The sequence below is a fragment of the Lactuca sativa genome, chromosome 8, assembly GCF_002870075.4.
Source record: "Lactuca sativa cultivar Salinas chromosome 8, Lsat_Salinas_v11, whole genome shotgun sequence".
Lineage (NCBI taxonomy): Eukaryota > Viridiplantae > Streptophyta > Magnoliopsida > Asterales > Asteraceae > Lactuca > Lactuca sativa.
The window spans coordinates 2,811,312-2,883,400 of NC_056630.2; the positions used below are offsets into that span (position 1 = coordinate 2,811,312).

A 72,089-nucleotide genomic window follows, 5' to 3' on the forward strand; every position below is an offset into this window, starting at 1 on the left:
GTCGGAAAGTCAATCTGGAAAGGAAAAGGCCAAGAGCGTTAAGAATTGAAGTCGTCTCGACGATTGTGGAAAGTATCAGGAAAGCTCAAGAAGAAGCTTTAGAGAAAAATGACCGAAAGGAAGAACGTTTGGGAAGAACGTTAGTGTTTGGTACAAACAGTCGAGGACTGAAGGTATTCCAAGATCGAATTTGGGTACCTAAGACGGGAGGAATAAGAGATCTTCTGATGGAAGAAGCACACAAGACCATGTACTCGATTCATCCCGGTAGCACTAAAATGTATAGGGACCTAAAACCCTACTACTGGTGGCAGACGATGAAGCTCGATGTTGCGAAGTATGTGGCCGAGTGTGTAACATGTGCGAGGGTTAAGGCACAACATCAGAAACCGTATGGGAATTTAGAACCTTTACCTGTACCCATGGGTAAATGGGAAGACATCACCATGGATTTTTTGACTAAACTGCCCAGGACGAAGAATGGTCACGACATGATTTGGGTAGTCGTGGATCGTTTCACCAAGAGTGCACACTTCATAGCAGCCAACGAGAAGTGGTCTATGGATAAGCTCGCAAATGCTTACGTGAAGGAAATTGTAAGACTTCACGGTGTCCCTCTTACGATTGTATCAGATCGTGATAGTCGTTTCACGTCAAGGTTTTGGAGGAGTCTACAAGAGGAGTTAGGTACAAAGTTATGTTTGAGTACTGCTTATCATCCGCAAACTGATGGTCAGAGCGAAAGAACGATTCAGACGCTGGAAGATATGCTGAGATCATGTACCCTCGAATTCCAAGGGAATTGGGACGAGCACTTACCTCTGGTAGAATTTTCCTACAACAATAGTTTTCACTCGAGCATCAAGATGGCTCCTTATCAAGCCTTGTATGGGCAGAAGTGTCGTACGCCGTCTTGTTGGCTTGAAGCCGGAGAGAAGCAGTTTATGGGCCCCGAGATAGTCCATGAGACTGCTGAGAAGTTGAAGGTGATTAGGGAAAGGATGTTAGCAGCCCAGGATCGTCAGAAGAGCTATGCTGACAAGAAAAGACGACCGATAACTTTCGAAGTTGGGGATTCCGTTTTGCTTAAAGTCTCACCGTGGAAGGGACTTATACGATTTGGGAAACGAGGAAAGTTGAGTCCAAGGTTTATTGGACCGTTCAAAGTTCTTCAGAAGATAGGGAACCAAGCTTACAAGCTGGAATTACCCGAAGAACTCAATGGTATTCATAACACCTTCCATGTGTGTTATTTGAGGAAATTCACGGGAGATGTTCCCGACATAATTCCAATCTCAGAGTTAAGGATGGGTGAAAATAAAAGGTTGATCGAAGAGCCTGAGGCAATTGTTGACTGTAAGACTAAGAAGTTACGACGCAAGATGGTCGACTTGGTGCTAGTCCGATGGAAACATTCGAATGGGCCAAATCTCACTTGGGAAACAGAGGATGACATGATGAGTCGCTATCCACATCTGTTTGCTGATGCATGATTCCGGGACGGAATCATCCTAAGGGGGAGAGAATTGTAGCGCCCGGGTTTCAGGGCTAAGCATTTTTGTCAATGTAATAGTCTAGGTCAACTCTTGTAACTCTTTTTGAAGTAATAAAGATGAAATATTTGAGTATTATGTGAATTATATGTGTTTATTATTTAATTTTAAATGTATAATTAATAAAGAATAAAAATGAGCGTCAAAATTAAAGTGTGAGATAATCCCGATATCTCTACATAAAGTTGTAGAATATGTCTCAAGGTTTCCGTGCATATAAGAAACGCCGTAATCCGAGTTATAACGAAGAAGTTATGACCCGTCGAAGTTTCACGACAGAACCGGCACGATACCGGGAAGCGTGAATAGTGAATTTACGATAGAGTGAGATTTAGCCTTAGCGATCTAAACGAAAGTCGTAGAATATGTTAAAATAAGAACATCGATAAAAAGAACGCCCAAATCTGACTTCGTATGAAGAAGTTATGATTTTTCGAAGTTTCGGAATAGTAGTGTACAGCCCGAAATTCGAATATTAGATCGAGCGGTTTTTAGCCGACACGACCTGAATGAGAATCGAAGATCTCGTTAAGGGTAGCGTAACGAGAAAAAGATGGGTGAAAACGGATGTCGGATGAAGAAGTTATGAGGATTTAACGGACCAATCGTGTCTCGGCCCGTTAATAATATAAAATTTAAAATCGAGCCAAAATTAGCCGACGGAGTCTAAACGAAAGTTGTAGAGTACGTTCCCACCTTCGCGTGGATATAAAGAACGTCGAAAACGGAGGTTGTACGCGAAAGTTACGAATTTTTAAAGTTGAAGTATGAAAATGCGAAGTCTGTTGCGAGGCTGATGACGTGGCTGCATCTGGGCCGCCCATCGCTGATGAAGGAACGCGCTTCGGATGATGACACCTGCCCTCGCTGTACGCTCCGCGTCCGAAGCCAGTACACCCCGCGTACCCTCGCCCTTATCTCTTCCGGAGTGCAAGCCAGCTGGACCGAGGTGGCGCCCTTATCCGATGGTTACGCCCCGCGTAGGTCCGAGGTACGCCCAGCGTACCGAGGCCTCGCAGGACTATAAAAGGAGGCCGAGACTTCATCATTTTTCACACCTTTTTCACTTCTCTCTCTAACTTCTTTCTCTCTCTACAACCCCAAAACACCTCTAAACCCTAGTTAAGCCCCTTAGCACCCTAGGGAAGCCCCGAGGCTCCCGGAGTCCCGAGAAAAAGGAGTTTTTCGGTTTCGAAACGTTGCTCCAATCAAGTCCCGGTTCTCGATAAAATTCGCTGTAAGTGTGCTACGCTTACGCAATTTTTAATATAGCTTTCAAATAATTATAGGAATGTTATTAGGTCCTTAAAATAATTATTTGGGCTATTATTATGAGTTATATCGAGTATTATTAACGCTTAATAATACTCGGACTAATTAATTTGTCGCGGTTATCGTTAAACTAAACCCTAGTGGTATCGATACTAGGTTTTATCGAAGGAATATCGTTTTGAGAGTATCGAAGCGTTGTCCGAGTGCTGAGTCACCACCTAATCAGGTGAGTGCATAGTTACTTTCAGCTTACACATAGATATGAAGTATTTTATATAAATTACGTGCTATGTGTGCATATTATCTGAATACTTGCTATCTATGCTGGATGAACATTGTTATACATGTTTTCAATGATTTAAACTGTATATGTATTTTATATCTACGAAAATGTTGGGGTAAAACATGGGTAGATGTAATAGCTGATGTGTGATAAAATGATGAGAGGCCTCGATGTTGATGTTGTTGATTCTGTCATCTAGCAGAGTATGGATGACGACCACGGACTCTTCTAGACAGTCCAGTGGAACACTAGCAGGCTCGCAACCTGTAGGTGTTTGTGAACGATATGTTCATCGGTGTACTCCATCCCCCACATGGTTGCCTTTAGGACATTTATTGCTGAGGAATCCCCTTAGCAGTAGTGTCCGTCCCGATGATGATCCTTAGGCTAGGTCCCTTATGATAGGTGTTTAGGGACGTAAAGTGAGGATAACGGGAACGGGTAATCGGGTTATTGTTGATCGATGAAATTAATAAACTTATTTATTGTGGGTTGAAAACCCTATGTGCTCACCAGGCTCCCAAGCCTGACCCACTCAGTTTTATGTATTACAGGTAGTGGCGCATGAGCATAGGTGTGATGTTTTGGACGAGGGATTACGGATATAGGCCTGTAGATATGAAATAATGTAGTAAGGCTTATATTGTACTGTTTATGCTTTTGATCTGTAAGAACATGACATCCCGAGTCTTTTAATGAAATACATTTCTATGGAGATGCTTTTGATAAATCTTTATCATATTTTTGTTTTGGGACAAATTCCGCAACACTTTCATTTAAAATGTAACTCTGATTTTTAAACAAAGCATAAACAAACCGGTCTTGTCTGGCCGTGATTTGGGGATGTCACAGAAGGTACTAATGCCGACCCACTGGACTATGTTTGTAGGATGATTATTGTCTTTGTGACAGTTGCTAATATGCATGTACGTTCTTGTTGTCTTTGTGACTCTTGTTGATATGACTGTATGCTTAGTTGTAGGGGTGAAATAGACCCGAATGTGAAATAGATTTGTTATGGTTTAAAAAACATGAAAGGAGTTGAAATAGACTCGAATGTGAAATAGACTCGTACCGGTTGAAAGATACCAAAGGAGTTGAAATAGACTCGGGGGTGAAATAGACCCGTGCCGGTTGAAAAACACCGAAGGAGTTGAAATAGACTCAGGGGTCAAGTAGACCCCAGTTTAGCTTCATGTTGTTATGTATGTTTAGTATGGGATACTTTGGGGAAACTCATTAAGTATTTGCTTACAGTTTTATGTTTATGGTTTCAGGTACTTCTTGTTCGAAAAGAAATGGTCCTACATGACCACACTGCATCCACCAGTGTTATGCATTCTATGATTTTGTTTTGTAACCCGATGATTATATGACATGTTTTATACTTTGATGGGATTTTCTTAGTGAATGAATGGTTGTTGATAAATTGAAAGAAAACTTTTCACTCACAAGTTTTAGGATGTTACAAGTTGATATCAAAGCCTTGGTTTGAAGGATTCAGGTATGATTCTATGATTTTGTTTTGTAACCCAATGATTATATGACATGTTTTATACTTTGATGGGATTTTCTAGTGAATTAATGGTTGTTGATAAATTGAAAGAAAATTTTTCACTCACAAATTTTGGGATGTTACAAGTTGGTATCAAAGCCCTGGTTTGAGGGATTCAGGTATGCTCTCGGGTGTGTGTAAACTCAAACCGTGAAATTGATAATTTTTATCAAAGGAAAACAACTTTTCTAAAAATATTTATAAAAAGAGAAAGGTGTGTGTGTGATGTGTGCAATCGGCCGAGCTCATGTAAGTATTTCCAAAATACCCATATATGTGTTATGATATTATTATGATATAAGTATATGAGAATTGCATGCTAGATTAGGGCTAAGGATCTGCTCAGGAGTGCATGATAAGATGCTAGGAGAAATGCCTTCATATGCTTGTTGATTGATCCTGTAGAACTGCATGCGAGTATGGGCATTGGATATTGGATATAATGGTCTGTTTTGGTGATGCACTGGTTTGGACTGCTCGATGTTGCTTGCTTTGTGATTTTAGAGACCCCAATGAGGCCAACTAACTATTAAGAAAATATGTTAAGTAACATGTTATGGGGGGATAAATAATTTTAGAAGGTTAGGTTCAACCCTATGGCATAACTGTGGCACGTTATTTTCAAGTCAACAAAAGTCAAACTCTATAAGAAAAATTCGAGTTTTGTTCATCTCGTTAAATTCATGAGGGTTAGAATATGATTTAAAATTATATAAATGATGTTTTTATGTAACCGTTTGGAATAAAATACACTTAAAAATCAACATTTTTCCCTTTGGAACCGAGAACCCTCGCACCGAAAACCCCTTTTCGGCCGAGAACCCTCAGACCGCAAACCCTTCAGACCGAAAACGTCTTTCCGGCCGAAAACCAATTTGGTATATATATATTTTCCCCGAAAAATAAGTCATTTTCTCACTATTTCAATCGAAAACACCCCTATTTTTCTCTCAAGTATCATACAAGAACCTTCCAACCTTCAAGAAAAATCCTTCAAATCTTCATATTTTTCACCAAGAACACCAAGAACAATCTTCAAATCTTCAAGCTGACCGAAAACTCTTTGGACCGAGAACTAGTTCCTGACCTAGAACACCTTAAGACCGAGAAATTGGTTCTTAGTTGAGGTTTTAAGACCAAAATCAAGGATTTCGGTGAAGGCTAAACCGAAAACCTTTCTCAGCACTTCAAACAATTCTCGGTAATTCTTGTAAGAAATTTTTTACATAAATTAAGCGTTGTCTAACACTTTAATTAATTATTCTGCTAATTTAAATACGATTATGTGTTTAAATATTATTAGGATACCGATATTTTCACATACGCTAACCCGATGATCGTCTCTACAGTTCCGATATTCAGACTCTAACACGCACTAGAGGTGAGTTCATACCCCTACGTTTTCATTATTTTCAATGTTTTAGGGTGGGGGGGGGGGGGAGGGGTGGAATACAAGTTAAATACAAGGACTCTTGTGTAACATTCAAACGATTTCAAACCATTTGAAAACATTTGTAATTGTTCCAACCTGATTTATCACTACATTAACCAAAATATATTTTTAACCCTTTTGTAGCATGTAGAGCAAAAGGGTATTTTTCATAAATCTCTTACTACCACTTTATACACACTGTTACATTGCAAATGCTTTAGTTAGTTCATTATAGGGTATACATTTAAAACTATAGTTGGTATAGTTTATGAACCACTACACTATTTTGCTAAGTTCAATAAACATTACAAGAACATACATTCAAACTATAATAGGTATAGTTTGGGAGACACTACACTATTTTACATACTCAAAGAACACCATATATAAACAAGTATATAAACTATAATATGTATAGTTTATGGAACACTACTCTATTACACTAATTCAAGGATACACTGCTAAATAATTATTTAAGTATAATTATTTACATTACAAAGTACACTACTACAAGGTAATACATACATTTTCAAGTACAAGAGAACACTACTACACTACACGTAAACTAGTTAATACAGGGTTGTGAGGCACTACTTCGGGGTACCCATTAGGGTACAATTCTAAGTCCTATAAATTATAACCAGAGTCTCCTGGAGGGAGAGCATGAATTTGTGTATAGATCTATATGGGGCTGAAAATCCCGCACCTAAGCTGCTTGCAACAGCTAGGCTGACAGACCTGGGGTGACAATTGTCATAACATTCCGACGCCTGAAGAACGTTGTAGAGGCCACTAGTCATATCAATCATGGTTATATGAAACTCACAATAGTATCAACTAAAACATTTGTTTACGGGATTAACACTACTTCGAATGGTTTTATTTTAAACAATGAAACTATAGTACACTACTTTACACTACAGCTGGTGGATTCCAGGAACTCATACAATAAGGTTTTCATACAAACACTACTATGAGAACCACTTTAGACAATACTACAACACACTACTTTTCTAGTACAGAGTGCACTAGTACACTAGTTCAACATACAATTTCAAGAAACATTCATGACATGGTTTTATTTATTAATAAGACTACATTTTACTAATACAGATTATGGTTTACTATTACAAAGTACAACTCACTATTTCAAAGTACAGTTCACTATGTCAGAATACAATAACTACATACATTTCGGTCTTAAGGTCTAAGACTACATTTTATTCACTAAAGTAAATATTGGATTTTCTAGAAGTACACTATAACATTTTCAAAGAACAAAGACAAGCTTTCCATCTCAATTACATACTTATGAACTCACCAACTTAAATGTTGATACACTTTCAAAACCACTTGTATTATTGGGGAATTGGTAGACAGGTACACCCACAAGTTTTGAGAAGACAGAGCTTTTAGAGTCGCGTCTTTTATACTTTTGTTATACATTTTGATGTCATACAAACTATGTATTAAACAAATGTAAATACTATATTTTATCAATGTAATGGTTGTGTTTGCTTTGATTACCATTATATAATTGTTGTGATACTATACATGACATCCTCCGCCCCCGAACGTTTTCGTCATTCCGGTTTGGGGGTGTGACAAAACTCTTGTTTGAGTCTAACTATTGAGGGGTGGGACCTAACAGTTGAAGAATAATATGGTGTCGGTGACATGTAATTGTATTCGTGTGGTAGTTAGATGGTACTAAAGGGAGTCTCTTCTGCAACCGATGGTGGAGAGTGGTGGGGAAGGGAATCCTAGGAAATCCTAGGAGATGTTTTAGCATATAGGGTGCTCTATAATGCAAGTGAAGTAATTGATAGTATGGAAGTGACTTGGAGGATTTGAGGAAGTCCTTGAGGAAGGTATAAATATGTGTGGAAGGTAGTATTGGCCCTGTACTATTGAAAGCACAAGATCTATACACGAAATGAGGAAGGTCTTGATGATTTTGAGAAACTTCGGGAGTGTGAACCTCTTTCTACGTGTATTGATTGTTTATGTGTTGTATTTCAGCATGGTGATGACACACAGTGGAGCAGGAGGTTTGGCATTTGGATTTGGCTCGGGCACAGGCTCCTAACCAATTGACGAGGGACGACGCGAGTTTATCGCGTCTGAGATTACGAGAGGTATCCTTAATGTAACCTCGGTGATGTTCGGGGCGATCAAGGAGGGTATCATTTAGATGACGGAGGAGTACTTTTGGGCCTTCAGAGCCAAGTTGGTTTTCGGATAGCACGGAGCTCGCACTCTCCCCTTCAAGGATTTCAGGGGATATGGGGCGTTGTAGTTCTTTCGGGTGAAAGTGTAACGTCCCAAAATTATGAGGTAAAATTTCATTTTTAATCCAACCAAAAATTAATTATCTTTATTTCAACATTCAATATCCTTTTTTCTAAATATTCAAAAGTACTTTATAAGAAAACAGTTATCAGAGTACAATCCCAAAATCATCATATGCGGAAACATGGGTCGATGCGCTGCGATACCTGAAGCCCATTTGACAAAGGCCCAATAGAGGACGTACGCAGGGCGTACTCGGGTGGTTGACCCAGTACGCTGGGTGTACTCAATAGTTTTCCAAAACTTTATTAAGTGCTTAATGGCTTAAGCACTTAAGCCCAAACTTCAGATCCAGAGACCAAACATGCCTAAGATCCATAAAGTCGTGAACTTTATCACTTTGGACATCCATAAAGTTCTTAATGCTTGGTCTTAATCCATTAAGACCTTATTTCTCCATGCATGGGACAAATACAACTAATGAGACCTCATTTTTATCACTCATGGTCCCCTCAAGAGTCTAGAAGGACAACCTTTTTCGTCTAAATCAAATCATGCACCACCTTATGGCTTCTAGGACAAGAAATGCTTCTATTAAAGTAAAATGGTGAGATCTATGCATGTATACATAAAGTTTGGAACTTTATACCTTCAAGAGTTTCTTGAGCACAAGCTAAATTCAGATCTACAAGCTTGATCTTCTTCTCCAACTCTTTGATGCGATACCTTCCTCTTAAAGCACTCAAGAACACACCAAATAAGCTTAAACACACAAAGGAAAGGCTAGGGTTTGGGGAGGATGAATGTAATCTATGGAGGCTGAGGTAAGGGAGGTTTTGATGCTCATAATGTTGCTTATATATGCCCCAAACCCTAAATATTAGGTTTCACCCTGACATTAGTACGCCCAGCGTACACAAGTGTACGTACAGCGTACTAAGGCGGACCTTAGTACGCTTAGCGTACTCTTATGTACGTGCAACGTACTCCCTCTTGGCCCAAGTTTGCAAACTTGGCCCTTAAACTTATCTTGGCTCTTCACTTCCAACCCCAAGGACTATAAATGACAAGGTAATGATAGAAGAGGGTTCAGGAATACCTGCCAAATCTCGAGATGCTACAAAAGGCCTCGAGATGACCATCCAGGAACTCCAAATTCCCTACTTTGACCGAACCAAAGACCACCGGGGTCCATTCCAAGATACCACAAGTAATCTCCAATGAGATGAACTCCAGTGTCCGCGCATCGATCGACTCAGTGCCTACTACTGAGCCGAGACTAGAATCCAAACCCTACACGAGAGTGCTCAACACCATACAGAGAGCAACATGCAAGAGATCCGAATATACCCAAGAATCCTCATCCCATAGGCTTCCTAGATCCTCCAAGACTCTCTCTGATTCGAGTATGAATCTTGTGATTTCAGTAGTATGGGCCCATTACTACCTTCCACACCTATCCATACTTTCCTCGAGAATCCTCCTGAATCCTCTAAGTCACCTTCTCAAAGCCATACATAAAACACTCGCTAACCAGCGCAACAAAACCCACTGAATCAAACCCTAGGCCTTCCTAGGTTCCCAACCTCACCATGCCATCAGCGGATAGAGAACTCCCCATAATTTCAGTCACCCACATCATGAATACAATCATATGCAACAAAGCTTAAATAATCCTTCGAGTAACAGACTCATTCCTACAACGGTTGGACTCAGACAAGAGCTGCGCAATAGTGTCAAATCCATCACTCTGATATTATTCAACCTTTGTCACATATGACTTGACATATTCACTTAGTAGCTAACTCCCATCACCTAAGAGTTCCACAAAGCACAAAGCAAGCAGCATTCATGCAGTAGCACTCCAATCCACCGAATAATCACAAGCATCCAATTCTACATATTGCAACTCATACTAGGAGCTCCCAATCCTACTACTGATTGCCTCATACATACAAACTATACTCAATCTAGCATCCCATGCTTCCTACGCTACAAATCGTCACATATCAGGCTCACATATCACTGGCTAATCAGAATTAGCATGCAAGTCTACAAGCTCATACAATCGACATACAAAGGCATCTCTCCTAACATTCTACCATGAAAAACTGAGCAGATCCTTAGTCCTAACTAGCACGTGATTCACAGATTCACAGATCAATTCATAACATATAACATGTATGGGTAATTTGGGTGAAACTTACTTGAGCTAAGTTGATTGCATGTACCACACCCTTTCTTCTTTTAGAAAAATCCCTTTCTAAAATATATTTCTTTTTGAAAAACTTTACCAAATCCTAAGTTTGAATTTAGATACACCCAAGATTGTGCCCGAATCCCTCAAACCAAGGCTCTGATACCAAATTGTAACGTCCCAAAAATAATGACATAAAATTTTCATTTTTAGATTAATAAATCGTTAATACATATCATTTCCATAAAACCACGGTAATAAAGACTTAGCCAAACATCATCAAATCAAAGTAAATCATAGAATGCATAAACATGTGGTGTGTTGATGTGTGTAAAACGCACTAGTTTTAATCCTATTACTTCAAACACAAATTAAACACACGAAAGGCAGTGAACCTATCGATTAATAGTATAGTTTAAGCAAGTAGGGTATCGAACACATGGAACGGTAACAATCAAATTAAATAATAGTATTACCTAATTAAAAACAATTAATAAAAGAGGGGGTTTCTCTAGTTTTGCAAGACTAGAAACTTAATCAATCAATTAACTTTCAAACAAAGACAATTAACAACTAAGAAGAACAAGAAAGGACAACTAGATTCAATGATAAAAGAGACTTCTGTTCAGATTCGATTCACTTATTCCTATGGTTGATTTCGTGGCAAGTGCAATGGATTAATATGTCAATGGTTACCGATTCCTAATGTGATTGGGTTCATGTTCATTATTACCAATCCTTTAGTAGACAAGTTAATTCAAACAATGGCTAGTTGATTAAACTAACAAGTTTCCTAGTGTTTAGTTCGTATCAAGCAAGACTTATAATAATAGTTAATCAAATTTGTTCAATTCAATCAACTCATGTATAGATGTTCATCACACATGCTCACACATTGATTTACATATTTTATAGTTAACCCTAGTTTCATATTCACTATTCGTAGGCATACAATCTTATATTCATAAAACTATATGAATCAAGTAATCAAGAAGATATTGATGCAACTCAATCACTTATTTGTTAACTAAAAACATTTATTATCAATACATAAGGATCTTTAATAAGCTTAACAAGATGAATAACCAAATTAATATCAATTCAACCACTCAATCAAACCATGTTCATAAGATTATCTCATCCAAACAGAAGTAAAAAGCTTTTAGCTCATATCTAAAGCAAGTAATAACCTAAAATCAAAATCTAATCATTCAAACATGGTTCAAAACAAATATTAAGAAAAGAAGAATGATTATTTTCCTTTGATTCTCTTCTAAATTGTTTCTTAGGTTGCAATCTCAAAAACTGAAGCTTCAAGAACCCTTTTGGTCTTCAATAATCGCACCTAGCCTCCAACAAAAGTTAGGGTTCGAATGAGAAAAGTTTCTATATATAAATTCTGAAAACAGTGTCAACTCGACGAGTTTTTAAGAATAACTCGTCGAGTTTTTTCGATAATCCGCGTATACAACGTGTACGGCAAGGCATCTTCGAATCTGGAACATTCTGACAAAACTCGTCGAGTTTAGGCCCAAATCGTCGAGTTTTTCCGGGATCAACATTTTCTCAAAACACGAAAGTCGTCTGAAATTGTGTCTAGTTTTCAGAACATTTTGAATCTCGTCAATCGGAGTTATGGTTCATGAGATATGGCCAAAACACTGACGAGGGGTCAAACTGTCCAGCAACATCCTTCTTTCTTCAGTCTTCAATCTCCAAGCTTCCAATCACTCAATCCTCTTCCTTTTTCACCCGAGCATGTCTTTTATTGTTGAAATTGAAATATTAAGCTAATCAAGTACCTTTTGTCCATAAAATGATATAAAATCAACAATAATTAATAAGATAATGAATGATTTGTATGACTAAATAAGCCCATATCAAAATACCCCACACTTGACTTTTGCTTGCCCCCAAGCAAAACCGAATTTTAGCACACTAATACCACATAAGACAATCCCAATCGAACCCAGCCATTATGCCAAGACCGCAACGCATGCATTTGTGTCTAAAATTTTTCCTAAGGACCCCCCTCAATTCTAAATACTTACATTCCTCATAAATACTCGCCCACTTCTTTTGAACAACGCTCATTTTATGCATCCCTCCGAATCCATCCCCATAAAACTTTCTTAACCTCAAGTCATTTTTGGTTAAATCCCCAAGCATACATATGAAAAAATAACCTAGAAAAGAAAATTACAACTAAAAGACAAATACAACTTTTGATTGAATCTTTTATACTTTGTAGCTTTTCTTCATGATATTCTTCTTTGTCTTCACAGCTTTGTAGATTCTTTATTCAAACATTTCATCACTCTTTTTTTCAACTTTTTTTTTCTTTTTTTTCTTTTTTTTCTTTTTTTTTTCACACACTTTTTCCATTCAAAACTAAAAACCTAGAAAAACATATGCTTAAGCAAGGGAATTTAACTTCATCCTTTATTGGTTAAAGGCATTAGTCTAGTGTGCAATGACTACTTAAGCTTTCCTGGATACATTTCTGGTACACGATGCTAAACATGTTGCGATCTTCAAACTAAGCGAGATTGTGTTTTTGTCTCATGATTTCACTAAAATAAAGGGGGCCACAAATGCACTATAACGTATATTGGCTCAACTAAACATTTGGGTCTTCATAGAATCATCAAACACAATACTAGCATGGAATCCTAATTGCTTTCCCAAAATTTTCTAAATTAGGCCCTTGCAATTTTTATGCAAATTTTTAAAAATTAAACCTAGGATTCTAATATAACTAATGTAATCAACCCCCTACCCCACACTTAATTTATGCAATGTCCCCATTGCATGTTATGCATGATATAGAACATAAAAGTAAAGAGAGAATTGGAACAGACTCCCCTGGGATAGAAGTTACGAGGTTGATATTCTTCTTTTGAGCTCCTTCTTCAGCTGAATTTGGACATGGGAATAGCTCATCCATGCCTTGGGTGTCAAATCTCGTGTGGTTATGCTCCAAAATATAGTGAAAAAAGATCTTGGAAATGCTCGGAAAATAAACAGTGATAGCACATCCAATTGCCTTCGTAGAATGTAATCAAATCACCAACTCAAAGGTAAGAGAAAGAGCAACTCGTCGAGTTGGGTCGCTGAAACTGGCACAATCGGGTTTTTCCAAAAGAACTCGTCGAGTTTATATAGGGAACTCGACGAGTTTTATGCACTGAGTGAACAAAATATACTCCAACTTCAGTTTCATTTTTGGATAGCAATATTCCCCTTCATTTTTCTTCAGTAAAAGCTCATCCTTTCAACCATTTATTCACCGGACTCGTAATTAGACTCAATTCTCCCACTCTTCTCGTTTTAGACTCGATTTCACGTTTATTCCTCACGCTTTAACAATTTGATCGATTCTTGCCCTAACTTCTGCAAAGATCAAAATCAAAAACCAAATAGTAACAAGGAAAACAATCATTAAATTAAAATCCTACACTACCCTAATAAACTAGAAGTTCAAAAAGAAAAAGAAAAGAAAACTCTAATGACGGGTTGCCTCCCGCAAGCGCTTCTTTTTGTGCGAGTCTTTAGCTGGACTCTCAACTTAATAAACTTCCAATAAACTCAATGCCAATCCATCTGTTGCATTGAATATCTTCTTTGGTGGACCAATTTGTAAAATTTGGCTCTTTGCTTCTATAATTGGCCAAACGAGCTTGAATATATAAAACCCAAGAATCTTGATAAGGGTTGGGACCGGTTGGATACTAATAAGAAATGGATCGCGTTTCAGAACTTTCTCCAAAGTTAGAGTCGTCACCCCATGCTTCGAAACACAATCTGGGAAAATAGGTGGCCATGTCGTGATAATGGTCAAACCATGGCTTGGTTCCTGCAACTCAGCTTGTTCTTGTTCTTCATCTGACCCTTCTGCTAGCAATCTTTCCAACTCCTCCAAATCTCTTTCTGGATTAAATTCTTCATCTTTTAACTCTAGCTCTTGTAACTCAGATTACTCTTTTTCATTAGGCAAAATGTTATCTAACCATCTTCTAAATTCCTTCAAATCATCATCTGAGTCATATTCCTCATCTTCTTGCTCAATTTCCTGTACTAATTCCTCAAGAAAAACATCAAAAGCATCGACATTTGGAAAATACATAATACGATAATAAAAAATTAAAACAGAAAATGTGTAACTTTATATGAGATTACTATCACACAAAGGATCGATAACACTAGCAAATAAAATTAACTATTAGAACCGTTCCCCGGCAACGGCGCCAAAAACTTGATGTGTGTAAAACGCACTAGTTTTAATCCTATTACTTCAAACACAAATTAAACACACGAAAGGCAGTGAACCTATCGATTAATAGTATAGTTTAAGCAAGTAGGGTATCGAACACAGGGAACGGTAACAATCAAATTAAATACTAGTATTACCTAATTAAAAACAATTAATAAAAGAGGGGGTTTCTCTAGTTTTTCAAGACTAGAAACTTAATCAATCAATTAACTTTCAAACAAAGACAATTAACAACTAAGAAGAACAAGAAAGGACAACTAGATTCATTGATAAAAGAGACTTCTGTTCAGATTCGATTCACTTATTCCTATGGTTGATTTCGTGGCAAGTGCAATGGATTAATATGTCAATGGTTACCGATTCCTAATGTGATTGGGTTCATGTTCATTATTACCAATCCTTTAGTAGACAAGTTAATTCAAACAATGGCCAGTTGATTAAACTAACAAGTTTCATAGTGTTTAGTTCGTATCAAGCAAGACTTATAATAATAGTTAATCAAATTTGTTCAATTCAATCAACTCATGTATAGATGTTCATCACACATGCTCACACATTGATTTACATATTTTATAGTTAACCCTAGTTTCATATTCACTATTCGTAGGCATACAATCTTATATTCATAAAACTATATGAATCAAGTAATCAAGAAGATATTGATGCAACTCAATCACTTATTTGTTAACTAAAAACATTTATTATCAATACATAAGGATCTTTAATAAGCTTAACAAGATGAATAACCAAATTAATATCAATTCAACCACTCAATCAAACCATGTTCATAAGATTATCTCATCCAAACAGAAGTAAAAAGCTTTTAGCTCATATCTAAAGCAAGTAATAACCTAAAATCAAAATCTAATCATTCAAACATGGTTCAAAACAAAGATTAAGAAAAGAAGAATGATTATTTGCCTTTGATTCTCTTCTAAATTGTTTCTTAGGTTGCAATCTCAAAAACTGAAGCTTCAAGAACCCTTTTGGTCTTCAATAATCGCACCTAGCCTCCAGAAAAAGTTAGGGTTCGAATGAGAAAAGTTTCTATATATAAATTCTGAAAACAGTGTCAACTCGACGAGTTTTTAAGAATAACTCGTCGATTTTTTTCGATAATCCGCGTATACAGCGTGTACGGCAAGGCATCTTCGAATCTGGAACATTCTGACAAAACTCGTCGAGTTTAGGCCCAACTTGTCGATTTTTTCCGGGATCAACATTTTCTCAAAACACGAAAGTCGTCTGAAATTGTGTCTAGTTTTCAGAACATTTTGAATCTCGTCAATCGGAGTTACGGTTCATGAGATATGGTCAAAACACTGATGAGGGGTCAAGCTGTCCAGCAACATCCTTCTTTCTTCAGTCTTCAATCTCCAAGCTTCCAATCACTCAATCCTCTTCCTTTTTCACCCGAGCATGTCTTTTATTGCTGAAATTGAAATATTAAGCTAATTAAGTATCTTTTGTCCATAAAATGATATAAAATCAACAATAATTAATAAGATAATGAATGATTTTTATGACTAAATAAGCCCATATCATGTGTGCTCTGCAATCATCCCGAGCTCTTCCATTTGAAAACTAAAGTACCTGAAACATAAACTAAAAACCATAAGCACAAAGCTTAGTGAGTTCCCCATGATACCTCATACCACACATACATAAAATCACATAATGGGCCCTGCCCTTCATCAGGCCCTGCCAGACATCGGACCCCGTCCACATCGAGCCCCGCTCGGTAAACAAATTTGTCATCCATCAGGCCCCCTGGCACCGGTCCCCGCTCGATATAAGCATATAAACATATAAACACACAACACATGCCATAATCATAGAGATAAATAGAATACATACTAGCCTTAGGGTCCCGCCCGACATCGAGTCGTACCTGGTAATCATAAAACACATACAATAACTAACATGCAATATACTCATCAGGCCCCGCCTGGCATCGAGCCCCGTGCGGTAAACATAAAACACATAACACATGCAAGAGTCACACAGACAACAAGCATACTAAGCATAACAATTCATGGGCCGGCATTGGTGCCTTCGACCCACTAAACATAGTGAGGAGACTCACCTCGATCCGCTGCAAATTAGATAACACTCGGCTACTGAACCAGAAATCCCCCACTAAAAACAAATAATTCTTAATTAATAATTATGCCATAATCCATTAACCGTGGCCTTAACTCATAAGTCCTGACTCCTATGGTAAAAGACCATTTTACCCTTTCTGTAATGGGTCCAACCCAAACTTGGCGCATGGACCACTAATGGCCCAACTGTTGGGTTTTGAGCATTCTAACACTCCTATGGTGTACATGCAACCCTATAAACCTTGGATCTATGTTTTCTCTATTATACATGCAAATAAGATCTTTCCAAGGCTTTAATCCTAACTAGCATATTATGAAGCTCTTATACTACAAAGTACTAGTTAGATGACATACCTTTTGATGTAGCTTGATGTCTTCTAGCTTTAAGAGCTTAGCCCCAATAGTGTGGAAGCCTCAAGTGGAATCACAAATCACCAAAACACCTTGGAAGACTTTAGAGAATATGGATACTTGGTTCTCTCTAGTGAAATCGGCTAGCCCTCCTTAGTGTACCACACTAGTGCCAATTTCACCAACCAAGGACATCTTTATATAGTATGGAAACTAGGGTTAAACCCATGACCTTTCATTTCATATGATCCATGGGTTAAACACTCCATGGACTATCCATGGAAGCTTAGCCCAACCTAAATGAACTTGGCCCATTCCATATATATAAGAGTCCATATTTAATTAGTTCATTTTTGATCACTTAATTAATTATAAATTAATTCTTGATCAATACTAATTAAATAATATGACTATATATTAATATATTAGAACTTATAATATATTAATATAAATCATAAATATACTATTCTCAAAAGACTATCCATATAAATTGTGTCGGTGAAGTGCAACCCAAATGGACCATGCCGGGTCGGGTCAAGTACATACCAAATATAGTTATGGACTTAGACATTAATCCAACACCAACAACACAGCTTGAGGCCTAAACCAAACTTAAGGCCCACTCAAAGTCGTGAGGCCCAACTAGAGCCCAAACAGATAATTCATAGCCCAAAGAAAGAAGACTGAACCCCAAAACAAGTCCATGACCAAAAGCCTAAAAAGCCCACTGATGAACCGAACGCGCCGCGTTCTTTGGTGGAGCGCTGGGCGTTTGTTACCAGACCACAGATCGGGACCCATTTCCTGAACGTGCCACGATCCTGAGATGAACGCACAACGTTCCCGGCCTTTGTCCAAAAACTACCCCAAATGTCTTAATACCTTAATTCCAACGTCCAAATCCTCAAAATAGTTTCATATCAATGAGTTAATCCATAAAGTTGTCAACCTGGCACCTTTGCATGGTCCAAAAGGACCCAATCATGATTTCAAGCATTCTAACTCCATAAAGAGGCCAAGATGCAAGCTTTTACCTTAAGACCTTAGTCCAAACTTCCAGATCTGATTCAAGGGACTTCTTAAGTTATAAAGTTCCTGACTTTATGACTTAACAAGACTTAATGCGGCCCAAATCAAAAGCCTAAGTCCCCAAACTTTACCAAAAGACCACCAAAACATGCATGAAAGGTTTATACTCATCAAGATCCAAACTTTAAAACTTCATATTCCCAACAAGGACTTAATATGAAACTCAAAGGTTCTGGAGTAACTTCTACTCACAAGAACCACCACAAAGGGACCAAAACCATAACAAAAACCAACTAGCTAGATCTACATGAAAGATTTGTCAAGGTTGAGACTTTATACCTCCAGAAGTTAGATCTAGGTGAGCAAAGCTTGGATCCAAAAGCTCTAAGTCAAGCATTGACTCTTCAAGAAGTTCCTTCTTTCTCTTCAAGCTCCAAAACACACAAAAATCACCATGAAACTCAAGAAATACACAAATGGGGGCTAGGGTTTCGTTCTTAGGGTTAGAGAGGATGGAAGCTGAATGAAATGAGGGTTGGAGGTGAGTTAAGGTCTTTAAATAGGGTCCAAGACCCTAAATTAGGGTTTTAATCTGGCCTGACGAACGCAACACATTACCTTGTGGAACTAAGGGTGTTCCCAAATGCTCCCGCTTGCAAATTCCTGTGTACGCCATGCGTACCACCCTTATACACCATGAATACCTGGTTTGGTCCAAACCCTTCTAACTTCAAATGATCATAAATTTTGCATCCCTTATCCGTTTTCGACGTTCTTTATATCCAAAGAAAGGTAACAAGAATCCCTACACTTCTATCAACTTTATTTAAACTGAAAACAAACCAAAATTAAATCCAAAATTCATAAAAAGGACCGAACCAATGCCTTTACCGATACCCTTGGGCTCTAAAATACAAACTGAACCCTATCATCACATAACCAACACCACCCACATCCAAATGGGTATAAACCTTTCTTCCCCAAGGCCCTAAGCCTTATGATAACTGATGATCGGGTCATGGTACCAAATAATGAAGCGATTCGAAAAAGGGCGTTACATATATCCTTGAATCTATCCCAAAAGGACCCCACTATTAATAGTAATATTACTAGTTGTTATAACTGTTTTGGGACTATGGGCACCGTTCTCCTTCAAGGAGGGTGTAACAACCATAAAATTCATAAAAATTTAAATTCAAGCATCCAAAAACCATTACTTATTACAAAATGTTTTCAAAATAGTTTCATATCAGAGTATCCCAGAAATCAAAATCATAAAATGTGAGGAGGTGCATGATCAAGCCTTCACCTTCCCGTGATCATCCGAAGTACCTGAAACAAAATCCAATACCATAAGCCCGAAGCTTAGCGAGTTCCCCCAAAATACCGATACATAATAAATAACACACATAATAACCACATGTAATGGGTCTACAACTCTATAGACTGGATTACCCCCGAGCCCACAGTATGAGTTTGACTTGCCTTTCAGGCCCACAACTCACATCTGGTTTGCTCCCAAGCCCACAACATAAGTCTGGCTTGCTATTGAGCTCAGAACTTATGAATGGCTTGCCCTTTCAGTCCTAAGACTGAAATATAACTGATCAACCCTCAGTGCAAGTCTGGCATGCTCCCCTGGCCCTCAGCTCGCATCTAGAATGCTGGGGAGTCCTCAGTATGGGTCTGGTATGCTCTCCTGGCCCTCATCTCATATCTAGCATACTCCAGGGTTTGTTGGTCATCGCACGGAGCAATACAACCTCAACCCTACCCACACAACATGGCGAAATGTAATAGCTAAATGCACATACAAATAATCAGACAATATCATAGGTACTCCTATAGATCTACCAGATTGGAATAGCAAACTAGCATGCATAACTAACTCATACTCAACATATCATCAACTACTAGGATATCAAATCCAATGGGTCGGCCTTGGTGCCTTCAACCCCTAAGTATAGTGAGGAAAACTCACCTCACAAGTAGTGCTGAATCAAGAAGATTAAACCTCAACTCTCAGCTCCAAATTCACTACCTATAATCCCCATATGACTGATTCCATTAGAATCCTAAATTACCAAAATACCCTCAGAAGTCAAAGTTGGTCAACCCTTGGTCAAAGTCAAAGTAAACGGTCAAGGTTAATAGTCCTTGTTGACCCAAATCGTCGAGTTCATCTACTGAATCGTCGAGTTCCTTCAGAACTCAGAAACCGAAAACTCGAGTTAACTCGTTGAGTTACCTGAGTAACTCACTGAGTTCTTTAATGTCCAGAGGACTGGGAAAAGCCTAATCAACTCGCTGAGTCATCTCACCCACTCGCTGAGTTCACTCAGAATCCTGAAGGCGGGTAAACCCTGTCCAACTTGTCGAGTTGGCTATGCAACTCGTCGATTTCATTCGGACTTTTTCTCATTCAGACGCTTTTAAGCGAAACCAAGGCTCCAAACTGTAGATCTAGCCTCATAGGGTGTAGTTACCACGTAAAGTTACCAACTTTACGTGCATGCAAGGCCTTAAGAGGCCAAAACACCCAAAACTAGTCTTAGGAAGAGGTTTAGGGCATGGAGAAAGGCCAAGACTAGATAAAGTCGATAACTTTATGACTATGGGGGCCTAGAGTAGTCCAGATCTGAAGTTACAAAATTCAAATCAATGTCAACTTCCAAAAATGGATCCAAAGTGGGCTAAAAAGGCCCTAGACTCTTGAATGGAGAAATCTAACAAGAAAATGATCAAGGTAACGACTTTTTACCTTCAAAAGGTTGCTACAACTGAGTAGATGTTGGATCTATAAGCCCCTTATATTTCCAAGCTCCTAAACCTTCAAGTTTCTCCAAAAAATGCACTGAACACACATTCTTTAGCCTTGTACACACTCAAAATAGAAGGTTAGCTCGTTTAGGGTTTTCTTCTGAGCGATAGGGTGGTAAGGGGGGTTGGAGAGAGGACTTAAGGTCCTTTAAATAGGGTGCAAACCATAAAAATTAGGGTTTTCATGCACAACCTCAAATCGTTGAGTAGGCTTCATGATCTCCGCGACCGGATTCGTTTCTACACGACAAGTTGGGGCAGCCAACTTGTCGAGTAGGTCTAAAAATATGAATATAAAAGCTTCAAATTTATACCTGGGAGTCGAGATGTTACAGAGGGCATGGATCAAGAAGGCATGAATCAAGAGGGAATCAATGAAGATGACATGGGTGTATATGGGATGGATAAGGAGGGAATCAATAAAGATGGAATGGGTGTACATGGGATGGAGTAAGAGGGCCTGGGTTAAGAGGACATGAGAAGGAGGAGGCCAAAACTAAGAATGAGGAAGCCTTCAGAGAGGATAACAAAAATACAATTGAAGAAAGTGGTGGTTATAAAAAATGGGAAATGATAAGTATTGGATTAGTGTCTAAGTCCATAACTATTTTGGTATGTACTTGACCCGATGATGCATGGTCCTTTTGGGTTGCCTTCATCAAAGCAACTTGATAGGATGAATTATGGAGAGAAAGGATTAATTATGATTTATTAATATATTATGAGAATAATATATTAAAGGAGAAATCATATTGTTTAATTAATATTAGTCAGTAATTAATTAGGAATTAATTTTGTGGCTAAAAGACATTAATTAAATTAAGGGACTAGAACTGTCAATTGTGTGATAGTTGAATATTGGGCTAATGGACTCCATATTAAAGGGGTGGACGAATTCTATGGGGAAACCCATTAGAAATCGTCCAAAGGCCTTTAAGAAAGGAGTACATGGGTTGCTTAGGGCCTAAGCATCCAAATTAGGGTTTCCTTGTTAGATAACCCTAATAGCCTCACTATTTAAGGACCCCTTGGGCATAAAAAACGTGGGCAACTGAATCCTTAGGGTTTCTACACGTTTTTGGGTGTCTCCTCTCTCCTTATTCTTCATCCTCTTGCTCTTGGTGTTTGTGAGCCATTAGAGGAGTGACATTTGTGACTCTAAGCTTTCTAAAGTCATTACAAGGAGGAATTGTGATTGTTATTGCTACATAACAATCAAGGTAATATCTTAAACCCATTATTATGTTAATATTGATTATCATATGCTAGATCTAGGGTTTAGAGACTTGGATGAATTGCATGCACATTAGAGAAACCTAGATCCAAGCATTAGGGTTTGTATGAGCACATAAGATGTTCTTATAGCTAAAACCCATCAATAAGTTCATCCAACTCACCTAGTCTATATTATGGTGCTTTTAACCCATACTTTTGTTAAGACATGTACAAATTTTTGGCTTTGGGCAACTGTTGATAGCCCCTTTTGTTTTTAGCCATCTAAATTATGTTTTTAGGCATTTACACAACTAGCCATTAACACTTTTGGCTTTGGTTAATATGACATGTTCTATGATAAAAATGGTTTATGTTTCTTTAAGTTGATTCCATTGTTTATGTTTATGTTGTTAATTTCATTTCAATGCTTTAATCATGATTATATTGTTTAGTTAAATGATATTCCAACCATTTTTTATTCCAGTCATACTTGATTCTGGTCATGCATGATTCCAATCATTATTGATTCCATAGTTTATTGATCATCTTTGTTTATTTATTCCATTCATGATTGAGTCTGGTCATTGTTGATTCCATTGTTTATTGATCATCTTTATTTATTGATTCCATTCATGATTGATTTCATTCATTGTTGATTCCACAGTTTATTGATTCCATTCATTCGTGATTACATGGGAAACACTTATAAGTCCTACATAAACACAAACTTGTTAAGTCATTCCAGTTTATAATGGGACACAACATAATACATGGTACCCACACTCCAAAAGACATTGATAGTACCCTAACATACACAACTAAAACACATTAATACTAGCCAAACAAACATAACCAAAAGACTACTTCCCATCCATCTTCTATCTATCATACCAATCCCTTAAGATCACTAACACAAACACAAAAAGAAACCATAAACACATAAAACGATGATTTCTATCTTCCACCCTCATTTCCATTCTATTGTTTAATGTCCACTCCTTCAACAGGTTGTTGTGCCACTGGTTGTCCCACAATGTATCTAAAAAGTTTCCCTCAACTTGTTGTTGTCCCAACTCCCGGGATATTACATTGTTCTCCAAATTAACATTGTTGTGAAACTCTAGTAAGAGATTTGCATACTACTGGTTTGGTAGAGTAGGATCCACCCAACGAAAGTATTTGCAGTCTTTGAGTTCATCCTGGTAATTTGGGCAACCTATAAACATTCTTCCAAAATTTAACGGGATCCATGAAGTCCATCTTCCAACGAGATCACCAAAATGGCAGCTGCTTCTTAGATGATTCATCACTCCTCGATTTGATCCTCGGTTTCTTACAGAAGATGAAGACGACATCCATTGGTCCTCGTCTTGCTTCGATTTATGCCTGGTTCGATTTTAGGGCACAAATGAAACTTTTCTGCATATAGGCTTTATATTCATGACTCCTATAGTGAGTCATCATCCACCTCAACATGTCCGGTCCACATGAACACGTGTAACCAGTAAAATGAGGGTTACCGGATAAAAATGATTAAATTGTTAGGTTTATCTGGTTTATTAGGTTTTTTTTATTAAAAAATAATAATAATAAATTTTTTTAAATACTTTTTTAAAATAGTGAGATTTTATTGTAGATTGAGAAAAAAATTTAGGGTTTGTTTAAACTATGTTTAAAGTGTGAACCCATCATGAAATCACTAGGCTCGTGTTCAATAACATACGGCATGCATTTCACATGAAATTGAGAAAAAAGGTAATAAAGGCAATAAAAAATTTGAAAATTTCATATTAAGACGATCATGATTTATGATTTATTTCTCTAAATGTCACACTCAACACGGCATTTTCAAACGATCTAGAAAGTTATCTTCCACATAGTACCATGCTCTTAAAGAACGAAACAATCATTTTGATGTACTCGATGAATATAATTAACTAATAATTATTTCGAAACTTTTGCAAGACATATATATGGCATGATAATATTAGTAGTTGAAAATGATTTTCCATCACAAATTTAGGTAGTGTTTGTTTTTTGTCTGCAGATCTGCGTGACTTCTTCTGTCTGCGCCGCGCAGACCACGCACAAACATTAACATTCGCAGACTGTTTGTTTTTTTGAAGACTGCAGACCTAAAAATGTCTGCGCGCCCTCTTCTTGGCGCAGATGTGGACCAGAGTCTTCTAACATCTTCAAACATCTTCTAGCCTAAAAAACACATATATATATATCTTTATTTTTTTAAGTTTTTTTTTTTAATTTATATTTTTTCCAACTTTTATTAATGATAAACAATTTAAAAAAAAATTACAAAACTTAAAAAAAAACATTTGACGATACAAACATGATATTTCAGACTGCAGACGTTTGGTCCACCTCTTCTACTGCAGAGGTCTACAGATGTGGTCTGCAGACTGCATACATTTTACCTCAGAAAAAACAAACATAGGTTATTAAGCTTTTTAATTTTCAAGCCTACAATATCATTCTTCCATTCTTACATTATTATTATTATTATTATTATTATTATTATTATTATTTTTTTTTTTGAAAGGGCAACTAATCTATTTATAACCATCACCACCTGTCTTAAATGAAACTTAAGCCCATAACCTTTCTAGGCCCAAAATAAATATGAAACTCTCACATTAGCTAGTGGTTTGGTACTAGATTGATTGTTGGAAACAAATTTGTTTATTCTTTCATTATATTCTAGAGGTGTAATTGTAGTTATTTTGTTCATTTAGGTTGCTGGTGTCATGCTCGATCGATGCATCTAGCTCCATTTTACTAAGCAAAGCATACAAGTCTGAATACGGATTTTATCCAAGACTATGCAAAGAAACTTCCCAATGCCACATGGTCATTTCAAAAAGTTAACAACAAACATGTTTGTTTAAGGTCTTAACGATTCATAGGCCACAATCATAACAAAAACTAACACACTACAAGAATCAAAAGCCAAAATCATAACAAAAATGTTTGTTTTAACTATAAGCCTTAAACTCTAACCATAAAAATGAGGGTTAATCTAAAAAAAGACGTTTTATATATATATATATAAATATATGTATATATATATATATATATATATATATATATATATATATATATATATATATATATATATATATATATATATTTATATTTCCGGATTAAACCTAAAATTTATATTTTGTCTAAAAAAGCCTTGTATTTTTTTCCCGATTCAGCCATTTTAGTCATTTTTTGCCAAAAAAAGTAGTAAAATGTGAGAGTTTTTTTTTTTCGAGGAAAATAAAAAAGTTGATGGTTTATTTGGAAGCATTTAGAAGGTTGAAGGTTTTTTTTTTCTAAAAAAAAAACATAAAGTTGAAAGTTTTTTTCGGAAAAAATAGAAAACTACAAAGTTTTTTAGACAAAAAATAAATTGAGGTTTAATCCAGAAAAAATACAAACTATAAGATTTTTTTTAGATTAATCCTAAAAATGACACACTACCATAATCATATACACAATAATATACTCAAAATAGTTATATAACTTTCTTGTTGGTGTTTTAGAAACGCATGAATATGAATGTTACATCATCGCTAACTATCTATACTACTTAATAAATAAAAATATCTATGTGCCATATGTCATTTTTCTAGAGTTTATATTTAATTTTCAACTTTACTAATAAGGTACCACATGACATCTTAACAAATTTTCTTTTAAAGATTTAGTTTTTGTTTAACTCTATTAATTTTTTTAAATTTTAAATTAAATTTAATAGATATCTAGTAAATTAATTTCATTTTAAACGATTAACATTTTAATTAAAATGTCAATTTTAAGAAAGGATAATCAACGGTTACAACATTAACTTACGTAAATATTTTATTAAATTATTATTATGAACAATAAAAAACATATCTTAATAATATATATTATGTTTTTTATTTTATTTTATACATATAAGTACAATTCTTACAAAATATTAATACATAGTTTATCAATTTATTGTATTTTGGTATATATAATTTAATCCAAACATCATTTTTTTAAAATCGAAAAACCCCCCTCCCTATGTTGTAAAAGGGAAGTGCAGATCTTTCATCCTTTGCAGAGATATAGAGTGCCTAAAAGAGAAAGAAGAGCTTAGTAAGACAGTTTGACATCGAACACTATCTACTTGACTATAAAATTAAAACTTTGTTTAACTTTATACTTCAAATCTGTATTATTTTACTACAATACTTTTAAAGTCTATTTGTAAATACAATATCATCCTACATTAACAATCATTTTTCAATATCGTTTAGTATTGATTTTTTTTAATAATTTATCAATCTATTTTCATTGTCTATCTTATAAACCCACGGTTTCCACGGATTTCTAACCTAGTATAATATAAGCAAAAAACGGTTTTAGGTTTTGATATAAAAATTTGATTTTTAAAAATAAAAATTCTAAATCGCTGGTTTTAAAAGTATTATAAGATTAACATAAGAAATTAAGAATGTTTTATAATATGATTAGATAATTAAATTATTTTTTTTAACTATAAGAATTTACCTAAGAAATTAAATCCCATTTAATTTAATATTTATGAGACGTTCCTATAAATTTGTTAAAAAAACAAACTGTTTTTAACATAAAACTATTTTTACAAAAACTAAATTAAGAGATTCCCATTCTTGCAATTAAGTCGTACTAGATTTGGGGATCATCGATTACCATTTACACGCAAAGTCCAACTACTATAAGTTTACAACTCAAGTCAATCAATGATGGAACACACATACATACACATTACAATTTACACAGATCATGGAAACCTAATGAGACCCAAAAAGGCAACCCACCATAATAAGCATATACGAAGATCTGGATTCTGGAAGAGGAATCAGTCAACACATCCTAATCGACATGATGCGATGCAATCAAATGCTTAGCGATATGGATTTCCTCTAGTGTATACTTTATAATTTTATATGTTTCTTGATTCTTCATCTCATTGGGCCTTGCTTCTTCAGTCGGCTCCCTCGAGGCGGGTTTTTTTTGTCTCCAACTGGATTTTCTTTGATAACACGAGAAGATAAGTAAGTTTGAGAAAGTGTATATACACACACACATTGGATACAATTTGTTCATTTGTTTTCGATTCGAAGAGACCCAATTGAAGATAATACATAATTGAATTAAATTGCTGGGAGATGGATCTGAATAAACGAGGATTTGTTGTTTTAGTTATTGGGTTTGTTGTTCTTCTTGAATTATGTTTGTTGGCATCAGCCAATGTGGTTTTCCAGGTTCAGCATAAGTTTGCTGGCAACAAACGGTCTTTGACTCAATTCAAAGCTCATGATTCCGACCGTCATCGGAGGATTCTCTCAGCTGTTGACCTTCCCATCGGCGGCGACGGCAGCCCCACCTCAGCAGCGTTAGTTTCCCCCTTGTCTTTCTGTATATATCTCCTCTCTCTATGTTTGTGTACATGTAAATGTTACACCATCAAAGTTTATATTTTTGTATGTTCGTCCTCTTCTATATAGGCTCTATTTCACTAAGATTCAGATTGGGACTCCACCGAAGGATTATCATGTGCAAGTTGATACAGGAAGTGACCTTTTATGGGTGAACTGTGCTGGATGTCAAAAGTGCCCCAAGAAAAGTGACCTTGGAGTATGTTTTTTTTTTTTTTTGTTTCTCTTCTATGCCATATCCAATTTCTTTGGTTTATATATTCAATTCAGAACTCAGAAGTTGTTACTATTACTTTTGCCAGATATCACTTGCACTATACAATCCACAAGCTTCCTCAACTGCAAAAAAGATTAACTGTGATCAAGAAATTTGCGTTACCACACTCAGTGGCCCTAATGATGAGTGTAGGGTCGGAATGTACTGTTCATATCAAGTTACATATGGAGATGGGAGTTCCACCATGGGATATTTTGTTAGAGACACCATACAACTTGACCGAGCTTCTGGAGACCTTCAAACCACATTCATGAATGGCAGTATTGCATTCGGGCAAGTCTGCTGCTTTTCTCCATCTGCATGAACCATATTTATGAATGATATGATAATTTATTTATTCTCTTATATTTTGTATTATCCTTTATCCAAGATAGGTGCGGATCCCAACAATCAGGGGAGTTGGGTTCATCAGAACAAGCACTAGATGGGATACTAGGGTTTGGGCAAGCAAATTCTTCGATGCTTTCACAGCTTGCCTCTGCTAAAAAGGTCAAAAAGGTCTTTTCACATTGCTTGGATGGATCTAAAGGAGGAGGCATATTTGCTATTGGGGAAGTTGTACAACCGAAAGTACAGACAACACCAATGATTCCAGAGTAAGTTATACGTTGCTTATTTACCCTAAATGAAAGACAAAGATGATTAAATATATACATGGTGTTTAAAATGATATCTTCATCATATATAATACAGGGCGCATTATAATGTTGAATTGAAGGCAGTTGAGGTAGGTGGTGATGTTCTACAGCTTCCAACAGATATATTTGATGTTGGAGCAAAGAGAGGAACAATCATTGATAGTGGTACGACTTTGGCTTATCTACCTGATTTGGTTTACAAGCAAGTTTTACAAAAGGTATACAAAACATTTTAAGCCTTGTTCACATTCATCATTGCCTATAATGAAGTTAAATCATTAAATCTTTTTTTTTTTTTCCGGCCTAGATTGATGCTGCACTACCTGATATAAAGAGTCACATTGTTGATCAACAGTTCACATGCTACAAGTACCCTGGAAAGTAAGTGAAAGTTATCGAGCTTTTCTTGATATTATGTGGTATACATGTTAAAATAAAGGTTCACTAATCCTCTGATAATGATTAATGCAGTGTGGATAAGGGTTTTCCAGATGTGATATTTCACTTTGAAAATTCACTTTCTTTGAAAGTTTATCCCAACCAATACCTCTTTGAAGTCGAGGTACATATATGCCATGTCATCCTTTCCCTGTGCATCAATGGCTGCTTAATTAAGCCACTTTATTTAACTAATTGTACGACACACACACACACACACACACTGTTTGTCTTTACAGGATCAAGACTGGTGTGTTGGGTTTCAAGACAGTGACTTGCAATCAAAGGATGGAAAAGAAATAACTTTGTTGGGAGGTCAGCCATGTCTCTCATATTTCTGTATTTCTTTTTTGTTAATCTTATATGATGAGGATTGAGGAGGGCATTCATGTCTTTTCCACATATGTGAGTTCTTGCCCCACCCACCGACATTTGGTCCAATAGCGTTTGTACAACTGTCATTGCACCTGGCCATATGAATATTACTTTGGAAATTTTGCCTCAAGGAGGTTTGATGATATTTTGCATATGTGGAATGTTTTGTATGCAGATCTTGTATTGACAGATAAGTTGGTGACATATGATCTGGAAAAAAAGACAATTGGATGGATCGAGTATAACTGTAAGCATATTTCTCCTTTAGCTGTTTTGTTTCTTTTAATGGGAAAAAAGAAACATGCACTTATGACCAGATAAATGATCAGTGAAATAAATGGAAGGAAAAGTGCATGCAAATTTGTAAAAGTTTACCATGGAAATGAGAAAAGCTTTGTCTCCTTGAATTTCTTTATTAAGTCCTTCTTTCTTCAGTTAAAGTCCATTAGGTAAAAAAGAAACAACAGTGTTGATGAAAAGAGTTTTTGTTTTTGTTTTTAGGCTCTTCAAGCATCAAAGTGAAAGATGAGGAATCAGGGAAAGTTTATTTGGTGGGTGCACATAATCTGTCTCATTCAGGTCGTATGGGCGCCTCAATTGGAATTGTTGTAGCTTGCTTCATGTTTTTAATGGCTGCTACCTCCATCAACCCTAGAATCAATTAATTTATCTTTGTATTATCATAACACATTGATTTGTGTTTTTGTGTGTGTCATATCATTGATTGATTGATTGATTACAAACACTTACAATTTCTCGTGTTGTTTGGATATGATAATTCAAACAAAAAGAAAATGCAACTGAATAGTAACCAAATTTTACACTTTGCTTCTAAATATATAGTGTTATGTCTCGTTTGTTGAGGGACAGAGTGTAGAGTTTAAATCCTCCTTTTTTGGATTTCGATTGAATTTGTTTTTAGTTTAGCATCTCCTGAGGATGAAATACTTGCATAAAACACTAACTAGCTATCACGATTCTATCACTAATCACTAATAGTAATTGATTGATTTTATTTTTACTTAATATAATCAATCTTAGCATTAAACGAATCAATTTTGTTGTATATACATTTTCTAAGATATTTAACCTTAGCCATTAGCATTTGGTTTATATATAATAGCATTATATAAAATCTTATATATTATGGTCTATGGAATGAATCTGCTTGCCGCTGAATAATATTCTTTGGAAAATTGTAAACACATATTAGAAAATAGCAACATAGCTGTATTTATGGGTCAAGGATATATTGTTACGGAAAGTGAAGTTTCCAAAATCTACTGTAATATGGTCATAATAACGTTCTCAAAGTATTCTTTCCTAACGTTTTCATACAATCTAGCCACCCATTACATATTGCTTTTGTAGATAAAAAAAAAATGCAAGTACATAGCTGTTACAGGCAATGAGATATAAGTATATTGTAATTATGGTTCAAGGATATATATATATATATATATATATATATATATATATATATATATATATATATATATATATATATATATATATATATATATATATATATATATATATATATTGTGTGAATATACTGATGATCCTACACAATGATAATTTTGTAATTTTAACTATGAATTATTTATGATAAATTGTTGAATTAATTTATATCCCATTAAATATGAAATCAAATGTATCATCTCTACGAATCCACCACAGTGTATCCCCCCCCCCCCCCCCCCCCCCCCCCCCCCCCTTCTCTATTGATGATGTATTTGGTCTATGTGTTGTTTAAAAAACCCTAAAACCTTCTCTTTGATTCCCGACCACCACCCACACCTTTGATGAATAAGGGAATGATCAATTTTTACTTACACGGTTACACTATATTGTTTCATTGACAGCTGTCGTACCATACATAGATACAACATCACTGACCAACCTATTATAACTCCATGTTCAAAGCCACCAAAGAAGAATCTACCAATGTAATCAAATTGTAATATTTCCTTTAAGTTTTGCTAGTATTCTAAAATTATTTGACTCTTTACAACCATATATATAGATATATTTTGTTATTATTTAACTAGAGGTTCAAAAAAAAATATTCTTCAGTAATATTCTAATAGAATAATATTCTGATAGAATCACAAAACATCATTATAACAAGATATCAATAAAATCGATTATTCTTACCATTTACGTTTGAAATTGAATTAATTTAAAAAAAAATCGTTTTTTTATAAATCAAGGGAATTAATTGTCCCCTAAAATCTCGAAATTTTCTTTTTTAAATTTATTTTAATTGACAAAAATACCCTTACAATGAGATTAGATTGTGCTTTTGTATTATATTTAATTTAAAAATATTTATTAATCAATTACTTAAAATAACATATTATCAATAATAATATTTTCTAAAGAATACGGATTTTATTCTTTTAAGAATCACTAATTACATTAATTCGTAAAGAATAAGACTATAAACAATTATTACATTCATTCTGACGAAAATCTAAACTATAATGGTTTAAGAATTACATTTAATCTTAAAGATTAAAACTAAATATAGTTACAAAAAACATCAAAATCTAAAAAAACACTAATCCATTCTTAAAGAATGTTACTGTTAATAAACACATATACACTGTGGCAAAATACATCCTAGTAGAATACACTCTCGTTATCCATGTTTTCTTCTTTTTCCACTTCAAAACCTAAATCCATAAAGAAAAAACAATCAACTTTCAAATATTAAAAGATTCATTACATTCTAAGAGAATAAAAATTATAAATTCTAAGAGAATGTAGTAGAAACTATAAAATCTGACAAATTATAATAGGGAATAAAAACTATAAATTTTGACAAAATGTTGTAGACATTAAAGAATTATAATTTATTCCAATAGAATGTAATCCTAGAACTCCAATGAGAATAGCCGCCATAAAGTCGAATAACATTATGTGAAAATGCTTTTATATGACAAATAATAAAACAAACCTTCGTAATGTTGGAGGAATTAGGGTTTATTTTGGAGATCTGGATACCCCTTGGATCATGTGAATATTTTTCATACTGATATTTCTACCCTATGTCCGGGTTGCAAAAAATTCAGTTTAGGATAATCCAAGAGGACATTTACGAGGATAATCTAAGAGGACACTTACGAATGCAGACACGTAAATCGTAAGCCAAATTGCTAGAAGGATCTTATGTTTGTTTGAAGAAAAGAGAGCTAATCGTTGCATCCCTTTTCTTAAAGAGAAGAGTCGTTTATATAATAAAATAAATTTACGATTTGCGTCTTAGCATTGGCCGTCATGGGTTGCTTTGGAAGCAATCCAGGGAAATCCGGAAATTAATGAGGAAATCAAGGGCTTCCAAAACTGATGAATTTCATCAGTTTTTCCATAATCACCCTCAAGAATTTGATTTTCCCACTATGTTCCCAGCTAGGGGCTCTGCCCCTTGGACCCTGCTAGGGGCATTTTCCATTTGGAAACCCTGGACCCAGGGGCGCTACCCCCAGACCCCCGACTTATCGTCGAACCGAATTCTAATTCGATCTTATACATGCGTGCACTCCGCACATACCCGTACACGTATTAGAGTACAAATTATGAAGCCCCTTAGCTCACATGTTAGTTCCAATTACATAAAATAACATGGTGACACTAAAATCACCAACACGTAATTCTAACATAATGCATACCACATGTTCATATTCTAACCACCTATAAAATACAATCAACAAGATAAAGCACTATAAAATAACATCAATTATCAAAACAGTAAAGAACACACACAACCCCTCTCATCATCCTCCTCCTCCTAACCCCCCCCCCCCCCAAATATTAGCATTAATTATCAAAAGAGAAAAAAAGAACATGGCATGTCTTACTATCATCCCTAATAGTTCAACATATCAAAATTACCTCATTTACACCAAAACCTTTTCTTTTTGACATTATATCAAACACTTGGAAGACATGTTTTATTTTATTCCAATTAAAGTATCAAACCAAGAAAACTTCTTTCGATTTTCCAAAGAAATCAAACCAATCAATGATAAGAGAAAAATAAGTAAGGAAGCTTACTTGTTTGTTGAAGGTTCTAGAAGCAAAAAAGTAACAACAACAATTGTTATTCTTCCTTCCCGACTCCTCATTCTTTCTTTCTCTCAGTATTTTGAGATTCCATGCCTTAAAATCGTGACCCCATTTATGACAGAATTGGATTTTAATCTTCTATTCTGACATAATTGCTGTCACAATGACACTCTTGGACTCTGTAGACACAGAAAAAAATAGGTGTGTTTGGAAATTCAATCAACCAAAATTGTAAATCATACCTGAGAAAAACCAATTAAGAGTTTTTCAGAAAAGATAATACAAATATAAAAGATACGGTCCGAGAAAAAACTAAATTGCAAGAAAAGAGAGGAGTTTATGCATAGATTCTTCAAAATCTTGATTTTCAGACGATTTTCAAGTTTTGATTTTGATTACAAAAATCAATTATGTGAAAATCGATTTCAAATTGGAGAACAAAAACACACCGATGGGGAAAGAATAGAATTCGAATGAGGAAGGAGGATGGCTTTGCCGATGGCTACGTCTGACCGTGGTGGTAGAGACAAGATCAACGATCTGGTTGATTGATGGTGTTGTGTACGCGTGCGTGTGAGGAAAGTTCTCACTTGATTTTTCTTAAATGAGAAATTGATTTTTCTTAAATGAGAAATTGAAGATGGAAAAGAGGTATCGACCATTTGGAGGAAGTCGTCATTAGGGTTTATTAAACTTATTTATTTTGTTTCCATAATTGCATGGATTTAACTAAATGATCCCATTAATTGCAAGTGCCAAAAAAAATCGGAAAATACCCTTTCTGATTTAATTAATTATTTAATTATTTGCTCATTTCAGATTGGTTCATTCAGGAACACAATAGTTATTAGAAACATTTGAACTTATTTCTCTCTCTCTCTCTCCCTCTCTCTCTCTCTCTCTCTCTCTATATATATATATATATATATGAGGTTCAATAGAGAACCATTATTAACCATGAAACGAATGAACCAATTTTTTTTTCAACTTTTAGAACTTATTTTTATCAATTAAAACAACTAAAAATACAGAAATTCATAATTTGTATATCATTTTTCCAATAACAACAACTTTCACTCGAGCATTGGTGCTCCACCTTATGATCTGCTGTATGGACGGAGATGTCGCACCCCAGTCTGTTGGGGCGAGGTGGGTCACAGGGTGATGTGTCAGACTGAGGTAGTCCTGCAGACTACCGAGATGATTCAGCAGATTAGACAGCGGTTGCAGACCGTACAGAGTTGGCAGAAGAGCTATGCCGACCGGCGGCGATCTGAGTTGGAGTTTCAGGTGGGTGACATGGTACTCCTGAAGGTCTCACCCTGGAAGGGCGTGATCCGCTTCAGGAAGAGGGGAAATTGGGTCCCCGATACATTGGACCGTTCCAGATCATTTCCAGGGTCGGCAAAATGACATATAGACTCGAGCTACCAGAGGAGCTTAGTCAGATCTGTACTACTTTCCACGTTTCGCAATTGCGGAAGACCGTTCTGGACGAGGAGGCGGTGGTGTCATTAGATGATATTCAGGTCGATGAGCGCCTGAATTATGTTGAGAAGACGGTAGCCTTCTTGGAGAGGAAGGTAAAGGTTCTACGGAACAAGGAAGTACCTTTGGTGAAGGTATAATGGGAGCACTGGAGGGGATCTGAGTGGAATTGGGAGCCGGAGGCTGAGATGCGGGAGTATTATCTAGAGTTGTTCACTGCTGCGGACTTCGAGGATGAAGTCTAGTTCAAGTGGGGGAGAATTGTAACGCCCCGAATCTCAGGTATGGACTTTAAAACTTTATTCTCATATTTGAAAGGTTTACTCGACGAGTTGGATGCCCTGAATCGTCGAGTAGGAATGTTTTTGGCCACGTGTTTAAGTGATCAACTTGACGATTCAGAGGACACAACTCGACGAGTTGGATCTGAAGGATGAAACCCTAATTTCTGGGGTTTTGCACCCTATTTAAAGGATCATTTTCCCCTTAGCCTCCCCTTACAGCCCCTTGTGAGTCCAAAAACCCTAAATCACGTTTTCTCTTCATATTTGTGTGTTTTTTAAGGCTTGGAAGGTGGATCTTGGTAAAAGGAGCTTGAAGATCAAGAAGCTTGAGGCAAGGAACGGTTGTAGATTTGATTTCTACTCTAGTTTAGCATCACTTGAAGGTAACAAGTCGTTACCTTGACTTACTTCTAGCTAGATCTCTCCATGCTTGAGATTAGGGCCATTACAGCATGTTGGTGATTCATTTCGGGTGTTGAGCAAGATCTAAAGTTGCAACTTCAGATCTAGGCTCATCTTGGTCCTTAAAGCCAAAAAGCTTCAGCCTCTAGTAAGATAACGCCTTTTCCTCACCTAGAACCTCTTCTTTAGCTTGATTTTGGCCCTTGCACCTTGCATGTACATAAAGCTTGCAACTTTACATAGGAAGTATGCCCTAGGAGATTAGATCTGCAATATGGAGCTTTGGGGTGGCTTAAAATCATCTGAATGGAGAAAGGACTGAGGGGACTCGACGAGTTGCATGGTCAACTCGGCGAGTCCGATGAAGATTAGCCTTTGAGGGCTTCTGCATGAACTCGACGAGTCATGAGGACGACTCGGCGAGTCATTAGGACGACTCGACGAGTCAGTTAGAGTTTTCTCGACTTTTGGACACGCATTGACTCGACGAGTTGTCTGGAAACTCGATGAGTCAACTAGGATTTTTCACGACTTCTTGAGTTGTAACATCCCAACATTCAAGACCAAAAATTTCATTTTTAATTAAGTAGCTTATAAAATTGTTTATTGAAAAACATCATCGATATCATAACATCTCATAAATCAAATGTCATAAAACATGTCAAGGAATAATAATAGTGTCAGAGTACAACCTCAAGAACATCATAGTGTAGAAATCATGTGTATGCGATGCGCTGCTACCGTGCCGGCTCCTTCCCCTTCGCTGAAGAGATACCAGAAACAAAACTGAAAACTGTAAGCACAAAACTTAGTGAGTTCCCCATCATACCACATACCACATAAGGCATGTCCCTCGATATCTTTCAACAAGTATCTAACTGGCATGACTGGGAACTGGGCTCCCCTTCAATATCTTTCAACCGGTAGCCGGGAGCTAACCTCCTCTTCAGTATCTCACCACCGGTAACCAGGGGCTAACCTCCCCTTTGGTATCTTTCAACCGGTAGCCAGGAGCTAACCTCCCCTTCGGTATCTTTCAACCGGTAATTGGGGACTATTTCACCCCTACCACTACCACATAATAGCATATCATGAAAGTATATCTAGGCATGCATGGGTGCTGTCTACCCCTTCGATATCTTTCAACCGGTAACTGGGGTTGTTCCGCCCCTAATACTACCAATACATTTAGCAGCCTAGCACATAATCATAACAGATAACAACATACCAGATAATTATCACAAAGACAATCACCTCTACTATAATGTCTTACTACTGGAAGGTAACTCACCTTAGTGTCGTGAAGTGTCCGAACTGTCCTCGCTGCCGAGATCAACTCCTCTTGATTCCTAACATAATGATCTTCCTTGATTACCATTTCATGGTCAACTCATGTAAAAGTCAAAGTCAAGGTCAACACCTTGGTCAAATTCAACTTTGGGTCAAAGTCAACATCTGGCTGACTCAACTCACCGAGTTGACCCACCAACTCGCCGAGTTCCATAGTCCTTAGAACACTAAAAGCTTCGACCCTACTCGCTGAGTCTTTCAAGAACTTGCCAATTTCTCCTTATACGTGGTCGGGACTTTCTACCACTGACTCACCGAGTTCATCCTTGAGCTCGTCAAGTCCTTCTTCATACAAGAAGGCACATCTAGTCCTGGATTCACCAAGTTCCTTATGAACTCGTCGAGTTTGTCTTCATGCAGTTGGGACATAGTCTTGAACTCGCCGAGTTCCATGATCTTCAGGCCTATATTCACATTCATCTTGTTGAGTCCTCTTCTAGACTCAACCAGTTCAATCTGAAACAGAAAAGGTTGGGGAACCATAGCCCGAATCGCCGAGTCCTATGAGCGACTCGCCGAGTCCCCCAAAGTCCAAGTCTACCAAGCCGATTTTAGTCGGGCTCAATGCATCCAGAACATAGATTTGACCTCCTAGGGTCCATATTACACGTAAAGTTACAAACTTGACGTTCATGTATGGGGGTATTTGGCTCAAATGGCCTTAAAATGAGGTTATATGATGCATGAGACTCCCATGGCCATAAAGTTGGCACCTTTATGCCATGGGAATCCTCAATGGTTCCAGATCTGAAGTTCTACCCCTTTAGAACCACAAAACCCTGAAGTTGGCTCTACTAAAGCTTAGAAAAGGTAGAAATGAACCCTAACTAGAGATCTAAGAGATAGATGGTTAAGGTTGAAGCTTTTTACCTTGAATGAGCTGGTAATGAAGCAAAACCTTTAGATCAACTTGCTTCTTCTGGAACCCCCAGGCTTCCACTTCTTTTTTCAAGCTTCAAACCAACAAAAACACACAAAAATGTCTCAAGAACACTTCAAATGCTTTAGGGTTTCGAGTTAGGGCTTTTCTGGACTGTGAGAGATGATGGAGGCTGGGTTGGGACAAAATAAGGCGTTTAAATAGGATGCAAACCCTAAATATTAGGGTTTCATCTAGGCAGACCTACTCGCCAAGTCGGGCTCCTAATTCGTCAAGTAGGTTACTTAAAACTCACGTCCAAAGTCTAGTCTACTCGACGAGTTGGGCCTCAAACTCGTCGAGTCCCAGTGTAAAACATGCAATTATTTAAATTTAAAATATGTACTGAGAATCGAGTGTTACATGAGTTCTGGAAGGACTCGACGAGTCAGGGAGCTGCACTCGACGAGTTGGGTCAACATGGACTGTTGACCTTGACCGTTGACTTTGACTTTGACCAAGGATGGACTAGTTGAATTATGGGGGTATTTTGGTAAATTGGAAATTTATAGAATGGTTCTATGGTAATATAGGTGGTGGAGTCCGTGGCAGTGATTCGAGAGTTTGAGCTTATCACTTAAGTACGACATTTGCGAGGTGAGTTCTCCTCATTATATCGACAGGGTCTAAGGCACCAATACCGACCCTTATCGGATTGGTATCCGGGTTATTGCATGATATGCTTATTGATTTGCATCCTGGTAGTTAGGATGGTGATATGCTTAGTGGCCTGGTTAGCTCGGTATCCTAGAATATAGGATGATGCTATGTTAGTGACCGGATAGGTCTGTGTCCTGGTGGTAGGATGTTGCTATGATTAGTGATCTGTTAGATTAGTTCGACTGTGATATATGATAGCGTATGATTTGTGTGCACATGTTGTTTAATTGAGGGTTGGGTTGAGGCGGTCCTGCTTTATGTTGAAGGCCAACATACCCAGGGCGGTCCGGATAGGCTGAAGGCCCTGCAAGGGGGTTCAGTCAGGCCGAAGGCCCGACGAGCGGTCCTGATAAGCTGTAGGCCCTGCGTGGCGGTTCAGACGTGCTGAAGGCTCGGAGAGCAGTCCAGATAGGCTGAAGGCTCATTATGCATGTTATGTTGGTTTATGATATGGTTGTGATTGTATGGCGTTTGTATTTTGGGGGTAACTAACTAATCCTTCGAGCTTACATTTATCAATTATTGTTTCAGGTACTTCTGGCGATCGCGGGAAGGCGAAGGCGTGATCGTGCATCTCCTTGTATTTTTATGATTTGATTCTGGGGATACTCTGATGTTAACATTATTTTGAAAACAAATTGTAATAACGTAATGGTCTTAAATTAAAAAAAAATTAATTTGGCTTGAATTTTATGGATGTTACATATGTTAGTGATGGTCGACGATAGTGATGCTGGTTCGATGGTAGTGTCGGTGGTTCGATTTTAGAGGTTGTGGTCGCGGTCAGGTTTAGTGGATTTAATTTCAGGTAAGATAAAGTACTTTTATGCATTTGATTTGTCTAGACGGTTGCATTGGGTTTTGATTAGGTTGAATTTTCTGGATTGCATTAGGTTTGATTTTTCTAGATTTTTTTGTGCTCACCAGTTTTGATAAAGGAGACTGTGGTGCTCGTGATTTTAGTAAAGACATGGTGGTAAACAACTCTAGATAACATGGAGTGACAAAGTAGAAAGGTGAGGGTGATCCACTGATTTTCGAATGCGGTGGTCGGCCTATTCTGAGTATCTCGGGAAAAGGAAGAAGATGAGCAGGGGTAATCTTTTAGGAAATGGTGGTGGGACCTAACATTTTTTATTATAAATAAGTATTTACTGGTTATTTAAAATGTAGGAAAAAATACAACAAGGGTAAAATTGTCTTTTTGTGTCTGTCAAACACCATAACCAAAACAAAAACAAAGTAGATGGATGGTCTGAGTGCAAAAAATGTTATGTGACCAAACTCACAATTTTGACCAAGTCACATGGATGATTTCAATAATAATAATAATAATAATAAATTTTTGTAATCTATATAAATTGTATTATATATGAAAAAATGATGGGACGAGGCTTCAACCAATGTGGTAGTGACTATACCCACCACAACAATGGCCCGATTTGAGTCCCGACTACATTTTTTTATTTTTGTTTTTACCGACGGATTAGTTACCATTTTTTTTTTTAAAAAAAAATATAGTTTATTGTTGTCAAACCCGTCGGTATTTTTCCTCGGCCTTTTGTTCCGTAGCTAGGGGTGCAAACGAGCCAAGCTACTCGCGAGCTACTCGGGATCGACTCGGTAAAAGCTCGGTTCGAGATCGGTTTTTATCGAGTCCGAGCCGAGCTCGAGCCTAATTTTAAGCTTGATTATTAAACGAGCTCGAGCTCGAGCCTGTGTAACAAAGATCGATTAGGCTCGCGAGCCTAAACGAGCCTATATATAAATATAGTATATATTTTTTTTTTATATTTTATATATTAAACTAGATATTAGGAAAATTATTGAATTAGGGTACGAGGACTTTCAATCGTTTCAAAACAAAAGAAAAAGAACTGGAGCGGCACTATTCACGTCCCTTCCCGGCTTCCCCCTTATGGTGTGATTCGAACAATCAGGCACCTGTAATCGGTGGCGAGCCGGCGAGCACATACCACGAAGGCACGATACCACTAGACGACGATCTCCTATCGTCTCCCATCAACGTATGCCTTCCAATCGAGCGTAGTTCTCCCTCATCGAGCACTGTCATCCGACTTAAGCACCATCACAGTTCGTCCGACTGCCGACCACTCCTCTTTACTGCCATCCTTAGCTCCGATTACCTCCATCGTGTTCTGAATATTGATGTAAGTTACAGTCATTTGTTATTCTATTTCGTGATTATTAGTTTATTATTGATTTCCGATCATGTGTTGAGATTACTTGAGTCTCCTGGGATATACAAACAGTTAATTATAGATATCATATGCTTGATCTACAGTCTTGTGGTTTGGAACTTTGGATCAATATCTGTTTCTTCGTGCTTCTTTTTTTCTTTTCTTTAACTGAATCAATATCTGTTTCTTCGTGCTTCTTTTTTCTTTTCTTTAACTGATAAAGTAGTTAACATGCATCTGTTTGTTTTTTTTATGCTCAGTTGAAGATAACTTCTGGGATATATGGGATTGTTGTCAATCTCTATTTTTCTATTTTTTGATTGTTAGTCTGGATATAATAACTTGGTTTAATTGAAATACTACTTTTAATTGTTAAATCTAGATTCTTAGGAGATTATGTTGTGGGTTCATATCTTTCTACTTGTTGGAATTATGAGTTCTAGTTTTAAGTTTGCATATTTATTGTTCTGTTGAAGATAACTCATATTATTCACTGTTTATTAATTAAAAGATCCTTATCAGGAAAATTTGTTATTTAATGTTGATCAATTGAGAATTCTTATTAAATGTACATATTTTGACAAATGTTTTTTCATAAACCATGTTGTAGATAATATGGATGGTGATGTGAGTTCAGATCCAATGGAAGGGGTTGAGAATAAGGAGCAATCTACTCCCATAAATGTAGATGTTGATGAACAACCAACTCCTCAAAATCATATTCCAAGTGAAAATGCAGAAATGCACGCGGGAGAAGAGGAAATAGTAATGAAACGAAAACGAAAAAAAACATCAAAGGCATGGTACGGTTTCACTATAGTGACTCTATCTAATGGTACCAAAAAAGCTCAGTGTATTCATTGTAAAACAAAGTTAACTTATGGTGATAGCGGGACTACATCAACCTTAAAAAGGCATTTGGCTATATGCAAACCACATAAGGATTACGAAGAAAAACAGAATTTATTGAATTTTCCACTTATTAAATTTGATGGAGATGCAGGACATGAGAAGCTTCCTTCATTGATCAGGCCTGATGCAAAGTATGATGGTAACAAAATGAGAGAAGCAATAGCTACTTGGGTGTTAGGTACTGAGCAACCTTTTTCTGTTGTGGAGGATGATTTATTTGTGCATATGATGAAGACAGCTACTCCATTATTTGAGAAAACAAACAGGACTTCAACCAAAGCAGATTGTTTTAAGATATATGAGCATGAGAAAAAAACACTGAAAGCTCTTACAAAAGCGGCCTCAAAAATCAGTTTGACCACTGATTGTTGGAAGTCATCTCATCAGAAGATTGAGTACATGGTTATCACAGGGCACTTTATTGATCATAATTGGAGGTTTGATTTCTTTTTCTATTTTTTAATAAGACATGTCCATTTTATTTAATATATTCATATTGGTATTTGGACTTGTTTTTGTAGATTACAAAAACGTGTCTTGAGTTTTGTACATGTTCCTCCTCCTCGTACCGGACTTGATATTGCTGATGGTATTTATAAATGTTTGAAGCATTGGGAAATTGAGGACAAGATATTCACGATATCTGTAGACAATGCTGCATACAATGATAGGGCGTTGAGAAGACTGAAAGAAATTTTTTCTAGAGTGAGAAAACTCACATGTGGTGGGAGATTGTTTCATGTTAGATGTTGTGCACATATTTTGAATCTTCTTGTGAAAGATGGTCTTGCTATGATTGATTCTGTTATCAGGGAAGTTCGTGAGGGTATCAAATATATTAACAATTCTGAGGCGAGACTTCAAACATTTTCAAATATTGCACATCAACTACAAATACAAGATAGAAAGTTGTTGCTTGATGTTCCAACACGATGGAATTCAACCTATGATATGTTGTCGGTTGCATTAAAATTTAAAGATGTTTTCCCAAGGTACACATTAGATTTTAATAAAATAGTTTTGATTGTTGTGATTTTCAGATTTTCAAATACTGCACATCATTAAGTTTTTGTGAATTTCATAGATTTGCGGAGTACGAGCCACATTTCCATCACCTGCCTAATGATGAGGAGTGGGTGCATGTGGAGAGTGTATGTGAAATCTTGAAGGTTTTCAAGGTGCATATTACCTTTATTTAAGTATTATTTTAAATATTTTATAATGCCTAATACTAAAGCAACTTATTTTCAGGTATGCACAAATGTCATTTCTGGAAGTGATTATCCAACATCCAATCTGTATTTGATTGAGGTGTTTAGAGTAAAAGAAACTTTGGATAAAGGTTCTCTATCAAAAAATGATTTTATTAAGACTATGGTGACTAAGATGAAGGAGAAGTTTGACAAATATTGGGGGGAGTGCCATCTTGTCATGGCTATAGCTTCAGTGTTAGATCCAAGATTTAAAATGAAGTTAGTAGAATTTAGTTTCCCAACCATATACTCCAATGCTGAAAAGAACATTGAAGAAGTGAAGAAAGCACTTTATGAAATGTATGAAGAGTATTTGGAAATACATGATGCATCAGTCCGAGAAGCTGCAACGCCTGCAAATGGATGTGGAGGAAATGAAGTGTCAAAAACATCACTCGGGTCCGGATGGGAGGCTTTTGGGGAGTTTATAAAAAATACAGATTTGGAGAGACCAGAAAAGTCAGAATTAGATATGTATTTGGAAGAAGGTGTTTATAGGGACCCGAGACAAAAAGGAATGGATTCATTCAAGGCTTTGGAGTGGTGGAATGTTCATAAATTGAAGTACCGTGTTTTATCAAAGATGGTTATGGATGTGCTTGCGATCCCGATTTCTACCGTTGCATCTGAGGCAACATTTAGTGCTGGGGTAGAGTAATTGATCCATACCGATCCTCATTGGCACCAGACACTGTTGAAAAGTTGATTTGTGGAGGAGATTGGATTAGACATCGTTATGGAATCAAGAAAAAATTAAAGGTACATTTGATAAACTTAAAACACGTGAACTAACAATTGATTATTTAAATTTATTAATATTTGATCATGTTGGTGGTTTCTTTTTACAGAAGGAGGAAATGCCCATTGAGGTTTTATTACCTACAGGGACAAGTAATACTTAAAGGTGTAAGCCAATTTAATCTATTTGTAATCTTGTTGTTTTAATTACATTATATTGCACATCTCATAAAATATTTTAATATGCAGATTTTGCTGGATTGAATTTGCTTTAAGGAAGATTAGCTTTTGAGTTTTGATAATATGTTATGTTCAAATTTAATCGTTTTAATAGTATTTTTGTAATTTGAACTTCCATGATAGGAAGACTTTCTTTTGGATGATTTAATTACATTTTAGGTTTGTATGTTGGAGTTTAAAACTTATGTAATTTGAAGATTTTATTTATGCATCTTGGTTGGAATTTAAGTAGTCTACTAGTCTGCACCTAGCTGAAAATCAAATAAATTCGTGTTTATTATTTTTTTATTATTTTTTTAATTTTTTTATTATTATGGAATTCATTTTGTAAACGAGCTTTTAACGAGCTCGAGCCAAGCTTAAGCTCGTTTAAGCTCAGTTAGACAAAACGAGCCGAGCCCGAGCCGAGCCCGAGCCGATGTATTACTTTACGAGCCGATCTCGAGCTTTGTTTTTAGGGCTCGAAATGAGCCGAGCTCGAGCTCGAGCCATACATATTTTAAACGAGCCGAGCTTGAGCTTGGTCAGGCTCGGGCTCGGCTCGGCTCGTTTGCACCCCTATCCGTAGCTATGCAGTTGATCGCTTTTCGGTCACAAAAACGTTGATATATTTATTAGGGCTTCACATTCCGATGTTCCGCCGAAATGTCGTCGATAATTATCGACATAATTTTTGCATAGCTAAATGTCATAGGTAAGCTTTTTTTTTTTCGTAGTGTATCAAGTTAATATTTTAATAAACATTTGTCAAAATATACAAGATAATGTAAGATGTTAGGTTTCAAGGAGTGGATGTGGTAGAGAGTGCACTTCCTTACCACCTCAGCTGAAATACCACCTCCATTGCGGTTTTGGTATGGTAGTGACTGCAGTGCGGCTTCCCATGGCTGCACCTCCTTCTCTCTCTCTCTGTCTATATATATATATATATATATATATATATATATATATATATACATTTGAGAACTCAAAGTTTCCCGAGAACCTGAAAACTAAAGGTGGAGCGTTGGATCAAAAAAAGGATGGTCAAGATGCAAGGTGGCGTTCTTGTAAATATTCGGAAAACTAAAGAGGTGGGGGCATGTTAATTAAATGAGATAATGGGAATTATTTTTGTTGGGTTAAGAGCATAGTAACACTCCTATGGTGTACATGCAACCCTAGAAACCATGGATCTATGTTTTCACTAAAATACATGCAAATTTGATTTCCAAGGTTCACAACCTAACTAGCATGTTATAGGGTACTTGTAATACAAAACTTTAAGTAGAATAACATACCTTTCTTTTGTGGTTGATTGCTTGGAGTTTTGAGTCTAGCACCAATAGTGCGGATGCCTCAAGTGGTGTCACAAATCATCAAAACAAGTTTGAAGCTCTTGAGAGAATAAGAACACTTATAGAAATCGGCTCACTCTTATGCTCACACTCACTAGTGCCAATTCTAGCACCGATGACTCCTTTATATAGTATGGTGGATTAGGGTTAAACCCTCCTTCGTTTCTAACTAAATTAATTCTAAATTAATGTTTGATCAATACTAATTAAATAATTATGATATCATATTAATATATTATAACTAGTAATATATTAATATATCATAAACATCTTATTCTCAAAAGTATATCCGTACAAGTTGTTAGGTGAAGTGCAACCCAAATGGACCATGTCAGGTCGGGTCAAGTTGATACCAAATATAGTTACGAACTTAGACACCTTATCCAACAGTCTCCTACTTGGATAAGTCTGATAACTATAGTTGCAGGTATAACTTCAGGAACCAACCAAAAATCATAGCTCTTTAAAACTCTGTTGAACAATGTAGCTATAGCTAGCATAAATTCAAGGTCTCCAATGAAGTTCTTCAACAATATCACCTCCTTCGCCGCTTCACTCGCTACTATGTACTCTGATTCACAAGTAGAATCAACTATTGTCTCCTACTTGGAAAATTTCCAAGTAATTGCTCCTCCATTTAGGGTAAAGACGCAGCCTGACTGAGAACATAAATTATCCCTATCAGTCTGAAAGGTAGCGTCACTATACCCAATCACTCTCAAGTCATCACTCCCACCTAGGGTAAGGACCCAGTCCTTAGTCCTCCGCATGTACTTGAGAATATTCTTGACTGCAGTCCAGTGCGTCATGCCAGGATTTCCCTGAAATCCGTGACATCCCCAATTTCACGGCCAGAAAAGACCGATTTGTTTATGCTTTGTTTTTAAAATCAGAGTAATCGTTTAAAGAAAATTGTTGCGGAATTTGTTCCCAAAACAAAATATGATAAGAATTTATCAAAACGTTTCTCAAAGAGAATGTATTTTCATTATATAAAAAATCCCGGGATGTCATGTTCCGATACAGACACATAAGCATAAACAGAACTTACATTTATTTACACTAATGATTTACATCTCCTTTAATCTCTCAGTGAAATATGTCTTCGTATTAATACATGTGATACAAAGAAAACTGAGTGGGTCAGACTTGGTAGCCTGGTGAACATATAGGGTTTTCAACCCACAATAATATAATTATTATATTCAACCATCAAAGAATCAACCCAATTACCCATCCCCATTATCTTCTTTATTTCTTAGGATTTTACCCTAAGAATTCAACTACTCGTCATTCATTTATTCCTAAGGATTGACCTAAGGAATTGGCATAAAATCTATTGCTACATAAGGCGCATCTACCAACATCATCCTTTAAGCGCCTCTGCCAGGATTACATCATACACTATGAGGCACGACTGCCAGGTTTATGTCATTCTCTTTTAGGCGCATCTGCCGACATTATCCTATAAGCGCATCTGCCAGGATTATCCTATAAGCGCATCTGCTAGTATTATGACAATCTCTATTTGGCGCATCTGCTGACATTATCCTATAAGCGTATCTGCCAGAATTACGACATTCACTACTTGGTGCATCTACCGATATTATTCTTAAGCGCATCTGCTAGTTTTATGACATTCTCTAATTGGTGCATCTGCCAATATCATTCTTAATCATCTTTCATACCTCCTCATTTTATCACATACCAACTATCTCATCTACCCATGTTCTACCCAACATATTTGTAGATATAAAATACATATACAGTTTAACTCATTTAAAAACTATATAAAACGTCCATTCCATACTCATCTCAAATAATCAAACAATGTATAAACACATAACACGTATTTCATAGCAAATACTTCATATCTATGCGGTAGAAGAAAGTAACTACACACTCACACATATAAACAACAATATACTTAATACATTCAAACAATACTTGTATTATTATCGTGTTTTATGAAAGGGACTATACACTCACTCCAAATGAACAACAATATATATACACATAACACGTACTTCAAAGCAAATACTTCGTATTTATGTGTTAGAAGAAAGTAACCACACACTCACTTGATCAGAAGATGATCGGACAGCGCTACGGCTTGTAGAAGTAGTATTCTCCGGTGAAACCGGGAGATCTTCACAAAAACCGGGCTTCTCGCGGGCAGAGCTCCGACTCGGAAATTTCACTTCTCGGGATCTTCGGGGCTTCGGGTCTCGGGAATGATACCGGGGCTTCGGAGTATTTCTTGCACGTAAAACGAGGTAAAAACGCTAGAGAAAGGGAAGAAATGAGCAATAGAACTCGGTTGCACTCGACATCTATTTATAGGGGCTGAAACCCCGAATTATGCTGGCCGTAATCTTAAGTTACGCTGGGCGTAACCTGGATAAGGTCGCTGACTCCCCCCGCTCCTTTGGATAATATCGAAATTTATAATTAAATTTAATATTTTAATTATTTAATAAACTTCAAACATTCATATCTTCCTCATACGAACTCCGTTTTCGATGTTATTTATATCCACGCGTAGGTGAGACTACGCTATACAACTTTCGTTTAGACTCCGTCGGCTAATTTTAACTTTATTTTTATTATTTATTTTTAGTAGGCCGGGACAAGAAAACTCCGTTATAAATTCATAACTTCTTCATCTGACGTCCGTTTTCGTCTATCTTTTTACAGTTGCACTACTATCATCAAGATCTTCAATTCCCGTTTAGATTGTTTCGGCTAAAAACTGCTCAATCTCAAATCGAGTATTCGGGCTGCATACCGCTAAGTCGAAACTTAGAAAAATCATAACTTCCTCATACGAAGTCAGATTTGGACGTTCTTTTTATGCACGCTCACGGTTTAACGAAATCTACGACTTTCGTTTAGAATGCTAAGGCTAAATATCGCTCTAACGTAAATTCCTTTTTACGTCATTCAACGTCGTGCCGGTTCTGTCGCGAAACTTCGACAGGTCATAACTTCTTCGTTATAACTCGGATTTTGGCGTTATTTATATGTACGAAATCCTTGTAACATATACTACAACTTAGTTAAGATTAATCCTTCTAAATAATCCTCCATCAAAAAGTCATTTTTGACGCTTATCGTCTCTAAATTGACTAGCCCTGATCCACGGGCGTTAGAAAATCTGCTAACCATGCTCAAAGCAAAGGTCACATCAGGGCGAGTACAAGTCATAGCATACATGATCGAGCCAACAACGGAAGCATATGGAAATCGACTCATCTCAGCTATCTCAACCTCTGTACTCGGACTCTGAGTCTTACTCAGTTTGGCATTGTGCTGGATCGACAAGTCCCCTTTCTTGGAATTCTGCATGTTGAATCTTTTCAACACCTTATCCAAGTAGGTACTCTAACTAAGTCCAATTAGTCTCTTACTCCTGTCTTTGAATATCCTTATCCCTAGAATATAGGCAGCTTCTCCAAGGTCCTTCATAGCGAAACACTTCCCAAGCCAGGATTTTACCTCCTGCAAAGTTGGGATGTCATTTCTTATGAGTATTATGTCATCCACATACAAAACCAGAAAGCTAACTATACTCCCACTAGCCCTAACATACACACAAGACTCATCTTAGCTCCTCGAAAAGCCAAACTCTCTGACTTTCTCATCGAAGCAAAGATTCCATCTGCGAGATGCTTGTTTTAATCCATAAATGGATTTCTCAAGCTTACACACCCTATTAGGGTACTTTGCATCGAAAAAACCCTCTGGCTGAGCCATGTATACATCCTCAGCCAACTTTCCATTAAGGAAAGCGGTTTTCACATCCATTTTCCATATTTCATAATCATGAAATGCAGCTATGGCCAGCAAAACTCTAATAGACTTAATGTTTGCTACTGGTGAAAAAGTCTCATCATTGTCAACTCCCGGAGTTTGAGTAAAGCCTTTTGCCGCTAGTCTTGCTTTGTAGGTGTGTACCTTCCCATCCATGTCGGTCTTCTTTTTGAAGATCCAGTTGCACCCAATTGTCTTACGACCTGGTACATTGTCAACCAAGTTCCACACTTGATTGTCATACATGGACTGAATCTCGTTGTCCGTAGCCTCCTGCCATTTAGCAGACTCAGGGCCTGCCATGACTTCCCTATAATTAATTGGTTCATCCAAGTCTATTAGTGTACTGTCACTAATAAATGTATCACCTTCTGTGGTGATGTGATAACCATAATAAAAATCAGGTGTGTTCCTAACCCTAGTGGAACGCCTCGGAGGTACGGACTCATCTATCGACTCAACAGGAGTTTCCTCCTCAGGTTGATTGATAGTATTTGAGGTTCCTTCACCACTTGACTCTTGAAGCTCTTCAAGTTCAGTTTGCCTCCCATTGTTTCCTTGGCTTATGAATTATATCTCACGAAAGACTCCCCTTCTTGTTACAAAGACCACATTTTCACTAGGCCCGTAGAAGAGGTAACCAAAGGATCTTTGTGGATAGCCGATGAAAATACACCTCTCACTTCGAGGTTCAAGCTTGTCATGAGACTTGCGCCTCACAACCCCAAATCTTGATGTGGTCTAGATTGGGAACCTTCCTAGTCCACATCTTGTGAGGTGTTTTGGAAACCTTCTTGGTAGGGACTAGATTGAGGATATGGGCGGCAGTCTCTAAGGCATACCCCCAAAATAAGATTGGTAACGAAGCTTGACTCATCGTGGAACGAACCATGTCCAATAAGGTCTGATTGCGCCTCTGGGAAACACCATTCAGTTGTGGTGTCCTAGGAGGTGTCAATTGTGAGACTATCCCACATTCCTTAAGATAGTCAAGGAACTCTGTTGGAATAGTGTCTAAGGCTGCAACTGTATTAGGCAAGTATTTGACCCGGTTGTGCATGGTCCTTTTGGGTTGCCTTCACCATAGCAACTTGACAGGATGATTTATAATGAGAGAAGAAATATTATTAATATATTATGAGAATAATTTAAGGAATAATAATGTTATTATTTGATTAATATAAGTCATAAATTAATTAGGAATTAATTTGGTGACTTAAAGAGATTAATTAAATAGAAGGGCATAAACTATCAATTGTATGATAGTTGTACTTTGGGCTATAATCTCTTAATGATAAGGGGTGGACGAATTTAGGGTTTAGAAGAGCCTAGAATTCGTCTAAGGGCTTATCAAAAAGGGATTGGATTGCTTAGGGCTTAAGTTATCCAATTAGGGTTTAAGGGCGAAACCCTAGGAGCCTCACTAGTATAAATAGACCCTAAGGGTTAAGGAAAATCGGCACCCTTGTCTCTAAAGAAACCCTGGCTGATTTCTTCCTCCTCTTTCCTCTCTCTATAATCATCCTCTTGCTAGTTGGTGTTTGTAAGCCATTAGAGGAGTGACACTTGTGACTCTAAAGCTCCAAGGACAAGAAGATTCAAGCAAGTGATTCAAGGTAATCATCCAAATCTGATTTCTTATGTTATTATACTAGAATTATCATTAGAAGTCTTGGATTCAATGCATGTTCAATTAGAGAAACCTAGATCCAAGCATTAGGGTTGTATGTGCACATAGGAATGTTCATATGGCTAAAACCCATTAGTGGTATCAGAGCATTGATTGGTTTCTATTGAATTGATGCATTGGTTGCTTGTTTGTTGCTTGCAAAATTCGAATTTTGTCATTCTGCCTGATGAACTCGGCGAGTTCCATAGTGGACTCGACGAGTAGGCCTCAACTCGGCGAGTCCATTGTGGTACTCGGCGAGTTCGAGCGTCAGAAAGAGCTAATTTCGGGATTTCTTGCTGTTTATCTTTTGGATACTTACCTTAATCTTAATAGGTCAATATAAATCCGATTTTAAGATATATTTGAGTATATTCTTGACCTAATTGAAGATATTTATCAATTAGCTGAATATTAATTTCCTTATGTGATAATTGAGTAATTATTTTAATTGAATTGGTAAATTGTTTTGCAAGAAATAATTAAATAAATCAAATATGGATAATTATGTGATTAAATGTTAATTTGAATTATTTGTTATTTGATCCCCTATGTTTTGAAAAGTTTAAAACTTGCTCTCAAGTTTTGAAATTTATGTTTTGTGATTAAAAGTTTAATTTAGACAATTTAAATTTCAAACCCTAGAATTTTACAAGTTTAAAATTCAACCCTATACTAATATAATATTAAAAGATTAATATGTATATATATGTATAATTAAAAATGCTAGTCTTACCGTTAGTAGGCGTCATTCACGAAGCCGGTCTATAAGGTGGGTATAAGGTTGCGGCCTATAAAATGGCGCTTAATGGGTGTACACTCACACCCACCGCTTGCTTGATCGGTGGAGGGTCATTAGCCGAACGGGTAGGATAGGGCAACCTCATCTCCTTATTAAAAGTATAATATGAAATACAAAGTAACTACATGTTTTTCAAAAAAATTCCCAATCCTAGTTACTTTAGGAAAAGTGAATTGATGCAATCCCATGAAATTACACTTTGCACCCTTGCTAAGAAGTTAGTGGAGCGTGTGTGGTTTACCGGCACACTAATTGGTTCTAAGCAAAGGTGGCAAAGGGTGATTCATTGTTTATCATAGTTCGATGGAGCGTGTGTGGTTTACCGGCACATCGAATAGGTGATTGTTACATTGAAGGCACCGTGTGAATTTGCATGGTAATTCACACCCACTTTGTGATCCTCGGTATCCCAGTCACAAACGAGAGGGGCATATCGAGATTTAAACATGCCATTGAAAAGTTCAACGAATCTCATTGAAACCTAGGAATTCTCAATACATTTAGAACTTAAAGTTATGTTTTCATGGTGGAGAATTAGTGAATCGTCATTCACTTACCTTCAAATTGTTTGCATGTTAGATTACGGCATCCATTTTCTAATATGTAAATTTTGTTGTTGGATCCTAGCCCTAATTTTTCTTATTGGGTGATAATTAGGGATTCAAATTCTAATCTATCTTTGTCCTTTCTATTTGTAGATGTCGAACGCAAACAACGCTCCTTCTAGCTCGTTCACATTGATGAGCCTTTGCCAAAAGGTGACTTTCGATGGGACGAACTTTAGCGAATGGATAAGATACATTAGCATGATTGCTCGCTACGAGGACAAGGAGTATGTCCTCGATGAGAAGCTCGAGAAGATCAATCCAAAAATCGCTACTCCGGCTGAAATGACTGCTTTTGAGACTCATGAACGTGATGCGACGAAGGTTCATTGCATCATGATAGCCACAATGAACGCCGAATTCCAAAAGTCCTACGAGGACATGTATTCGTACGAAATGCACCAAGACTTGTTGGAGAGATACCATCAGAACGCAAGGCAGGAACGTTACGAGATCTTCACTAACATGATCTCCGCTAAAATGGGTCATGGAGAATCTCTAACCGTGTACCTGCAAAAGATGCAAAGGTATGTCGATCGTCTTCGCAAGTTGAATGTTGACTTTGGGGAAGACTTGGCTATCGACATGGTGCTTCACTCCTTGCCTACGTGTTACAATCAATTTAGGATGACCTACCACATGAACAAGGAGGAGGTCACCCTAAGTAAGCTCCAAGGTCTCCTTAGGGTTACTGAGAGCAACCTCAAGGACAAGTCTATTGCACCAACTCCCAATCCACCAACTGCTCCTGTTTTGACAATTGGGGAAGGTAGGGGTAAGAAGAGGAAGGCTCTGTCTAAGAGCTACCGCAAGGGAAAGTCCCGAGATGGTTCCTCTTCTAGTGGGACCAAATTTGATCCCGCTAAGCCTAACCCTAACCCAAAGGAGGCAGAGTGCCACCATTGCCACAAAATAGGGCATTGGAAGAGAAGCTGACCAAAATACCTGCAAGCCATCAGGGGAGGAAAGATCAAGCCGTCTTTCGCAGGTATATACACAACTAAATCTAATGATTCATCTCATGCTATTTCTTGGGTACTAGATACCGGGTGTGGTTACCACATTTGTTTTGAATTGCAAGGAATAAGAAGAAATAGGGATGTGGAGCATGGAAGAATAAATCTAATCATGGGGAACAGAAGATCGTCGCCTGTGACCAAGATTGGAGTGTATTCTCTAGTGCTTAGGAATGGTTTATGTTTAGATTTGAATAATTGTTGCTATTCGCCAGAAATGGCAAGAAACATCATTTCATTTCATGGTTTGTTTAGACAAGGATTTAGATTTTCTTTTAATAATGAGAATGGTTCTATTTATGCTTATCTAAATGGTGTCTTATATTTTGAAGCAATACCATGTAATGGAATTTATGAAACTGTTATGATTGTAGATAACCTAGGAAATGATGTTTTATGCATGGATTCTTCCAATAGTATGGATAGAGCATCCTTGTGGCATTGTCATCTTGGACATGTCAACAAGAAGCGCATAGCCCAACCCCAAAAGGATGGAGTGTTGGAGTCATTCGACCTTACGGAAGATGACACATGCGAGTCTTGTTTACTTGGAACGATGACCAAGTCACCCTTCACTAGCACATGTGAAAAGGGTGAGGGTCTAGTAGACCTCATACATACCGATGTATGTGGACCGTTTAGATTAACCACAAAGGATGGGAACCGCTTCTATGTGGCTTTTACCGATGACTATAGTAGATATGGGTATATCTACTTAATCAAGCAAAAGTCAGAAACGTTTGAAAAGTTCAAAGAGTTCAAGAATGAAGTGGAGAATCAATTGGGCAGGAAAATCAAGATGCTTCGATCTGATCGAGGAGGAGAGTACCTAATTCTTGAATTCCATGACTATCTCAAGGAGTGTGGAATAGTTTCACAATTGACGCCACCTAGGACACCGTAGTTGAATGGTGTGGCAGAAAGGCGTAATCGAACCTTGTTAGACATGGTCCGCTCTATGATGAGTCGTGCTTCACTACCTATCTCATTCTGAGGGTATGCCTTAGAGACTGCCGCCCATATCCTTAACCAAGTCCCTACTAAGAAGGTTGCCAAAACACCTCACGAGATGTGGACAGGGAAAGCTCCCTCATTAGCACATATTAAGGTTTGGGGTTGCGAGGCTTTCGTAAGACGAGATACTCATGAAAAGCTCGAAACTCGTAGTGAGCGATGTATTTTCATCGGCTACCCGCAGAAATCCTTTGGATATCTCTTCTATAGACCGAAGGACAATGTTGTCTTTGTTGCGAGGAGAGGAGTTTTCCGAGAGCGAGAACTCATAAGCCAAGGAGACAGTGAGAGGCAAATCGAGCTTGAAGAGATTCGAGAGTCGATTGATGAAGGAACCTCTAGCGCTGGCGCTCAACCCGAGGAGGAAACTTCGGTTGAACCGATTGACGAGTCATTACCTCTTAGACGTTCCGAAAGAGTTAGAGTTCAACCCCAGTTTTACGGTTTTCATATTACTACCGAAGGGGACACGTAGATTAGTGATGATACACTAATAAATCTAGATGAACCTAATAGCTATAAGGAAGCCATGGCAGGCCTGGAGTCTGCGAAATGGAAAGAGGCAATGGACAACGAGATCCAATCCATGTATGATAACCAAGTTTGGAATTTGGTTAATAATGTGCCCGGACGTAAGACCGTTGGGTGCAAATGGATCTTCAAGAAGAAGACCGACGTGGATGGAAACGTACACACATATAAGGCGCAATTGGTTGCGAAGGGCTTTACTCAAACTCCCGGAGTTGAATATGATGAGACCTTCTCACCAGTTGCGAAGATAAAATCTATTAGAGTGATGCTAGCAATTACCGCATTTCATGATTATGAGATTTGGCAAATGGATGTCAAGACCGCTTTCCTTAATGGAAAGTTGGCTGAGGATGTTTACATGGCTCAGCCAGAGGGTTTTGTTGATCCGAAGCATCAAAATAGAGTGTGTAAGCTTGAGAAGTCCATTTATGGACTTAAGCAAGCATCTCGCAGATGGAATCTTTGCTTCGATGAGAAAGTCAAAGAGTTTGGATTTGTACGAAGCGAAGATGAATCATGTGTATATGTCAAAGCCAGTGGGAGTATAGTAAGCTTCCTCGTTTTGTATGTCGACGACATACTACTCATAGGAAACGACGTCCCGACTCTGCAGGAGGTTAAGTCCTGGCTCGGGAAGTGCTTCGCTATGAAGGACCTCGGAGGGCTTCCTATATTCTGGGAATAAGGATAGTGAGAGAACGAAGTAAGAGACTAATAGGACTTAGTCAGAACACTTATTTAGATAAAGTACTAAAACGTTTTAGTATGGAAAACTCGAAGAAGGGAGAATTACCGATACAAAGTAATGCCAAGTTGAGTAAGACTCAATGTCCGAGTACCGAAGCTGAAATAGTAGAAATGAGCCGAGTTCCATACGCTTCCGCAGTTGGCTCAATCATGTACGCTATGACTTGTACTCGCCCTGATGTAGCCTTTGCTTTGAGCATGGTTAGTAGATATCAAGGGAACCCTGGCAGAGCCCATTGGATTGCGGTCAAGAATATCCTTAAGTACCTTCGTAGGACGAAGGAATGGTTTTTAGTCCTCAGAGGGAGTGATGAATTGAAGGTGCGAGGGTATAGTGACGCCAGCTTTCAAACCGACAGGCACAACTACCGTTCGCAGTCGGGTTGGGTCTTTACCCTGAATGGAGGAGCAGTGACTTGGAAAAGTTCCAAGCAGGAAAACGTAGCTGATTCAACGTGCGAATCAGAGTATATTGCAGCGAGCGAAGCGTCGAAGGAGGAAATATGGTTGAAGATCTTCATCGGTGATCTTGGAGTTGTACCTGCCATAAAGGAGCCCATGGAAATTTTTTGTGATAATGAAGGAGCGGTTGCCTTGACCAAGGAACCGAGGGATCATGGTAGATCTAGACATATCGACATAAAATATCACTTTATTAGACATCAAGTAGAAGAAGGAAAACTCGTGGTTAAGAGGATATAATCAGAAGATAACCCAACATATCTGCTTACAAAGGGACTGAGCAGGGTTAAGCACTTGCAGCATGCTAGGAGTATTGGGCTGAAGGATGATATTAGTATAGATTAGATAGTATTAGAAATGTGTAATAGATAAATGTAATTAACATTTGATGATTAAATAAAGGAGTATTATTTATGAGTAATGTTACTGTCTTATGTTAATTGTTTAACTATTGTTTCACTTTGCATGTTTTGACTTCCAGAATAATTGTGTTTATTAAGAATAATCGAATTATTCAAATTATCCACAATCGTTCATATGTTGGGAGTAGGTATGAATGAAGATTGTCATGAATTGGTGTGTAGATTGTCTAAATGGTATTAGACATAGCAAAAGTTTGCTGCAACGTTCATGAGTGCTTATGAACTAGTTTTGAGCATTGGAACAAACCCGCGCTTGCTGGAATCACCTTATGGAATATGATAAAAAGGGTGATCGCAAGACGATAATATCATATGGTCTTAAAACCTAGATATATGGTTTGTTATTTGTTAATTGGTTGTATATTGATAATGCGAAACTGCATCAGTAACTTGATGTTATAAAACCCATTGTTGTGTATAGTTGATTAATGAATAAGTAAATGCATATAAGTCGAAGTTTATATGTTACTTTTATCCTAAGAGGGTAAAGGCGATATCTCGGCCGCTCGATGATTTGATTTGACTTATGTGCCGAGCCCGGTCAGAACTTAATTGATGTGTTCGATTAAGTTCTACGTCGAATAAATCTGAGATCGAGAAACCAATTGCTAGACAAATTGGTTCCATAGAATTGCCAACATGATATCTAAACTAATGACTGTACGATCCCTTATCTAAAGGACATGATTGATAAGATCAGAGTTTGACAGCGTCTTTGAGAGCTATGATTGCTAATCGGATTATACTTATATATAGTTGCTAGACTTATCCAAGTGGGAGACTGTTGGAATAGTGTCTAAGGCTGCAACTATATTAGGCAAGTATTTGACCCGGTTGTGCATGGTCCTTTTGGGTTGCCTTCACCATAGCAACTTGACATGATGATTTATAATAAGAGAAGAAATATTATTAATATATTATGAGAATAATATAAGGAATAATAATGTTATTATTTGATTAATATAAGTCATAAATTAATTAGGAATTAATTTGGTGACTTAAAGAGATTAATTAAATAGAAGGGCATAAACTGTCAATTGTATGATAGTTGTACTTTGGGCTATAATCTCTTAATGATAAGGGGTGGACGAATTTAGGGTTTAGAAGAGCCTAGAATTCGTCCAAGGGCTTATCAAAAAGGGATTGGATTGCTTAGGGCTTAAGTTATCCAATTAGGGTTTAAGGGTGAAACCCTAGGAGCCTCACTAGTATAAATAGACCCTAAGAGTTAAGGAAAATCGGCACCCTTGTCTCTAAAGAAACCCTGGCCGATTTCTTCCTCCTCTTTCCTCTCTCTATAATCATCCTCTTGCTAGTTGGTGTTTGTAAGCCATTAGAGGAGTGACACTTGTGACTCTAAAGCTCCAAGGACAAGAAGATTCAAGCAAGTGATTCAAGGTAATCATCCAAATCTGATTTCTTATGTTATTATACTAGAATTATCATTATAAGTCTTGGATTCAATGCATGTTCAATTAGAGAAACCTAGATCCAAGAATTAGGGTTGTATGTGCACATAGGAATGTTCATATGGCTAAAACCCATCACTTAATACTAAGATACTCTCCTCCTCGATCGGATCGGAGCATCTTGATATTCCTGCCAAACTGATTCTCGACTTCCTGCTTAAACTCTTTAAAATTTTTAAAGGTTTTTGACTTATGCTTGATTAAGTAGATATATCCATATCTGCTATAATCATCAATAAAAGTCACATAGTACCGATTAGCATCCCTTGTGGCTGATTTGAAGGGTCCACACACATATGTGTGTATGAGATCCAACAAACCCTCACCCCTCTCACAAGTACCAGTGAAGGGTGACTTTGTCATTTTTCCAAGTAAACAAGAGTCGCAACTATCATCCGACTTTAGGTCAAACAATTCCAAAACTCCATCCTTTTGGAGTTGGCCTATGCACTTCTTGTTAACATGTCCAAGACGACAATGCCACAAGGATGCTTTGTCTAAGCTCATCGAAGAATCAATATGATATACATTATTTCCTAAGTTGTCTACAATCAACACAATTTCATATACACCATCACAAGGTAATGCTTTAAAATAAAACACATTATTATAAAAAGCATCAATAGCACAAATTTTATTATCAAATGAAAATGTGAAACCTTGTTTGTACAAAACTATGAAGGGAAATAATATTTCTCGCCATTTCTGACGAGTAACAACATTTATTCAAATGTAAAGTTAACCCATTATTAAGAAATAAAGAATAAACTCCAATCTTGGTCACATGTGATGCTTTCCTATTGCCCATGATTAGGTTTATCTTCCCGTGCTCCACTTCTTCACTACTTCTTAGGCCCTACAAATCAGTACAAATGTGAATACCACAACCTGTATCAAGCACCCAAGAGTTAGTATGCAATGAGTTACCCGACAATATAGTAAACATGCCTGCATGGGTGGGTTTAACTTTCCCATTCTTCACATCCTGCAAGTATTTGAGGCAGCTTCGCTTCCAAAGCCCCTTTTCGTGGCAGTAGAAGCATTTTGCTTCCTTTGGGTTTGAAGAAGGGAATGAGACCTTTCTTGGTCACACTTGAAGATGAGCCATCAAGGGACTTTCCCTTGGTACCCTTCGAAGGGGTCTTCCTCTTCTTCCCCTTTCCCTGCCCAATTGCCAAAACAGGGGCTGTTGTAGGAGTAGGAGTAGAAGTAGAAGTAACAACCGACTTACCTTTACGGCCACTTTCAACGGTCCTTAAAAGTCCTTGAAGTTTGCTAAGTGTAACTTCCTACTTGTTCATATGATAAGTCATACGAAACTGATCATAACTTGGAGCTAAGGAATGGAGAATGATATCAATCGCCATGTCCTCAGGAAAGTCCACATTTAGGTTTAGCAACCGGTCCACGAACCTTTTCATCTTCTGCAAGTGAACGGTGACGGGTTCACCATCCTTCATCCTGGCTGTTATCATAGAGGAGATGATTTCATACCTCTCTTGATGCGCACTCTGATGGTACTTCTCCATCATATCCAAATGCATCTCATAGGGGTATAAATCTTCATAGGATTTTTGGAGTTTGGGAGTCATGGTAGCCAACATGATGCAGGACACTTTGGTAGCATCCCTCTCATGTGTAGTGTACTCCGCAACCTCCTCAGGAGTAACAGTGGACTCATTGATAACCTTAAGCTCCTTATCAAGGACATATTCCTTGTCCTCATAGCGGGTAATCATCCTGATGTTTCTAATCTATTCATTGAAGTTAGACCCATCAAAAGTGACTTTCCCACACAAGTTCATGAGGGAACAGGAGCCCGTAGGGTTTGAGCCAGCAACATTGTTGTTTGACATTTGAAAAGAAAGAAGGACAAGTTTAATTAGATGAAGAATCCTTAATAAGTCACCCAAATGAAATATCAAGGATAGGACCCTACAAACTATTTCATAACTTGGAAGAGGGATGCCGTAATCCAAGCTATAAAATATTTGAAGGTAGTTAAATGACGATTTACCAATTTCCACCATTATAAACGAAATAAGTTATTATGTTTTAATTGGATTTGAAACTCCTAGATCTTTTGAGATACATTGAACTTTCAATGACATGCAAATTGACTTGGTACCCTTAATTTTAACACATAATCGATGTGCCGATTAACCACACGTACTCCACCGATCTATGATAAAACTTAAGTCACCCTTTGCCACTCTTACTAGTCCAAGTTAGTGTGTCGGTTAACCACACACGCTCCACTAACGACTTGGTAAGGTACAAAGTGTAATTTTATGGGTTAGCACCTAATTCACATTTTTCCTAAAGTAACTAAGATTGGGAATTAATAAAGATTTAGTTACTTTATAATTTCATTATACTTTTAATGAGGATTTAGGTCCTATCCTACCCATTCGGGTAACGACCCTCCACCAGTCAAGGAAGCGGTGGGTGAGAGTGGACACCCATTAAACTGCAATTTTATAGGCAGTAACCTTATACCCCCCCTTATAGACCGACTTCGTGAATGAGGCCTACTAATGGTAAGACTGACTTATTCTTATACATATATATAATAATTAAACTTTTAATATTATTGAAGTATTAGGGTTGAATTTTAAACTTTTAAAATTCCAAGGATCTATTTGGAATTAAAGTATTAATGTGTGAGTCTTTACAAATTCCAAGACTTGAGGGCAAGTATTGAAACTATTCAAGACCTTTCATTTCATAACTTATGAGTTTTAATGGTCCATTAAAATGAAGACTCTTCATTTTATGTAACCTCTTATTCTTTAATGACACTTTTAAAGAAGTGACTTTTGGTTATCCATAACTTGAGGACAAGTTATGGACTCCATCATTAGCCATTAAGATCAAGAATTATACTACAAACAAATTACACATAATTCCTATGATCTTCTAAAAACTCATAAGAACATAAACATCCATATCTAAATTTCAAGAATCATATTAACACATATAAACCATGGAATTTTGATATTAGCCATTGTAAATGGATTAGCATAAACATTACACCATCCAAAACAAGTTTTAAAACACTAAAACAGTTTAGGGTAATGTTTCTAGTCCATTTCCAGCAGCAAAACTCGAAAAAACTGCATTCTGGGGCTCCTACTCGTCGAGTGCAAGAACCTACTCGACGAGTAGGATGAATTTACATATGGACTCGTCGAATCCCCACATCGACTCGGCGAGTTCATGCTGCAGAGTGAAAATTTTTGAGCTTTTTCAACAAGTTTGCATCAAGTATCAAGAAAACAAGCCTAGGCTCTGATACCACTGTTGGGTTAAGAGCATACTAACACTCCTTTGGTGTACATGCAACCCTAGAAACCTTGGATCTATGTTTTCACTAAAATACATGCAAATTTGTTTTCCAAGGTTCACAACCTAACTAGCATGTTATGGGGTACTTGTAATACAAAACTTTAAGTAGAATAACATACCTTTCTTTTGTGGTTGATTGCTTGGATTTTTGAGCCTAGCGCCAATAGTGTGGATGCCTCAAGTGGTGTCACAAATCACCATAACAAGTTAGAAGCTCTTAAGAGAATAAGAAAACTTATAGAAATCGGATCACTCTTATGCTTACACACACTCGTGCCAATTCTAGAACCAAGGACTCCTTTATATAGTATGGAGGATTAGGGTTAAACCCTAATACCCATGACTCTTCATTTACCTAGGACCCACGGGTTAAAAGCTCCATGGACTATCCATGGACTCCGTATACTCTTAGCCCATCCTAAATAAATCTTAGCCCAATCCATATATTTAAATAAGAGTCCACATTTAATTAGCTCCATATTGATCACTAAATTAATTCTAAATTTATTCTTGATCAATACTAATTAAATAATTATGATGTCATATTAATATATTATAACTAATAATATATTAATATATCATAAACATCTTATTCTCAAAAGTATATCCATACAAGTTGTTAGGTGAAGTGCAACCCAAATAGATCATGCCGGGTCGGGTCAAGTTGATACCAAATATTGTTATGGACTTAGACACCTTATCCAACAATTATAATATTACATTATATGTTAAATCATATTTACTAAAACAGAACGAAAAAATATCCCAATGTCGATGCGATCTTCCCCAAGCGATCCTCGCCTTCTTCGATTTTGCTGCTGACGATTCCTACTCCCACATCGCTATGTATGTGCCGGGGACCACCGTGGTACCACCGTTGACTGATGAACTCGACATCGTCATTCCAACGATCAGGAACCTTGACTTTCTGGAGCAGCGGAGATCCTTCTTCCAGCCTTACGATTTGATTATCATTCAAGACGGAGATACGACCAAAAAATTCCACGTTCCTGAAGGCTTCGATTACGAGCTCTACAATCGAAACGACATCAATCGGATCTTAGGTCCGAAAGCCAGTTGCAGTTCCTTTAAGGATTCCGCTTTTTGCTACTTCGGATTTCTCGTCTACAAGAAGAAATACATCTTCACCATTGACGACGACTGTTTCGTAAGATCCGACTCTCTACTCTCAATCTAACACTATTTCAATTATGTAACTGAAATTTTTACTAGCTAGTTTATTGATCTGATGCATTGGCACTCAGAGGGAGTTGGGACACGTATCTGCCATTGGCTGAGTTTTCTGATAACAACAGCCACCATTTGAGCATTGGTATGCCTCCCTTTGAGTTGTTGTATGAGAGGAGGTTTCGGACTCCCATCTTTTGGGGAGAGGTAGGACAGCGAGTGATGGGCAGCACCGAGTTAGTGCTTCAGACGTCAAAGCAGATACAACAAGTCATGCAAAGGTTGTTGACAACTCAGAGTCGCCAGAAGAGTTACGCGGATAGGCAATGATCCGAGCTTGAGTTTCAGGTAGGAGACTTCGTACTCCTGAAGGTGTCTCCTTGGAAAGGAGTGATTCGATTCAGGAAGAGGGGCAAGCTGGGGCCCCGGTATATTGGCCCGTTCAGGGTGACCGCGAGGGTGGGCAGGGTAGCTTATCGTTTGGAGCTACCTGCGGAGTGGAGCCAGATTCATGATACCTTCCACGTGTCTCAGCTGAGGAAGTGTATAGCCGACAATTCGGCAGTGGTGCCATTGGAGGATATCCAGGTGGACGCGAGTCTGAATTATGTCGAGAGACCGATTGCAATCTTGGATCGGAAGATCAAGGTTCTGAGGAACAAGGAGGTACCTCTTGTTCAGGTCCAGTGGCAACATCGGAGAGGGTCTGATCTGACTTGGGAGCCGGAGTCAGAGATGCGGGAGCAAGATCTGGAGTTGTTTACGACATGAGACTTCGAGGGTGAAGTCTGGTTCAAGTGGGGGAGAATTCTAACATCCCAAATTCAAGTGTGTTTCTTAAACCCTTATCCTTTTCCCAAGTTGTCAAGTTAAGACCCTTAAGTAAATTTTTAGGCTAGTGAGTACGCTGGGCGTACTGAAGAGTACGCTGCGCGTACTCGCGCGCTTAATTTGGACGCGGACTCGCCTGGGTACGCTGGGCGTACCCAGGGTTACACTGGGCATAGCGAGCCCATATGTAAACCCTAATTTGGGGCTTGTGCATTATAAAAGGAATGCTATGGCCTTGACCTCATCCACCATTCCAGAGAGTGAAACCCGAATAGAGAGTCCTAATTCGTTTCTAGCTAGTGTGTTGGTGTTCTAAGCTTCAAAGTGTCATTTCAAGGTGGTGGAAGAGAAGAAGAGGCCATTTTGGAAGCTAGAAGTTTGTGGGCAAGAGTAGATCCGAGCTTTTCAGAGGTTAGAGCATCTTCCTGAGGTAAAAAGCTCAAAACTTGCCTTGTCATTTGTGTTGTGTGCTTCTTGGACCAATTTCTAGGGTTTTTGGGCCCAAGATGGAGACTTTATGAGCAAATGGTCTCCATTGGCCTAGATCTATCATATTTCAGGACTATAAGAGTTGTATGTTCATAAAAATGCAATCTTGGACGTAAATATTGAGCTATGCATGAGATCTAGACCTTCTGAGGAAAAAGGAAAGGTGTTAGAGGGTGTAGGGACCTTTACAGCCATGCAAAGGCTTAAAGGTTCCGACTTTATGGGATAAGAGGCTTAGGGAGAGTCATATCTGGAAGTTGAAGGGGTGTCTTAACCGTTTAAGACCAAAATCCAAGGAATGGCTAAAATTGAGATTACGTTGGGCGTAACTCTCAATACACGTAGCGTAAGGGGTTGAGACCCCGACTGTGGTTCGCCGGCGTACGCCCCGCGTACAGAGAAGGTACGCGCCACATACTGCCTCCTGTTGACTTCCATTGACTTTTAGGGTTTTGGTCAACCTTTGGACTTTTGGGTCAGGAAGGGGTAAAATGGTCTTTTACCCTTCTGTGGAAATTTTAGAGTGGATTTAATCAAGCCTTTGAGAGCCATTATTTATTTGAGAGTATTGTTATGTGTTTAGGCGGGGGCTAGACCAGTGTGTTCGAGTGCGAGACTATCCGAGATACCCGAGGTGAGTCTTCTTACTATACTGTACCTGGAAGGGTACCTATGTGTGACCGGAAGGTCTTACATGCTATGAGATATATGTGCTGTGGCATCCCCAATTTCACGGCCAAAAAAGACCGATTTGTTTATGCTTTGTTTTATAAATCAGAGTGATCGTTTAAAGAAAACGGTTGCGGAATTTGTTCGCAAAAAGAAATATGATAAGAGTTTATCAAAGCATTTCTTTAAAGAAATGTATTTTCATTATATAACAAAATATCGGTATGTCATGTTCCGATACAGACCAAAAGCATAAACAATATAAAATAGACCTTACAACAGTTATTTATAACTACTGATCTATAATCCAAAATCTCTCGTCAAGTCCACCAACTTATACCCTTGTGCCATTACCTGTAATGCAAAGAAAACTGAGTGGGTCAGGCTTGGGAGCCTGGTGAGCATATAGGGTTTTCAGCCCACAATAATATAATTATTATATTTAATCATCAAACCATCAACCCAATAACCCATCCCCATTATCTTCTTTATTTCTTAAGGTTTTACCCTAATGATGAACTATCCTTCATTCATTAGTTCCTAAGGATTTACCTAAGGAATTGGCATGAAGTCCATTGCTGACAAAGTTTATCTATCAGGTACTAAGTCCATAGTTACCAACATTTATCTCTCAGGTACTAAATCCATAACTATCAGGCGCTAACTCCATAGTCACCAAGGTTCACTTAACAGTAGGCGCTAACTCCATAGTCACCAAAGTTTATACAATAGGCGCTAACTCCATAGTCACCAAGGTTTATCTAAGAGTAGGCGCTAACTCCATAGTCACCAAGGTTTATACAATAGGCGCTAACTCCATAGTCACCAAGGTTTATCTAACAGTAGGCGCTAACTCCATAGTCACCAAGGTTTATACAATAAGTGATAACTCCATAGTCACCAAGGTTCACTTAACAGTAGGCGCTAACTCCATAGTCACCAAGGTTTATACAATAGGTGCTAACTCCATAGTCACCAAGGTTTATCTAATAGGCGCTAACTCCATAGTCACCAACTATCCCATCTACCCATGTTCTACCCAACATTTTCGTAGATATAAATACGTACACAGTTTAAATCATTTAACACCAGTATAAAACATCAATTCCATGCCCATTTCAAATAGACAAATAATATATAACACATAACATGTATTTCATAGCTAATACTTTATTTTATGTGTTAGAAGAAAGTAACCACACACTGACACATATAAACAACAATATATATATACACATAACACATATTTTATAAAATACTTCATATCTATGTGTAAGACGAAAGTGACTATACACTCAGTTGATCATAAGATGATCGGACAACACTACAGCTCTAAGAGTAGTATTCTTCGGTGAAACCGAGATATCTTCACACACCGGGTTTCTCGCGGGCAGAGCTTCGGCTCAGAAACTCTTTTCTTCTCGGGATCTTCGGGGCTTCGGACTCGCTTCGGGTCTCGGGGCTGATATCGGGGCTTTGGGATATTTCTTTCACGTAAATCGAGGTAAAACGGGAGAAAGAGAAGAGAAAATAGCAACCCTAAACGGCTGGCCCTTCAAATCTATTTATAGGGCAAAATTGGCCCTTGCCACGTCGTGGCACCTTTTACCACGTCGTGGGCTTGGTCGTCACTGCATGCGTCATCGCAAGTTGCATCTGGGGGACTCCCGGAGGTGTCAGAAGACTGGCCACATCGTGGCACTGCTTGCCACGTCGTGGTATCTGACAGTTTTGGGGTTTCGCGCCCCGAACTTCAGAAATTCATAACTTTCGCATACGAACTCCGTTTTCGATGTTATTTATATCGACGCGAAGGTGAGATTATGCTCTATAACTCTAGTTTAGACTCCATTGGCTAATTTTGACTTTATTTTTAATATATTATAATTATATTACTTATATATTATTTTTAGTAGGCCGGGACAGGAAAACTCCGTTATAAACTCATAACTCCTTCGTCTGACGTGTGTTTTTGTCCGTCTTTCCGTCGTTGCACTACTATCGATGAGATATTAAATTCTCATTTAGATTGTTTTGGATAAATATCGCTCTAACGTAAATTCACTATTTACGTCGCGTTGTGTCATGTCGGTTCTGTCGCGAAACTTCGACAGGTCATAACTTCTTCGTTATAACTCGGATTTCGGCGTTCTTTATATGTACGGAATCCTTGTAACATATACTATAACTTAGTTAAGATTAATCCTTCTAAATAATCTTCCATCAAAAAGTCATTTTTGATGCTTATCGTCTCTAAATTGACTAGCTCGGATCTACGGGCGTTACATGTGCTGTATGCTGACATGTGATATGTATGTGTTATGTATGCTATGTATGATAAGGACCGGAAGGTTAAGAAGACATGGACCGGAAGGTCAGGAGGTTACGGATCGTAAGGTCGATACGGGTAGGACCGGAAGGTCTACTGGTATTTAGGATGGAAGTCCCCTGAGACACTTGGACCGGAAGGTCCCACAGAGTTATGGCCTGGAAAGGCGTATGTGTTGTATGTGGTATTTTGGGGAACTCAATAAGAATTTATGCTTACAGTGTTGTGTTATGTGTTTCATGTACCAGTGAGGATCGCAGGAAGGCGCCAGCATGATTCGTACACACTGAGAGGATTTATGTAATTGAGATCTTTTGAGATTCTGGGATTTGTTTATTATGATGACATTAATACAGTTGTTGGATATTGTTTTTGGTGATTAAAAATATGATTTAAAAACGAAAAATTGTTTTTGAAAATTTTGTCGTTACAAGTTGGTATCAGAGCCTTGGTTTGAGGGATTCGGGTGCAACTTCGGATGTATCTGAACTCAAACTGAGGATTTGAGAAAGTTTTTCATAATGTAAACAATTTTTCTAAGAGAATAAAGGATTTTGGAAAAAGCAGAATGGAGCAGTGTGTACGATCAGTCAGCGCCCGAACGGTGATTTCCCAAAATACCCTTACATTTTGTGTTATGAGATATGTTATGAAATGATATGCATGCTAGAGTAGGCTAGGTATTCATATTATGACTAGAGTGGCCTGATTTATGATGCCTTAGCCTAGGTAGATTTCTGCTGCTATTAGATGCTCGAGAGTGAGTAGGTAGCAGTGAGGAGCTTATGAGAGGTTTACCGAAAGGTAGACTATTCTAGGTAGATGTAGAGTACTTGTGATCTGAGATCCAAGGAGGAGAACTTGGGGTGAATACTGATGCGGTGTGGATGGTAGTATAAGGGCCCGTACTACCGAAGACACCGTATCAGTGCGCAGTCCAAGTAAGAATCCTTAGGTTCTAGGGAACAAGTAGGGATGTGTTATCGAGTGCGAGTATGCTCGAGCGGGTATTTGACATTTTATGTTGTATTTCAGAGAGACATCATGGTTGGGACACGCCACACACCTGAGAGCAGTGGTGTTAGCGAGGAGGAGATCCGCAGGTTGATTCATGAGGAGGTGGCTGCTGCCATCCGAGCCGAGATTCCATAGATTTTTGGGTCTATCAATACCACATTGATTGAGACTTTCGATGAGCGGTACGCAACAGTGACTAAGGCTGTGGCTACTGTAGCTACTACAGCCGTTGCTGCTGCCAGGCCTCAGGGAGATGACTCGTTGTTGTTTCGGGAGTTCAGCAACACGAAGCCACCAGAGTTTGATGGGACGCAGGATCCGATCGCTTCGATGAGATGGATTTCTGATATCGAGGGATGCTTCTACACATGTTCACGTCCAGAGCATCTGAGGGTATGGTTCGCACTGAACCAGCTTCGCTTGGGAGCGAAGGACTGGTGGAAGTTCGTGACGGTGAGCTTCACTCTTGCAGAGATTTCTAAGGTGACCCGGGAGAGGTTCACCACCATGTTTAGAGACGAGTATGTTCCCCCGGTGGAGAGGGAGAGGTTGGCTCAGGAGTTCTTGATCCTCAAGCAGGGTATGGATTCGGTTACTGTGATTACTAGGAAGTTTCATGAGAGGGCGATGTTTTGCCTTGAACAGGTGTCTACCGAGCAGGCATGCATGAGCCGATATTTGAGCATTCTGAGGAGGGATATTTAGGAGTTCGTATCGAACTCGACTTACCGGACATTTTCTGAGCTTCATGCAAATGCCCGAAAGAGGGAGATTGAGTTGGAGACTTAGGCCAGGGAGGAAGCCGAGTCTTAGGGGATGGATAGGCGGCCGACACAGTCTCAGCCGGCAGCCAAGCGGGCAAAGCCCGCCGATTCAAGATCTGGAGGCCAGAAGGGCCGCACTTGTGGAAAGTGCGGCAAGGGACACAACGGGGTTTATCGATCTGGTGCTTGCTACAAATGTGGCAAGGAGGGGCCTATAGCCAAGGATTGCCCCAAAGGATTCATGGTTTGCTTTCATTGCAACCAGACTGGCCATCGGAAGGCCGAGTGTCCGCAGCTGCGAGGGACAGCACTGGGAGCACAACAGGGATCTGCCCCTGCCGCCGTGCGCGCTACTGAGGTTCGGTCGGTGAAGGCCGAGGCACCGTAGGCTCGCGGGAGAGCCTTCCAGTTGACAGTAGAGGAGGTCCGCGCAGCGCCCGATGTTGTGGCTGGTATGTATTCTTTCATTTATTTATGTTGAGTTTGAGGTGTTGTGCTTATATTATGATATACGTAGGTACTTTTCTAGTGAATTATGTACCTGCTTTGGTGTTATTTGACTCGGGTGCGAGTCGGTCATTTGTTTTCTTGGCATTTAGTCAGCACATTAGTATCCGACGAGAGGCGTTGAGTCGACCTCTGCGAGTTTCTATAGCTAACGAGCGAGCGGTGTATGCTACAGATGTGATTCGAGGATGTATACTTGAGATCTTCGGTGTGGAGTTCCCGATAGATCTGGTCCCGATTGCGATGGGTGACATGTGTGTCATAGTGGGCATGGATTGGTTGAGCTGATTTGGAGCAGTTATAGACTGCGAGCGTCAGTTGGTGATGATACGAGACCCTAGTGGGGGAGTACTTACGGTGTACGGCGAGGGTACCCGATGTGGGTCAGCGTTTTGTTCAACTGCCAGGGCGAGATAGAGTTTGCAGCAGGGATGCAGCGGGTTTGTAGCCTATGTGATGGACACACGAGTGGCCACTGGGAGGCCAAGTTCGATTGATGAGGTTCCGATAGTGTGCGAGTTCCCGGATGCTTTTCCCTAGGTATTGTCGGGTGTGCCTCCCGAGAGTCAGGTAGAGTTCCGTATCGATTTGGTTCCGGAGGCCGCGCCTATCACCAAGGCACCTTATCGCCTTGCGCCGCCAGATATGCAGGAGTTATCCTCGCAGCTTCAGAAGCTGCTGGGGAAGGGGTTTATTAGACCAAGTAGCTCACCATGGGGAGCACCGATCCTTTTTGTCAAGAAAAAGGATGGTTCACACCGGATGTGCATTGATTACCGGGAGTTGAACAAGTTGACGGTCAAGAACTGTTATCCGTTACCGAGGATCGACAATCTGTTCGATCAGTTGCAGGGGGCGTCTTGGTTCTCCAAGATAGACTTGAGGTCGGGATATCATCAGATGAGGGTTAGGGATGAAGATATCCAGATGACGGCGTTCAAAACTCGTTATGGGCATTACGAGTTCGTGGTGATGCCTTTTGGGCTCACCAATGCACCAGCAACGTTCATGGATCTCATGAACAGGGTGTGTAGGCCGATGTTGGATCGTTCAGTGATCGTGTTCATTGATGACTTTTTAGTGTCTTCGAGATCTAGAGAGCTGCACGAGGAGCATCTAAGAGAGATTCACGGGGTATTGAGGTCGGAGAGGCTTTTTGCCAAATTCTCCAAGTGTGATTTTTGGTTACGAGAGATGTCCAATTCATGGGACACCTCGTTAACCAGGAACGGATATTGGTCGATCCGGCCAAGATTGAGGCAGTTATGAGATGGGAGGTGCCAAGATCACCCACCGAGATTAGAAGCTTTCTAGGATTGGCCGGCTATTATCAGAGATTTATTAGGGATTTCTCCAAGATCGTCGTGCCTCTCAACAGGTTGACCCAGAAGGGTGTTGCTTTTTCATTGGGTCCGGAGCAACAGACCTCGTTTGAGACACTTCGCCAGAGATTGTAACGCCCCGTTCTAAGAGTAATCATTCATGGTCTTTTATGGGCAATGGGTTTTATTCGAGAAGGTTTCGGACCGGTGTATGTTGATAGAAGCATAGGGCTTCTTGCCACCTCCGCGTGGATATAAAGTTCGTCGGAAACGGGCTTAGAATAAAGGAGTCATTACATTTTGAAGATATTGTCATTTATAGCCCTTAATGGGAAAAGTTGATAAGGAAGGCCATGTATGAGAATAGGACACGCTGGGTATGCCCAGCGTAGGCTGGGTTACGCCTAGCGTAATCGGGTAAATGAACGTGGGTCTATGGGGGCGTACGCCCTGCATACGTCCAGAGTCTTTAAACCCTAATTTGATGGTGAGCCACTATATATAGAATATTATGGCTTCAACCCTAGCCCCATATCAGCCTCCCTAACCTCAGAAGAACCCTAGAACGTTCCAACCTCCATTTCTAGAGATCTTGGCCTTGGAAAGGTCATCTTGGTGGTTTAAGTTTGGAAGAGGAAAAGAGGAAGTGGTCAAGGAAGGAGTTGGGTGGCTGGAGCTCATAGATCTGGGAAGGCATCATCTTCTAGAGCCCTTTTGAGGTATAAAGTCTCTTGCTTGACACTTATTTTGTGTGGATCTCGGTGCTATGAAGTTTTGACATCATTTCTTGTCCCTCAAACCCTAAAATGATGCATGATGTGATTTGGTCGAGATTACCTGTCCTTTCAGACCTTAAGAGAGGTCTTGAGCATGAAAAATGAGGTCCCAATGGCTTTGGTTGTCTCATGTATGATGTAGGTGGGTCTTAATGGATTAAGACCTTGAGTTAAGAGCTTTATGGACTTCCCAAGTGATAAAGTTTGAGACTTTATGGATCCTAGACATGTTTGGTCGATGGATCTGAAGTTTGGGCTTAAGAGCTTAAGCCATTAAGGACTTATGAGGACTTTTAGTTCAGCAAGTTTACGCCCTGCGTAAAGTGATGTACGCCCTGCGTACTCACCATTCTACCTGTACGCTTAGCGTACATGGGGGGGGGGGGTACGCCCCGCGTACTCTATCTGTATGGATCATGAGTTTTGGGCCGTGGTTTGGGGCATGTTTGGGTATTTGGGCCTTAGTGGGCCATCAGAAATCATATTATATGGACCAAGGAATATATTATGGGCTTAGGATGAGGCCCATTAAGGGATTGGGCCCAATGTAGCAAATTGGGCCATTAGTGGGTCACTAGTGGGCTTGAGAAGCTTACCTAGTGTTGGGCCCTTCATATTCTGGTATTGGGCTTTAGTCATGGACCAGTTTGGGTTAAGGGTAAAATGGTCAATCTACCATTGGAAGGATATTGTGCTTGGGCTAATGGTTATTTTGCTACTTTGGATAGTTCGGGATTCTTGGTGAGACGGTGGTTCGGGCATCTGCTTCTTCAGTTCGGAGTTTCAACAGTTGCGAGGTGAGTTATGCTCACTATATCAACAGGGTCTACGGCACTAAGGTTGACCCTTTATCGGATGGAAATCCAGGTAGTTGTCTGCTATGTTA

At 38.2% G+C, this 72,089-nt stretch overlaps 2 protein-coding genes across 2 annotated transcripts; both read left to right on the forward strand.

The window, feature by feature from the left end:
- The first annotated feature begins 27,131 nt into the window (after positions 1-27,131).
- Positions 27,132-30,381, forward strand: LOC111920954 (aspartic proteinase 39). Its single transcript, XM_023916517.3, has 10 exons — positions 27,132-27,787; positions 27,900-28,029; positions 28,133-28,380; positions 28,482-28,703; positions 28,801-28,963; positions 29,053-29,126; positions 29,217-29,307; positions 29,423-29,498; positions 29,734-29,805; positions 30,060-30,381. The coding sequence occupies exons 1-10, from the start codon at positions 27,561-27,563 to the stop codon at positions 30,221-30,223; spliced, it is 1,467 nt and encodes a 488-aa protein (XP_023772285.1). The 5' UTR covers positions 27,132-27,560; the 3' UTR covers positions 30,224-30,381.
- Positions 30,382-41,548: 11,167 nt separating this feature from the next.
- Positions 41,549-44,111, forward strand: LOC111920983 (zinc finger BED domain-containing protein RICESLEEPER 2-like). Its single transcript, XM_042896959.2, has 6 exons — positions 41,549-42,282; positions 42,367-42,837; positions 42,930-42,996; positions 43,097-43,747; positions 43,947-43,989; positions 44,086-44,111. The coding sequence occupies exons 1-6, from the start codon at positions 41,549-41,551 to the stop codon at positions 44,109-44,111; spliced, it is 1,992 nt and encodes a 663-aa protein (XP_042752893.2).
- Positions 44,112-72,089: the final 27,978 nt, after the last annotated feature.

Bases quoted from the DNA above. Each gene is read 5' to 3' on its own strand.
- LOC111920954 (XM_023916517.3), top strand. From the start codon at position 27,561: ATGGATCTGAATAAACGAGGATTTGTTGTTTTAGTTATTGGGTTTGTT. The intron at 28,030-28,132 runs GTATGTTTTTTT...TACTTTTGCCAG, and splicing joins CCAAGAAAAGTGACCTTGGA to ATATCACTTGCACTATACAA. The intron at 28,964-29,052 runs GTATACAAAACA...TTTCCGGCCTAG, and splicing joins ACAAGCAAGTTTTACAAAAG to ATTGATGCTGCACTACCTGA.
- LOC111920983 (XM_042896959.2), top strand. From the start codon at position 41,549: ATGGATGGTGATGTGAGTTCAGATCCAATGGAAGGGGTTGAGAATAAG. The intron at 42,997-43,096 runs GTATGTGAAATC...ACTTATTTTCAG, and splicing joins AGTGGGTGCATGTGGAGAGT to GTATGCACAAATGTCATTTC. The intron at 43,748-43,946 runs GTAGAGTAATTG...TTCTTTTTACAG, and splicing joins AGGCAACATTTAGTGCTGGG to AAGGAGGAAATGCCCATTGA.